General features: G+C 39.9%; 1 protein-coding gene across 1 annotated transcript; it reads right to left on the minus strand.

The window, feature by feature from the left end:
• Positions 1 to 5,353: 5,353 nt before the first annotated feature.
• Positions 5,354 to 46,153, minus strand: prkx (protein kinase X-linked). Its single transcript, XM_042405233.1, has 8 exons — positions 45,241 to 46,153; positions 33,671 to 33,839; positions 29,929 to 30,192; positions 22,332 to 22,451; positions 16,144 to 16,239; positions 11,862 to 11,919; positions 6,587 to 6,664; positions 5,354 to 5,644 (listed from the first exon to the last, which is right to left on the minus strand). Exons 1-8 carry the CDS (start codon positions 45,386 to 45,388, stop codon positions 5,519 to 5,521), a joined length of 1,059 nt encoding a protein of 352 aa, XP_042261167.1. The 5' UTR covers positions 45,389 to 46,153; the 3' UTR covers positions 5,354 to 5,518.
• Between the last annotated feature and the right edge of the window lie 25,936 nt (positions 46,154 to 72,089).

Consider the following 72,089-nt stretch of genomic DNA (forward strand, 5'->3'; position numbering starts at 1 on the left):
GTGGCATCTAGTGGAATGGATTTGGCAGAAATGGAATATAATATTCATAAGTATGTTTTAATTAGGGTTTAATCACCTGAAAATAAGAATCATTGTGTTTTCGTTACATTAGAATGAGCCCTTTATATACATAGGGAGTGGGTCCTCTTCCAAGGAGCCCGCCATGTTGCACTGCCATGTTTCTACAGTAACCCAGAATGGACAAGCCAAACACTGGCTCTAGAGAGGGCCTTTTGCTTTTTTCTTGGCCACTGTAGGTTCTCCTTGGAAGGGGAGGGTGAGGGGAGGGGTATTTAGTTGGTTGCAATCTGCAACCTCACCACTAGATGGCACTAAATCCTACACACTGGTCCTTTAATACTGAACAAGTGCTCTATACAGCAAATAAGATAAACAACCCTACACATGATCTCCTCTATGACTACTTTAAGCTTTCACAATCAGGAATGGGCCTCTATGTAAAACAAAAAGAGGAATGTTTGGTTTTATTCCAGAAGCCATTAGACTTGTGAACAGCAACAGCACAAGAAATGGTCGGTTTACATAATATATTCACTGATAAGATGCACTTTTAACATTTTTTAATATAATGTGCCTTTTTGGTAAGATAAAGAGTGTGTTTCAACTATTTCTAATATTGTCATATTTGTATTTTTATGTGTGAAAAATGTTCATGTGTACTTCAGTTCGCAGATTTGATAGATGATATTTGAAGTGAACTGAATTTTGATGTGATGTTTTTTTCCATTTGCTCACAGTGTTGTCATGTTATATTTCTCTGTTCAGATGAAAAAATATAGTATGTAATGGTTTCTCTACTGCCAGAACAGTCAGCTAGATATCAAAGCAAATCAAAGAGAGAAGAGGCAAAATATTTCAGATTTTTCTGTACATTCTGTCACTTCCTGTCAGTGGTGGAAGAAGTACTCAGATCCAATACATCAATATAAAACTACTAATAATATTACTACTTTAAAGTATTGCAGTAAAAGTAGTGGTTTGGTTCCTCTGTGATATATATTATATATGACATCATTAGATTATTAATAGTGAAGCATCAGTGTTAGAGCAGCATGTTACTGTTGTAGCTGCTGGAGGTGGAGCTAGTTTACACTACTTTATATACAGTTAGCTAGTTTAGTCCAGTGGTTCCAAACCTAGGGGTCAGGTCCCTCCAAAGGGTCAGCAGATAAATCTGAGGGGTGGTGAGATGATTAATGGGAGAGGAAAGAAGAAAAAACAAAGTTCTGATACACAAATCTGTTTTCAGTTTCTGGACTTTTTCTCTAATCTTTGATTTTTGGTGAAATATTGGATCATTTGAACATTTATTGAAATGAAAGCATGTGAGAAGTTTAGAGGGAAAAATCACTATTTGGTGGAGCTGTTAACAACTCATAGACATGTGAAATGTGACCCCGACTACACACTGCTTTTTGTAAGACGTCAAAAGACAAAAAGGTTGGAAACCACTGGTTTCATCTTTAACAATGTGTTGTATTTTAAAAGCTTGTTATATTATCCATTGTGTCAAATCTTCATCTGAAAAGTAACTAAAGCTGTCAAATAAATGTAGTGGAGTAGAAAGTACAATATTTCCCTCTGAAATGTAGTGGAGTGGAAGTATAAAGTAGCATCACATGGAAAGACTCAAGTACAAGTACCTCAAAATTTTACTTAAGTATAATACTTGAATATATGTAATTAGTTACTTTCTACCACTCCTTCCTGTCTGTACAGAACAGCATTTTATCAGAACAAGAACAGTTTATTTTCCCCTCACAGTGATTATACTGATGCTCTTCTCTGTCACAGCTCCACACACAGCTGTGGGCGGAGAGAATCAGTACATTTTGTCATGAAACTCTGAACTACAGAAGCTTTTAACATCGTCGAAATGAAGAGTTCATTTCCTCAAATGTCATATTTCCATTTTGTAAACATAAAAGCTTTGCTTGACTACACAGGCCGGCGTCTGACCTTCAAAGCGTCTCTCAGCAGCAGCAGCAGCAGCTGCTGAGGAGACTGCAGGATGGAGAGCGAGTGAGTGAGGAGACAGGAAAAGGACCAGGCAGGACAAGAGAAGAAGAGAAAAAAGAGCATGTTTCCTTCTTGTTACTTCCAAACATTTCCAAAGACACTTTAGTCTTTATACAAACATGTGCCATTGCTTAAAGTTCCATAAATAAAGGTATAAAGGGATATTAAAAGGCATTGTAATGTACTGGGTAGAAAATGGTGTATGATTGCTCCAAAACAAACATTTTAAAGGCAAAGGTTGAGCTATAAAACATATTGCTGGGTCAGACATGATGAGGCTGGGGGGTTGGAAGTTACAGACAATACATGCATTGCACAAAAACTGCGCCACATGAAGGAGCACCACATGGAGAGCAAACCAGGTTCCTCTATTCAGCATAAAAAGCTTTACATACAACATGGTGTTTGATTACACAGTATTGATGACTCTTTTCTACTTTTATAAAAGCTACGTCTACACAGAGCTGCTACTGAATGTGGTGATACATACTAATGTCCTGTACATGCCCGTACTGTATATGATACTGTGTGTTCACTGTAGAGAGAGAGAGAGAGGGGGGGGGATACTGATGTGAATAATAACTGTGAAATTCAAACTGTAGTGACCTTTTTTTAAACTGACTTGTATGCACTTTTGAAAACTATGACAATAGAATAAATATGTTTGGACTGAAGCCGCCAGAAATTAGTGTTATAGCTCAGATAGATATGATTTTAGATATGTTAGTATTAGTGGATATAAGTACAAGAACTTGTAGTACAGAAATGACAAAGATATGTTACAGGTCATTTAGGAAAATTCATTTACTGCTGCCCACACCACACACTACTGCACTTAACATTTATTGTCATTTGGTATATAGTTTAAGGGCTGTATAGACAAAGCATCATATCATACCACTAAATCCTCCTAATGGCACCAGAACGACACATGTATCTAAAGTTTAAATTTGCTCCAAGTTTACTTTTCAAGATGTCCCACTGAGTCACAAGCCTTTAATAACCAACTTCATGGATCCTTTAGTCGATGTATGTATGTGTTTATGTAGTTTTTTAAAGAAGAATAGCGGTTAATATGTGAGATATTGAGATGGTGGTGAGTGTGGCGGCAGCAGATGAGGATGAGTGAACGAGGGAAGACATGGAGTGATGAGGGAGTCAGGTGCCTGCTGAATATTTAGTCTAGATTTCTGGGTTGTTGAGAGAAAACACACGTTTCAAGTGTTTACACAAGCTTGTGTTGTTAGCTGTGTATCAAAACCATTTGCAGGTTGAAAACAATGAGAAACTTGCAGATGTTAAAAGTGTCCTAAAACTGTTCACTGGGTTTGTTCAGACTGACATCAGCACTGCGTCTGCAAAGTGAAGATCTTTATTGTGAATAGTTTCAAACTTTCACATGTCAAGAGGCACAAGATTAAACTCACATGCGATGTGACGTTGTACAAAGCAGTTACCTGCAGGCCAACTTTACCAAATTCAAGCCTTTAATGAGATGCTTTAAGTTTAACATCATACTTGTGAGAGCTCTGTATGTCCACATACACAATCATTTGTAAAACATCTTGAAGAGCTTAGAGCTGCAATGATTAGTCGATTAGTTATCAACTATTAAATGAATCGCCAGCTATTTTGAGTTTTGAGTTGTTTTTAATTTCAGCTTCTTAAATGTGAATATTTTCTGGTTTCTTTAGTCCTCTACTACTGTAAACTGAATATCTTTGGATTGTGGGCAAAGCAAGACATTTGAGGATGTAATCTCAGGCTTTGGGAAACACTTATTCACATTTTTCACCGTTTTCTGGACCAAACAACTAATTGATTAATCGAGAAAATAACGTAGAGATGAACTGATAATGAAAATACTCGTTAGTTGCTGCCCTAGAAGAGTTAGAAACATAAAACCTACCTTGTAATAAACAGTAGTTTTGAGTAATCTAGCACTCACACTGACCTCTCTGCACTGCATTCCATCACCTGACATCCTTACAGCAGGCCTTTCAGCTCTCAGCTCTACAGATATATATACAACACAGCTGTACCTGAACCCATGACGCAGAAATGTCTTTACATACTTCAAGTATTTTCTTCCATTTACAGTGACTGGTGTGCTGGCCTCTGAGTGCACATCTGTTTTAACTCAAAACCACAGTTACAATAAAGAAAAATGTATGACATAAATTGGAAAATAAAAGGCTTTCAGATAACGTTTTTTGATTTTGTCTGCTGTGTAGACACGGCGTCACCAGTACCTGACACATTTAACACAGTGCTGTTGTCAGTCTGAACACCTGACAGAGATTCTTTTAGTTTTCTAGAAGCTCAGTCTTGAAAGCTGAGGCACAAAAATCACATCATTACTTTTAGTGTTAGCGATCATTTATTTTGAAGGCCATTATTATCCGGAAATATCTGCTGATTGATATATTTATACCTTGATTATGTGATAAAATTGAATACTGACCAGGTCGACTCACATCCCAGCACCTTTCACCTCACGGGGGCTTCAAAAGCATGACAAAGATGATGATGAGTGATGAGTGAAGTGAGTGAAGGGTGTCATGGGAAAGTCATTTGTCGACCAGATGTGACTGTATGATAATAACAAAGTACTTTGGCTGTGAATAAACCTGTTGAGACAGGAAATAACAGAGCTGGAAGAAGAAAACTGTACAGTAGGAGACATGACGGCACATTCAGCGGCGTGTTCTCTACCAACACCTCACACGCGCTGAGAGTCCCATTATTCCACTTCCATTAGCACGGAGCGCTGCGCCGATGGCTGAGAAAAGCACGGTTTCAAGTGAATTTTATATACTTTGCGAGACATCATGCCCATCAAACTGTGATGTAAGGCACCTTTTTACAAGTGCTACTGGTCGTAAATTTGAAAATAAAGTGGCTGACTCATTGTACTTACAGTGTAATAAGTCTAAATACCCCTCATGTTAATGACCTTTGACAGTTACAGCACCAGTCAGAAGTCTGAAGTCACATTTAAATATGACTACATGAACATTTTAAAAAGAGATAAAATATAAAACATGACAATATAAAAAAAGACCTGATTATTTTCTTTTTCAAACCTAGAAAGTAACAGTCTTTTGGTTTCAAAGGAACCAGATTTTTTTTTTCTTTTTTTTCTTTTTTTTTGCATATGACCAGGCTCAGAGAAAAAGCAGTGATAAAAAAATTAAAACAGCAAAACTTTAGTCAGATAAATAAAAATATAAAAAGCAAATCATCTTTGTGGTATGACACACGTCACAGCATCAATCATTTGGAGTTTGTCTTTGAAAGGGGGGAGGGGGGTAGGGGGGGAGGGGGGGTGGGGCTGTTCTTAGCACTAAACTAAACATCCCTGCTTTGATAAATACGTGTTTTTCTCTATGATGGGTACCTGGAACAGTAGTGTCACTTTACAATAGGTTCTGTCAATTTCAGGATATTCTCTTAATAAATAAGCCAGGCTGAGTGGTCAGAAGTTCTTGAAGATCTCCAAGTCCTTCTGAGGCACAGGAGGATCTTTCTTCCAGTCGTCCTCTGGATAAACATCGAAGTTGGAGGTGTCGCCCTCATGAGAGACTTTAGGAACTATAGGAGGCTGTGGAGACAAGACAAGACAAGTTCAAAGGCTGGCTAATGGTCAACATATAGATATGATTTGGAGGGCAATATTCTGGATTTCACAAATAAGCACAACAGAGTCAGAAAAGAACAGAATGTAATCTTTATGGATCAGTTTTGCAAACCTTTCTAATATTAAAGGAGCATTCCGCTTTGTCAAGTCTGAGGAAATAACCCTGATGATGTCATAGTGATGTCATCAGGGTATTCTCAGTTTAAACGTAGGTGTCTAACCAAAGATACCATTGAGTTGCATTATGGGAAATGTAGGATCCAGTGATTTGGGATTTTGACCCATACTCTTCTTTTTTTAATTCAAGTGTGCCCCGATTCCATACTACATACTTATTTTATATTATGTATTATATACTAATTATTATAGTATACAGTTTTTATACATCCTAGCTGCTGTCAGAGATCTATAATCGTCATCAGGTGTTTTAAACTATTAGTTCATGATTTCTACACGTCACAGGACAACCGATACTCTGTTTAATGAATAATTCCCCTTTAATTGATGCTGCCATCCTCACGTCTCTTCCTAACATGTCTAACTCGCTTCCCTGCTGGGAGGAGCTGAGACATGCGGCAGAGACACAAGTGAGGGAAAGCACCCAAAAAGTTAATATCCGAGGACGTACGAGACCGATTATCAGTTGGAACGAACACAGGATGCACGAGGTTATAAGCTGATATTTTAGCACTCTCACAGCGCAGTCAGAAATACTGCATTCTGAGAAATGATAAAGAAGAGATCCAAGATAGAAACTGCCAAGCTCCTAGTCTGTCAGTTCAAAAGATGTTAAAAGATATTGAAAATGGAGTTTCAATCATCAGCTACTTAAAATGTAACGTGCTGTGAAGACAAACAGTAAAAGAAGCAGTTGAGATAAAATATTGTTCATCAAACAGCCCTCACCTTCAGTTTCCTCAGAGGAACTGCATCCCAGTCAATTGTCTTGAACCATCGTTGCTTTTTCACGTCGTCTGCTCCGTTCTGAAACAGAAAAGCACGGCTGTATACTGTACAACACACACACTTTATCACTGAGCAGTTTTCTTTCTCGCTGGAATCATCACACATCCTCTGTATAAAATAATATTGCTTTCATTTTGATTTCTGGCCTGTCACATCTATCAAGCAGTACAGTAAAAAACTACATATAACAGCTGGTCGGTGTTTGTTGCCAAAATAAAGATTAATTGTAATGACAGCAGAAAGTGTTATTTTGATGTCTGGTGTGGGAGGATTTTATTCAACAGACAGTAAAAGCTGCAGTGAAGCTGCCTAAAAGAGGCTGTTAGACAGACTCCCTCTAGTCTGCCTTTCAGTGGAGATTCATATTCCAAGATGGTTTCACTTTAAAAACAGTTTCAGCTTTCCCACCATAACGATAATAAACATGAGGGCAGTTTTTAAACATAATATCATCTTCCAGTAACTTCACTTCAAATAAAACCACATAAATAACAATAACCACTCTTTCCTTCTTTGGTTTAAATATCAGGTACGTGTAACAAGGCATGTTTGTACGGAGTCTAGAGTGTGCCAAAATTAATTAATTAACTAATGCAGTCTAAATGTTTAAAAGCTATTATATTTTGATGAATGAAATCACATTAAATGATGGGTCAAAGTTAAAAATCAAAATTACAAAATAAAACAAACTATTTCCTTAGTCTCTCTAGACAATGAATTGAAAATGGACCAGTGAACATTTAAATCCGGTCCAACCCACAGAGAAGCATAGGGGCTCTTATTGGCTGGACTCATACGCTCCAGCCAACAAATAACAGCTGGCCAATCAGAGCTCCTGCTGCTGCTTTGTGGGTTGGACTTTATCTTTATGTAATAAAATTAAATTCAATTGATGTGAGGACTCAGATACTGTCTGTGGTTAGGAGAGGTGAACATTCTGTTCCTGTAGTGAGCTAGCTAGCTGTCTGCAGATGTCAGGCTGATGTTTTATCAACACAAAGAGTGGGAGAAAAAGAATAAGAGAGCAGACTTATAAGTTATGGTATTTAAGATATTTATAAAATCGCACATTTTTTATGATATTCATGGTATTTTTTTCTACAACAGCTATTCAATGGATTTACATTCAGTTATTACCTCTACTGTATTTTGTAGTTTTAATTGGTAGTTTTTTTTTTTATTGCTATTGATTTCTAGACTAGTTTTTTAGTTATTGTTGACTGACTTCTTTATTAAATCAATGCAATTTTACAACAGTTAAATGTGTTAATGATTAATCCTATAATTTGCACTTAATTTGCATTACTTCATTTAATATTTTGTATGGTGTAATCTCTGAAATATATCAAATGGGGACTTTCTTGATCAAAATCAAATCTAATCTGGAGATCAGTGCCGATATCTAGTCCAGTTAATGATTTACAATGGCTCATTTAGAATGTATTAACTGGTTATAATGAAATATTGTTATAATCTATCATTATTGTAATGGCACTCTCCAGACTCCGTACATTGGGACAGAATGCGTGTGCCTGCACAACAGCATCACTGTGAGTGATGCAACTGCTCTGCAGAGGAATATTGGCAACCGCAAATCAATATCATCTTGTCTGGGATTGTGTGGAGTTAATCACTAGGCTTAGAGAAGTGTTTGTTTTGTTGAGAGCAGCTCTCAGTCTCCCGCTCTTTTCACTAATGTTAATTGAAACGCTCCAACCCTCCAGTTTGAATGGGAACCTACACAGCTCCCACTGATGAGTGATGAAGTGGCAGACTCCCAGTGAAATGTTAAATGTAGACACTATTTTCCATTCTGTAATTCTTCCAAGAGATTTTTTTTTTTACTATACTACTAGAAAACTAGAAATACCGCCTCGCGGTTATATGCCTCTGCCAACCAGTCAAGTAGTAGTTTACATCCATGTCTGTCCAGACTCATACAACATTTGTAGTGAAGACTTTGAAGGAATTTAAGAAAAGGCATCAGTGTATTTTCCTTGAATGTGTCCACATGCTTGGCCAATGAAGCTGATTCTGATAAAACTTATGACAGTAGACGATGCTTCAGATATAGATGCTGCTGCAAAGAAGCTACAACTTCTAAAACGTAGATACTTCACACACATCTTCAACCCAGCAGCACAGAAGATCTAAACAATCACCAAAGGTTCAACGTGGCACCAAGATTAGTGTCACCAATTCAGTGTTGGACCAAATGTGAAATATGGTCACAATCTCCCTTCTGTGTTATGGTGTTGAATAATGGCCAGAAAAGTATTTTTGCAGAACATTATGATGTCACAGTGAAGTTGACCTTTGACCTATTGGATATAAAATGTCATCACTTCATCATTTTATCCTATTAGTAATTTGTGTGGAACTTTGTCATAATTAGTGTATAAATTCTTGAGTTATGGCCAAAAATGTGTTTTGTCAGGTCACAGTCACCTTGACCTTTGACCAACATAATCTAATCCTTGAGGCTGAGTGGACGTTTGTGCCAAATTTGAGGAAATTCCTTCAAGGTGTTCCTGAGATATGGTGTTCATGAGAATGGGACGGACAGATGGACAACCTGAAAACATAATGCCTCCGGCCATGGCTGTTGCTGGTGCAGAGGCATAAAAATATCTTTCAGATTCTTCAGGTGGTACACAGCGGAATGATTCTTAATGCTTTTCTGCTACATTTCAAACCTTCTGCAGTGTTTACATTCTGCAGTGTTGCTGCTAGGGAGGTTTGGGAGAAGCCAAATGTAGAAGATTTGTATGTTTTTTTAACCCCTTTACCATAATCAAGGGGCAAGCTCAATATGAGGGTGTCAAGGATATTCATTCACTCCAGACAAATAACTTGACTGCACACAAAGCAGCGGTTGAAGCTGTAACAGTCAGGGTCAAATTGGGATCAAATTGGCTTCATATTATTGCTAAATTGGTTATTCAATTCTCCGTTTGGAGCTATTTATGCCAGATTTAAAGAATCTCCTTGAGACAAAGGTAGTCTTACCTTCTTTTGAAAGGCTGTGTCAATTAAGCTAGCTAACTTTAAAGATGTTCAATAACTCAACTATTAAGAGGGAGTATAATGTAATCATAGAAATGCTCATTCAGGGCTTGAGATGAACTTTTTGAGGCACTTGTTCTTTTGACAAATAAATTTATCTTTCACTAGTCCAGGCACAAAAGTAATTGTCCGGATATAAATGACAAAGTACAGAAGAACTTCTGTTTGACTGGGACTTTAATGCTGTTGTTCAACGTCTGTCATGTGAAAACATCAGATCTCTCTCTCAACCCAACCGGTCAAGGCAGATGGCCGCCCACCTAGAGCCCGGTTATGCCTGAGGTTTCTTCCTGGTAAAGGGGAGTTTTTTCAGCTGACGAGTCAAGCACACTAGGTGGTAGAGGAGGTTCTGGTTAAAAAGTAGTTTAGCCAACTTTGCTTTTTTATTATTATATTATTGTTAGTCATTCACATCTACATTGATCAAGGTTCTTTGTCATTAATCTTAACCAGATTTGAGAGAAAGTGAGAACAGAATCTTTTCACAATTAATGTTCTGAGAAACAAGAGCTCCATCTGCTCACTGACATAAAAGTTGCACACTGCACACAGAGAGTGGATTAAAACTGTTCTACTAAAGCATGACTGGTTCATCTGCTTTTTCATTTGTCCCCAATATATAATATTATAATATATATACTACCTAACCCTTGGGCGGCTGTGGCTCAGGAGGTAGAGCGGGTCGCCCGCTAATCGGAAGATCCGCGGTTCGATTCCCGGCTCCTCCAGTCCGCATGTCGAAGTGTGCTTGGGCAAGATACTGAACCCCAAATTGCTCCTGATGGCTGTGCCAACGGTGAGTGTGTGTGTGTGTGAATGTGCATTAGATTAGATCCTGATGAGCAGGTTGGCACCTTGCATGGCAGCTTCTGCCATCACTGTGTGAATGGGTGAATGTGTGCAGAGTAAAGTGGGTCGGAAGACTAGAAAGACGCTATATAAATGCAGTCCATTTAACAGTGTGGCTGGGTGTCAAACCTAAATACTTTTTATAATAGGTGGTCCTTTCAAGTACTGAAAGCTGAAATCAAATGCAGATTTGAACTCTTCTTAAATTATTCTTTGATCACTTTTGGTTTAAATAATCATTTTGCCAATTTTAGACTATTTTGACAAAATAATCTTAACTCAAGGTCCACTTACTGTCACTTTTAAAAGAACTAGCATTCAAATGTGGTGAAAAAATTCACAATGAGGGGAGCAAGGTTCATTCTACAACTTGTTAGTGTAGGATAAAGGCTGCATTTGTATTCATTCAGACAAATTATGTGTTATTCATCATTCTTCCAATGTTGCTTTTCTGAAAAAGTGACAGCCCAAGTTGCCATGGAGTTAACTCAGTTGCCATCACTTGACCATGAGTTAAGATTATTTTGTCAGTGTGAACATGAAAAATCCTCCCTTCATTAAGGTTCTAATGTCTTTTTTTGTTGATCTGATTCAATGTTAGGGCTCATTTTGGAGGCTGAAGATGTGCAGTGTGTTGATAAATAATGAATAAACTGGAAACTTAATGTATATTTCAAAGTAAGGTATTGAAAATGTAGAGTTGTGTGCAAGTTCAAACGCTACCCAGCCCTCCCTAACAGCCAGATACAGTCCTCACATTCTCAACTGATCTAAGAGAAAAATCCTGGAGCAGGAGGAAAACACTGAAATCCTGAGGTCAGATTTTGAAGTTACTAACACATCATTTTTGGGATTATGGGTGCAAACATTTCCAAATCTGCCAATTTCTTGCTCTCAAATCCTTTGAGTGGTCAAAGCTAAAAATTTGTTTTGTTCTTACTCATGGTTGAGTCATGAATAACCTTCCATGACTTTATGTTGCTGAGAGAAATAAGGCTGTTGCTTTCACTGGGGAATTACAATATTTAGAATACGAGTCAGACGTATTACAAATAGAAGCGGCCACAGACAGATCTCCATCCTGCTGGAAGTGAAAAGCCTTGAAAAGTCTATACAAGCCCTTCTGTAATTTCTCTTCATTTGTTACTAATTGGAAACATGTGGAGCTTTAGTCACACTGTGGGCCCTTTCTTGTCCTGCCCTGGTTCTCAGACCGCTGACTTCAAACCACCCCGGTGAAGGTATGAAATATAGCGAGCCGCCATGTGGTTGAGGGAGACAGGAAGTTGTACCAACTCACCTTCATGTTGCCTAGCCGTCTGGCTCGGTCAATGACCAGAAATTTCTTGATGAGGTCTCTGGAGGGGAGGCGGAGAGAGGAAACAGTCAGTGAATCCATAGTTGTACAGTATGTATCTGAGAAGCGGCCTCTCTTTCTCACAAGGAAAAACTGCCAGAAGGTCCTTCCAGCACTGTCAAAATGACAAATGCATCCTCACCAAAGGCAGCCTGACAGCCCGTAAAAGGTGACGAGGGCTGGCTAGGTGAGTTGTGTCCTTTTGACAATCTTTTAATTGAAAAAAGTGAGCACTTTTTTTTGCAGACGGGGACTTTCTGAGACTATAAACTTGTGCATGTGATGTAGACATCCATGCAAGAGGAATAGGGGATGATTCACAGGGATCTTAAAATGGCAGAGTGTACGCTTTCTGATGAAATGCGATAGCTGCTGACGTACAGAGAGCTTTCGATAAAGGTGCTGTATCTCACATCCGATGAGCTGCTGACAGGCTCATAAATACAGCGGCTGGATGTTGACAAGTCAGCTATTTCTCATTTTTTTTGTCTAAATCCCTCCTATGCTTAAAGACAGGCCTTTAGAATGATATGTCACAGAGAAATATTTTAATCAGCTCCAGGGGAAAAATGTTTGTATTTATGCCTTTTCATGGATTTCTTGGAGGAGAGTTCATCTGGAAAAAAAATGGAAAGAGAAAGGAGGGAGGAAAACAAAAAGGCCTACTCTATATACTTTCCTTTTTCATTTGTTTAAAGATGTTTGCTTTTCCCTCTAAAGCTCCACTAATCAGTATTTTTATATCAACAATAGATTAAATGAATGGTGGCTGAGAGACTTCAATGCAAGAACATAAAAGCAACCTCACCACTTTGACAAACAACAGGCAGGATTTAGAGAAAAATGCAAATAAATAAAACTCAAGCGACACATTCACTAACTTGACTTCACATATGTGGATTAAAACAATGCAATGCAAATACAAAAAGCACAAAGCTGGTAGGAAACAAAAAAGCAAGTGGCAGAGTAAAACAGAGCAGAGTTACAACACAATAGAACATGCTAGTAGTTAGTAAAAGGCTAACGCTAGCTGTGTTGCAAGTGTATCCAGTAATACCAGTATCATGCATGTTAAAACTAAATTAAACATTGTCAGTTCATCTACCTGCATCATCAACAACTCTTCCCCAGTGTCCCCTGGAAATTTCGGTTTAGTTCTTCATGACTCGGATGTGTTTTTGCGGCGCGCTACGTTAGCGTCTGAATTAGCTTATTGCATGTTTCTAAACGTCTCACAATGTGTTTCCAAGGTATTCCAAAAGTAGTCTTTTGTGTCTCCAGAGGGAGCTGTGTGAAATCTGATAAACTGCCTCAGTGCATTGTGGGTAGAAGAATATAAAAGATGGTATCTCCGCTTCTGCTGTATCAGTTTTGATTTTTAAAAAAAAAAAAAACAACATCTATAGCCAGTCAAAGAAGTCCAATTTGTTAAAGAAGTGCAACGCTGAATCGGTGGACCCCGCCCGGCACCAAACAGCAGACACATAAACCCAGCTGGTGAAGAAAATCCAGCAGTTAAAGAGCCAGATGTTTCTTTCAGGAGTTGGTGGAGACCAAACCAGAGTGAAAGGAGAGTAAATATCGGACTTCCGTTCATTCAACACAAAGTCTAAACAAACGATAAAGTTGCTGATGTGTAAATATGCAGCTGTTTGCTAAAAGCTTCTTCAACTTGAGGGGATGATATGTTGTGTATTCAGCTGTGGCCAAAAAAAAAAAAAAAAATCAATACATGCAGCTTTAAACTGTCAATTTGAGCCTTTTCATTGCAATATCGATTTGTGCTTTTGAATGTTGAACATGATTTTTCATTTCTGAGCTGCTTTCATACTGTTACACAAAGGTACAACTTTTAGTGTGTTTGGTGTATTGCTCAAGAGCACTGTGACAGTAGCTGTGGGTGCTACTCTTTTTCTCAGCCCCTCTTGGGAACCAAACACATCACAAGGATTACACCTGAAGCTTCCTCACCGTATATGGACAGCAGAGGAAGATGCAGAGCGGAGTGTTAAAGGTCGGGTCATCACATTGTCAACACGTCCATAACAACCCCTTAACTACCAGCTAATTTTATGACTTCTGTATGACACCACTTTTATGGCTGGGGTCACCCTGGGACACATCTCCAGCATGTCTGATTGTCTATGCTCGGCGGCAGCTGCTGCTGCTGCTGCTGCTGGGGACACGCCACTCTGCCTGCAGTCCTCTGCAAGGCCTTTCACTTCTTGATGGATGGGAGCGTGTGACGTGAAACTGTGTAAGAGTGATATAAATGGTGGAAATATTAAAAATCCCTCTGTCTGCTGACCACAAGATAGATGGCTTAACAGTAGGAAGCTCTGAGTTGGCTGAATTATCAGGGGAAGCAGTGTGTGTCTGGCCTCTCCAGGGCCACTGTGTCAGGACTGATTGAGTAAGTGTATAGATACTCACTCACACACACACACACACACACACACACACACACACACACACACACACACACACACACAGAGTGCACTGAGCCTGTAATCTTGGACATTCCTGTGCCCTCCAGCTGGTCTAATGGGCGGTGTGAGCAGCGGGGGGAACGAGTCCAAATCAGCTGGGTGTGTCATTAGCGACTGCAGGTCCACCTGAAGACCCTCTTTAGCTCCAGGGAGCTCATTGACCCCGTGTTAAAGGGATGCTGCAGCACTTAAGACACCACATCTACGGCCAATATAGCTCCCCACAATCATGTTGAGTATTACTCTTAACGGGTCCACCTGTTGGCCAGGTTTTGCTTTATAATGAACACCAGTGTGGCTAGAGATTGGAATCATGGTAACAGGGCTGTAGCTACAAATGAGGACACTGAGGCCATGTTTTGGGGTTTTTTTTGGGAAGTTTGAGCAACCTTGTGGGGATTTTACATTCTTAAGTTAATAACATGCACATTTTTTTTGGCTGTTTCCAGCATTTTTGGACTCAGCATATTTAAAATAAATAAATAAAAGATGGACTATTTCTACAGCAGAATGTAATTCCTGACAGTGTGGGGAAGGGTTTGAAACAGTTTCTCATCATTTCTGAAATGTGTCAGATGTTCTTACAGGTTGCAAACAAAGGTTAGTCAAACTGATTTGGAAGAGAAGACGAAGCTACATTCTAGAATTACCATTGTAAGCATTAATCACTGATGGATGCATTAAGAGACTCTATAAAACTGCTAAAAGTATAAATTTGGACTTAGGTGAAAGATAAAAGTAAAAATCTTGAGAATAAAAACTTCTTTTGACTTCAAAATGCAGTTAAATGTCAGAGAGCTGATTCAGAGTAGATCCTACATGACTGCTGCTGGATAAATGTGTCTTAAAGAAAGTTTACTTATAAGTTGGCTCTTTAGAGTGTTCCTAATGTTTGATATATACGGGCCCTGGATACCGTGTTTCAATATGGTGCCTTATTCCTTCTATTCTAAGTTGCTCACTGGGAAAGTAGGCAGTAAAACCTCTTTAGGCTTCAGCATTTTTTGGCTCTGAGAGCATGAACAGAGAGGACTCTCATCATTTCAGGATGAAAAATGTTTTCATCATCTTACAGCCGTCTCTTTTCTAATGATTGTGTGTGTGGGGAAGTCATTGTGGGGCTACTATGCCAAAATTACCTCACAGCCCAGCGCTGCTCTGTCTCTTGGGGGGGGGGGGGGGGGGGGGGGGAGTTCCTGTAGAGTGAGGAGTTATTAGCAACATATCAGGTGAGCTCACTTTCAGTTTGACCCCCAAATAATCTGGATAAACTGTTGCTTCGACTGTATTTCTCCTCTAACCAGTCAGTAGAGACTGATGTATCTGCCACACCAACTTCAATTTCAGTCACCACGGTAGCTGCGGTAGCGGCTGCTAGGAGCAGTTAACCTAACATCTGTCATGCTGGCAACATATTTTGATTAACGAGTTGTTACTTCTGTAAGCTGACTTACAACGCCCCTGTACAGCTGCTTTCATCCGATCTTCACTTGTCACCGTTTTTATTTGAAACGCATTCTTACTCTGGCACTGAAAGACGATGTTCCCGTCCTCACCCTGCATATGAAGCTCTGATTGGCTCTTCTTTGCCGTTACTTAGCGAGTTGATCAAAACTACAAAAATAAGACCCAAGTAGTGAAGTTGTGGTGCATGCAGGGAAATAAAGGATGAATGTACAGACAGATTCCTGGCATGTGCTGTTTGACCCTGGCTTGGGTGTTCCGGTTGAGCTTACTTGACATTGAAATCCAGATGGCGTGGGAATTCCAGTTTTCCAGCCAGGATCTTCTGGTAGATTCCGAATGGATTGTCATCAAAGAAAGGAGGGTACCTGTAGAGAGAAAATAAATGTCATGGCCCCCTCTGATGCAGCACTCTAACCCCCCCCCTGTCACAGGGTGCAAACTCAATTTGTACTTTGCAAGAACAGCATGATGCAAGGAACAGGTAATGCAGGTAAGAGCTTACACCTGGATCAATCTGAGCCAAATGGGTGAGTGAACATGTGGAGAGGTTACACTTCGGAGTGGGGGGGGGCTATGATAACCTTGTGCTTCTGATGTAGACAGAGAAGTCTTTGTTCAGGGGCTATTTTCACGAATTTATGAGTGTATGTGTGTGTGTGTGTGTGTATTTCTACCACCCACACTCCTTCTTCTGCTGCACTTCACTGAATGCTTACCCAGCTCTCCTGTTCTTCCCTCTGCTCTGGCCTGGACAAGTCATTACCCACAAATTACATAATGGGGCCGGCCCCCTAAACGCATTACGCATGGCGCAGACAGGGCGCATAATCGCAACCGGTTTTGTCACATGCCGCTTGCTTTTTCAGAGAAAAAGCTCCAGAGTCAGGAGACAGCAGCATGGAGGCGTCTGGGAGCTGGCTGTGCACCGCAGACTCCACTCATGTGTTTTTTTTTCCAAAACTGGTGCTGTCATAACTGGGGAATCTGGGTCACTGTAGCAAAAAAAAAAAAAAAAAAAAAGGAGGGGAGGACGACATGATACGACTATTTTCTGACTTCGACTTATGGTTCAGCAGTAGACGAAGCAATATGTGACGAATACATTAAACTAACACAGAAGAGGTTTGGATGCTTTAAGGTGGAAACTTTTTGCTCGGGATGTATTATCGTCATAGAAAAATATTTAAACTGTGATATTAAGCTCTCATACAAACTGTATCAAAACATTACATTACACTCTGTTAGGGGGCGGGCGTTTAAAGTTCCCCTCCGCTCATAAATATGTTTTTCTTCTTGTTCCTACAGTTGAATCTTTGAGCTTCACTGTGCAGAGTTTGTTTTCACATTCATCTGCTCAAAGTGGAAAGTTTCTCTGTGCTCAATGAAAATCTGATTTTAAAAGGGGAGGGCTTATGAGAATGATTTGTGACATCACAAATAGTCAATTCTGGTCCAATATTCAGCTTACACGAGTGTGACGTGGAAACTTGAAGCCTCCAGTGAACAAACACTGAGAATGGACTTTACATCTTGTGTCCAGCAGTTAAACTTCTGAGATGAAATACAGTGTTTCCTCTATAATTGTAATCATAAAGTAGTCCTACCAGTTCATCACATTTGTGTTCAAGGCCTTCTTCATACCAAGGGTTGAACACTGCAGTTGAGTGACACGGTGATCTGATAATCTGTACACTTTTCATCCATGAAAACAGAAAAGTCTTCACCTCAATGCATCAATCTAACTTTTATCACTTGGTTTTATTGACTTTGCATGCATTGACATCACCTCTAGTTCCAGCCAGCTGAAGGCTCTTTGGAAACAAAGGGTCTGTGTGTCATAGAAGTGCTTTCACATCCCCTGCACTTTTAGGACTGGAAGACTTAAACCCTTGTAGGCACAGGCAGCTGGTTTGCTCATGTCTTAACTTTTATCTGTGTTTCTGATGGGCTAAAGTCAAGGACGACCAATATATCCACCCAACGCTTTGTCCACAGTAAAATATCTGTATCACCAGCAGATTGCCATCAATCAGCATCATTCATGGTCCCCACAGGATGATTCCCAATGGTCACTGCCTTACTCTAGTGCCACCATCAGGCCAAACGCTTCAGTTATAGTATATAAGAAATATTAAAGCCACTATGTGCTGCATCAAAGTGTTTGTGTCTCCAGGGGCAAAGGGGAGTATTTTGGATTAATAGTTTGACTTTTTGGGAAATCCAAAATCTAGTCTCTACTGGTAACAAACGAGACTCCAGGAAGTCCTGCTTCAGTTGTGATGCTGATTAAACAAACGAGATACAACCTGTTAATCAGCGAGCTTTAGAGGTGTTGCTAGATGTATTTCTGAACTGCCTCCAGTCTTTATGCTAAGCTAGGCTAATCACCTGTTTGCTGTAGTTTCATGTTTCTCATGCAGGCATGAGAATGGTGTCAATATTTTCATCTAACTCTCAGCAAGAAACCAATAAGTGTATTTCTAAAAAAGTCTGTTTCTTTAAAGCCCCCATCATCTTTCCTCTAACACCACCCTCAGGGAAAACTTTACATGTATAGCCCCACTACAAAGTGATTGGTATGTTTTTGTTGCACTATTTTTTTCCCACCCCTACTGTGTGAAGCCTACTCTACCTCTGATTGGATAATGGTTGCTGCCTTCGTCAGTTAGGTTGCTTAGGTATGAAGATTGAGATGGTTAGGGTAAGTTGTTCCTTCCAATACTTTTACATCGTGGGGTGTAATGACCACTACAGCCACCAGGGGTCACTAGACGGTCTTCCCTTTATTCTTGCTTTCTGTCTTTGATATGATTTATGATAAAAGCTACTACTCATGATAGAGGAAAGAGTCCCGGCAGCACACTGTGTGTCCTAATTCAAAACTGCTCAAACTCCATGACACTTTGACTTTCTGGGTGACAGGCTGCTGTAATAGGACAGCGTTTCTCCTCCAGGATCTCAATCTCTAATCAGCAGGCTGACGCTCCACTGAACTGAAGTGGACGCGGACTGGCCGGGGAACCAAGGATAGGTGAGGAGATGGAGAAAAGGGAAGGGGGTCAATTTCATTTTTATGCAGTCAATCCAGAAAATTGAGTCCAGGAGTAGACATGCTTTGATTAAAATTCCAAAATGGGATTCGTCTTCGCATTAAAATACTTTCTGATGCAACTTATTTCAATAATTAACATGAAAGTGACCCTGAGCCAAACTCTCAGGCGTCTGGGGAGTTGGATGACTGGCTGAACTGCTGGAAATTGTACCACGACTTTCCGACATGTGGCCTGTTTCCAAACTGAAGCGGATCTTTATGTGGAGGAGTACAGATAAATACAGGAGGCAGATTTTCAGCGTGAGTGGAGTCAGACAAATAAACACAGCGGCATCTGTACGACTCCATACACACACACACACTTGAATGATTGGTTTCCATTAAGAGCAGAAATCTCACCCTGAAGGCAGGATTACAGATGGGAAGAGCCATTCTTTTTCTTCTACTCTCTCCTGACTTCCTCCCTCAGGGGCTGTGACCTTTCGCTGAATGTTTTTTCAACTTATGCTTCACCCCAGAGGAGGATGATCCACCACTGCGGCTAACTTTTCAGAAGTAGCCGCTACATTCCTGGATCGGGACCACTGACGAGCAGCTGCACAATACAACGTGATGAAGAGAGCTCTTTGTTTAAGGGGGGGGGGGGGGGGGTCATATAGTAGCGCCCCTCCCTGGACATGTCTGGTGATGTGCTGAGGGCAGCGTAGTGTCAACACTGCAACACTTCAAAGCCTGCCATGATGAATGCTGGGAGAAGGTCGCATTCCTTCCAACCCACTCACTCACTCACGGACGGTTATAGGGCTGGTCCATGGCTGGTCCAGCCAAAAAGATGGATGGTAGGGGTGACCATGGATGGTAGGGTGCTGGAGGAAGGTTCTCCAATATCCATGAGTTCATTTAAGAATGTTGGACCATCATCTTAAACATAATAGATGGTAGGGGTGACCATGGATGGTAGGGTGCTGGAGGAAGGTTCTCCATATCCATGAGTTCATTTAAGAATGTTGGACCATCATCTTAAACATAATAGATGGTAGGGGTGACCATGGATGGTAGGGTGCTGGAGGAAGGTTCTTCAATATCCATGAGTTCATTTAAGAATGTTGGACCATCATCTTAAACATAATAGATGGTAGGGGTGACCATGGATGGTAGGGTGCGGGAGGAAGGTTCTTCAATATCCATGAGTTCATTTAAGAATGTTGGACCATCATCTTAAACATAATAGATGGTAGGGGTGACCATGGATGGTAGGGTGCTGGAGGAAGGTTCTTCAATATCCATGAGTTCATTTAAGAATGTTGGACCATCATCTTAAACATAATAGATGGTAGGGGTGACCATGGATGGTAGGGTGCGGGAGGAAGGTTCTTCAATATCCATGAGTTCATTTAAGAATGTTCCACTATCATCTTAAACATAATAGATCGCTGATGTTAATGATGGCCATGATAATCACTTGATACTGCTTTAACATACTGATGCTAAGCAGGTTTAATGTTTAACCATGTTAGCCTTCTCAGTTTAGCTAACATTTGCTAATTAGCACAAAGCTGAGGCTGATGGGAGTGTTCTACATCTGCAGTACACTGAGAGGTCAGAGGATCTTATCATCATTTATAACTCATAATCTGAAATTTGCTCTTATTTAAGTCGCTTAAATGCTTTTTCCTCATAATATTTGCAGCGACATCAGTGGCCTTATTGTGCGCGTGAAAGTTGGCAGGTAGATTAGCTGGCTCAGCCAATTGATTGCCCAGGTCAGAGAGTGAAATCCTGCTGGTCCCTCGTTCACCACCGCTGTCTTATTAGTGACTAAATGAGTTACCGGCTTTGACGTAGACATAAGCCTGTCCGGCCTTTCTCTGCTCCATAGCAAAGCAGCGGAGCAACAAACTGACACTGCCATCCACAAAGCTACATCCTATAGCTAAAAACTCAACAGCAACATGCGTCCCACCGATCACTCTGTCAACAGTGCTTCTATAGAAAGTAGATCCACTGAAAACAGTCTTTTTCAGTGCTGTGAGCACCACAAACATAAATTCCACATACCTCTGTTGTAGAGGAGGAAGAAACCACAAAGAAATATCTCAGACCTGGACTAATTAAAAAACTATCTGCGTGTAGAGACGCCACTTGAGGGAAGAGAGGAAATATGTTTTGATGTCATTTTGTGAACTGACCCTTCAACATTTCCCAGGAGAACATTTAAAAACACTTTCAGAGGCCTTACATAGCTAAGTAAACAACATTTCAAGGGAAAAACTGCGCTGCGACTTGCATTTTTTTTTTTTATTCTTATTTTACGCATGAAAAGAGTCAAATATATAAATTAAAGCCACTGAACGCCAGACAACATTCAGGCAGGAGTCATGTCATTGAGCCGCTTTAATTAATGAACTGCTGGATTACAGCATAATACCTGGTGTGTGCCCCTGAAACAAAGTTTCAATCAATTTTAAAGTCAATCTCAATCTTCAGGCCTGCTCTCTCGGAATGTTAACAAGGCAGGGACATTATTATTCACCGAGGATGAGGGAGAGAACATTAGAATAAACCCGAGTGCTTTCTAAAGGGGATCAGCGTCATTGTTCTTCATCTACAACAATGATTCCCATTCACAGATTAATTTGTCGCAGCTCTGCAATATCCAATAAGCACACAATGAATAGATTCCCCACACTGAGACAATAACAGCAGTGGAATTAATTGAATAATTCCTCTGTTCCATGTACACAGGCTCCACTCTTCTGTTCTCTTTCTCACCGGGACTACTTTTTTTTTTTTTTTTTTTTTTTCTTGCAGGGCTGTTATGTTGGATTGCATCATTATTATACAGATGTTCTGCTTATTGTGTCCACCCCACCCACTGTGTGTCTGCACGATTGTTTTGAAAGATGATCATCAAGATTATTCCAGTCACGTGGAGAAACGCTCAAAGTGTTCGCTGTCGGTGCTTTGCAGAGGGATTTTTTTTTTTTTTCACCTCTATGTGTGTGTGTGTGTGTGTGTGTGTGTGTGTGTGTGCATGTGTGTGTGTGTGTGTGTGTGTGTGTGTGTGGATAGAGGATGAGAAATTCTTTCTGCAGACATTTCTCTGATCTCTCAGACAGGGCTAACATCTCAGAGATGTTGTGCACAGCAGCAGATCCCCACCCTGTTTTCTCTCCACACAAACACACAATGTTTTTATTTTTTTTTGGTTTTTTTTTGTAGATAAACTGTTTCTTTGTGTCTTTAATCGTTCAAGCAGTCTGAACTCAAACTGCTCTTTAATAAATGCCGAGTGTGTGTTCAGTGCTGCTTTACCTCAGTTGCTCTGGTGGAGGAGAGTGCCCCCCGGTGTTTAAAATAGGTGGAGTATATATATATGTACACAGCATATACTGCAGAGCTTACCCGGCCAGCATCTCAAAGATGAGGATGCCCAGAGCCCACCAGTCCACTGCTCGGCCGTGACCTTTGCTTTGGATGACCTCTGGAGCCAGGTACTCGGGAGTGCCGCACAGAGTCCAGGTCCTGCTCAGACAGAGAAGGACAGAGGACGTCAAAAACCCCTTATCACATGCTGAAAATGTAAAAATGACCAAATGATTTTCTGTCACTCGATCGATTAATGGTTGCAGCTGGAGGCAGCGTTGACACTCTATCCTCATACATCTCGCTGTGTTTTAGGAGAGGTTTAAGCAGTGTTGAGGAGCTACTTCTCCTGCAGGTCGTTCCAGGTTCTTGACCTGGGAACCAATAAAAGCCCCTTCACAGCATGAGATTATCGGCTGCCTGAGACAAAAGTCAACAATCGTGAGAGAGACATAGTGAATTCAGTCAATCCATGACGGTGTCCTACATCTCAGTGTGGGACCCGACAGCTGATTTGGTGCTTCGGAGGCCGAAGACAGTCTGAGGCGGAATTCTAGCTGTGTCAGAAATTTAAGATCACAAGAACAGTGAGTCTGTGGGAGCTTATATAATACGATGTGTCCTCCCAGCTGCTGCCACGACAGGACACAGGTTTGCTGCATTTTTGAAAACATCAGAGCTGTGCGGATGTATCTTTTTTTTTTTTTTTTACTATTCACATCATAGCGCTACGATTCACCGTGCATCCATCACACTATCTGTCAGTCTCAGATTGATATCATACAGTCTGACACACACTGTGAGCTCATGTTTTGTCTTTCTTTCAACAGTACAATGATGTATTCTTCAAACTTCATTCAACCAACTCAGCCGAACATGAACTGTTCAACCTGTTTCCAATACTAATCAACTAGTTTCAATGAGTAAGACTGCACCATCACTATTGCTTGTTTTGTCCAATCAATAACCCACTCCCCCCCAAAATATTCAGTCTGTTATAATTTAACACAAGGAAAAGCAGCAAATCCTCACATTTGAGGAAACTATATCTATATATATATATATGGAACGGTTATGACGCATATACCTGGTGAAGGTCGAGCAGACCAAACGTCATAAGCCAATAAATATTCCACTAGTAAGTCAGACAGCGTGTGGGAGTTTTTCTTACTTTTTTTATTCAAGTTGTGCTTTTCCTCTGACACAGCCGTGACATATTCGGCTGTGCAGAGACCTTTTAAAAAATGTTTTGAGGTCATGTCTGAGGAGGTTGAAACCGTGGAGTGTTGAAGGATTAATCTGTTATCAAAACTGTTGCAAGATTTTCTGGATGAATCAGCTGATTGTTTTATATCTATAGCAGAAATACAGGATGTGTTTTCTTCTCTAGTGCGGAGGCATGTCTCTCGTTTCTAGAACTAAAAACTACAGTCCTCCTCCTGCCGATGTGAAAGCATAATTATCCTCCACACTGTCAGGTATTGTTAGCATGTTGAGTAGTCGCCGCTGTTTGACAGGTGATAAGTGATAAGCCTCTGCTGCTATGTATAGATCTGCACATACTCCACTTTGTGTAAAAAAAGGGAGACTCCAGTTGCATGGGGAAGACAACACCCGTAGGTAAAGTGATCCCTCCTGAGCCATCTGACCTAACTGTGTCATCCGCTATGGTGTTATGATGATATGGATGCAGGAATAATAGATCTGAAGCCTCGGTATTGGCTGGGCAGCCACAGGATGGAAGCGTAATGAGGGAGAGAGTCCAGATACAAGTATCAGACAATAAGTGAAGGATGCATGGCGACCGTGAACAATAACACTGAGTCTTAGGCAGATCATTTGCCTCTCTCTCTCTCTCTCTCTCTCTGTGCCTGACAGAGCAACTGATTGACACTCTGAGCATGTGTAACAAACATGCAGTGTTCTCTGTGAAAGCCACTTGTCCTCTGATGAAGAGCACTTGGCCCGGCGCCAGGCTTTCATCGTCTGTCACCGATATCACCTAGGTAATGACCTCTTTCGGCCAGTTGCCATGGTGACGGTAATTTGTATGGAAATGATGTTGGGCCTGGTGGAGGATGAGGAGGCTGCTGATGTCGGGCGAATAAAGCGGAGGCGTGGACACGGTGGAAATAAGACACATGTGTTGTTGCTCTTCGGGGGCATCGTGTGTCATCACACGGGGGCTCCATGTGTTACCGTGGTGATGAGCGTGTCTGCCAGCAGGGGACACTGTGGCAGCGCGGGGAGGGGGGGAGGGCCGGGCGCTGATGATGCTTCATCACGGCAGGCATGGAAAGTAAGAGAGCCAGTGGCAATGAGGTAGTTGTCTTCCTATCCCAGGCAATTCTGCTGCCCTCCATTTATATAAGTGGGTCACTTGCACATCAGAGAGGTATCTGCTCCCCATCTGTTTTGCTCTCCCAGTCTGGGGGAAAATGTAATCTTACTCCATTATGTTTACATGTCAGCGGGGGTCAACGCGGCGCTGGCTGAAACGCTCGGGCGAAACACTGCAGTTGCGGATATAAAGCCGTCTCTTCTCCTCTACGGTGCATCTTTTCAATTCTGCCGAGGTCGCCGGGAGGCCTCGCTCACTGTGTATCTAATTCAGACTAAATGACATCAGTCGGGGGAAGTTTGTCCTTTAGTGGCACTGCCTTGGGTTTCTTGGAGTTGGGAGGATTTCCCTTAAATTCCCAGAGGAAGAGAGAGGAGCTTTTCAAGGATACTGAACACACACACACACACACAGGGCCATAGCAGGACGGCTTCTCCTCCTTCTCCTCCACAAGCAAAGCAATGTCATCCACTGTTTAAAAAGTTAAATCGTGTCATGAGGTAATGTGCCAAACTAATTAAATATTACAGGGAGATTTCATTACAGGAAATGCAATGTGGCTACCCCCATCAGGCAAAGGTTTAGTCTGCTGGAAACCTCTGGCTCTGAAGACGCTGACATGTTTCAACAAAGGTCGAAAGTGTTTCCACCTGTGAAAGTGTACGATCCACTGTCCCTTTAAAGGATTCTGTGTCTTCTCTGTAGGCAGACTGTCTTTGAGAGATTCACACCCTGCCAACTGTCTCACACCCACACAACCTGGCCAATTAAAAATGTAAATTCTGCAATTACAGAAATTGTGGCTGCCTCTCTAAAATGTGTAAGAATCATGGTCAGTGGTCACACGGACTGCACTCGGCTCCTTGATGATGTCTGGCTCTTGGTCTGTTGGTTACAAAGAACAATATTCTGTCCAGAGAACACCACGTTAGTATTACTTTATTTGTATTTCATGAGTGCCAATTTGGAGGACCTCAGGTGGCTTTGAACATGATTTTGAAGTTTTCTTTCTTTACTAACCTGCGTAACAGCTGGTTGCTCTTATGGTGGGGCAATAATTCACCATCATCTTGTACTGACTAGAAAGGACAGGTTCAGTTTTTCAAGTCAGTCTTAAAACAACAGTCAGGTGCCAAGGTGAACACTGGAACTGTTTTTTTCTTGACATAATCATTCCTCCTGTTTATACTGACGAGACAAGAAAATCCCTTCATAACGCGCTTACAATGTGAAGGGAAATTCATGCTTTCTACGTCTGTGTGGTCGTGAGCTTCTGCGTTGGTCCGCTTGACGTAAATGAGGTCAACCGTCCGTGTCCATGTGGAGTCTCTGCAGATGTCTGCAGATGGACTGTACGCATAGCAAGTGCACCAAATGCACAAAAAACAAACAGGAATGCCTGTCTCGTCTACTGTATGTATGTACTGTATTCCTGGTCTCATTAAGCTCTTGCTTTTCCTTTTTCACCTTCAGCAACATACATGGAACTCCTCACTGCATTCAGACTGAAAATAGTCCTGTGTAAAACAATACTGTGGGGCTGTGCTGGTGTGGACATGTTGTTTAAAGTGCCGGGTGAGACAATGAAATACGATCCAGCAAATTCAGTCGAGAAACAGATTATTGCGTTTCAAGGCTGATCAGAAAAACACTGTCCAGCAGTTTGTTGTACTCACAGATTGGATTTTACAACTCTGGAAAGTTATCATGCTGCAACCCTGTTTACTAGCAGGCACATGTGGAACGTGTCTGTGTCCACGGACCTCCGAAAAAAGTATGTATGGAACCCACAGGTCCACATGCAAGTCCACAGCTGTCCACGGATGCGGACTGTGGTGAGCATGAACTGGCTTTATGTGATGGAGGACAACATCCACAGTCCTCCTTCTGTACAAAAATGTGTTCAAAGTTTATCTGAAGCTAATATGAAGCTTCAGCATCCAAATGAATCAAATCAAGTAGATATCTTTCAATGGTACAGTTTTCTTCTTAGTGCCAAAGTTCCTCTTTTTGTTACTATACTTCCACCACAGCTCAACAGGGAAACACTGTCCGAGGAAACACAAAGAGGGAATTTGATGCTAAAAAGACTGTAAATGTGTCAGATATCCACTTGATATGACTAACTCAGACTGCTGAAGCCTCATATAAGCTTCACACCAACTTTTAAATGCATTTCTGCACAAAATGACTATGTGGACACACTGGACTTTGGCTGAGGAAAACCTCTCTCACTGTTCATTTGGGCACCTAACTCTTGTTTTACAACACACTTGAAAAACTGTGAAGCCGTCCTTTAAAAGAAGCAGCCCCAAACCCATACAAAGTGACCTCCAGTCAACATAAAATCTAAGTTGTGTTTCATCCAGGTCTAATCAGGAGTTTCATGTCCACACTATAGCAGTACAGGATGAATCTGACTACAGCCTGCTAGGCTGCACAGTTGGTGTGGGAACGTACAGTAGAAGCACAGACATACAGTAACAGTAGCAGACTGACAGCTGCTTTGTCATTCACTTTCTACTGACAATCAATCAAGCATCAAACACCGCCAAGATAAGAGCAGCGTATCCCCCGGATGTCATTCAGCAGCAGCCACACACGCTGCTGGAGGAATACAAAAGAGACCAGGACACCAGCGAAACTAAACAACGCTTTGCTTTTTATGAGCAAACATGCTGCTTCATTACATAAATGTGCTGCTGGTTTTACATGTAGGTGTCATGTCTGAATAAACTCAGCCACTGGGGGATACACACACCAGTGCGTTCTAAGTGCTGGTCCAGAGCCTGGATAAATGGGGAGGGTTGCGTCAGGAAAGGCATCCAGCATAAAACCTATGCCTAATCAAATATGCGGATCATAAATCAGATTTCCATACCAGATCAGTCGAGGCCCGGATTATCAACGGCCGACACCAGTACTGTCGACCAGCAGGGAGCTGGTGGAAACTATGCTACTGCTGGGTAAAGGAAAAGGAGAGGGGGGGGAAGACATGTCTGGAGGCAGCAGGAGAGGAGGGTGGAGGAGTTGGAACTCAGCACTATGACTGGTAAAGAGAGAGAGCTGGCTGATATGATGGAGAGACTATATGTGCAAGAGAGCAGGTGGAAGGGGAGTAAGGCCAGGAGCATCGGAGGTGGGTTCAAACTGTTCTAACATGGTGTGGACGGGAGGAGAGATGGGTGAGGGGTAATCCTGAAGGAAGAGTATGTCAAGAGTGTGTTGGAGGTGAAGAGACAGAGCGATGAGTACGAAGCTCGCAATTTGGGTGCAAGACGGAAGAGACAGAAGAATTCTGGAGTGGGTCGGATGAAACGGTGGAGAGTGTACCAGAGGAGGAGAGAGCGGTGATTGGAGTGGACTTCGATGGTGCGTGTTTGGCATGAAGGGAACAGAGGTGATGAGGAGGTGATGGGTAGGTACGGTGTCAAGGAGAGGACAGACGGTGATGGGTTTTGTGAAAAGGATGGAAACACGGCTGTGGTGAATATGTATTTCGAGAAGCAGGAGGAGCACGGGGTTTGTGTATAAGAGTGGAGGAAGGTGCAGGAGGTGCGATCTGAAAAGGCGGTTGGTCCAGATGACATACATGTGTAGAGCTGTAGTAACTACAGAGGTATAAAGTTGATCAGCCACAGCATGACGTTATGGGAAAGACTAGTGGAAGCTGTGTTAAGAGGAAAGGTGATGATAAGTGAGCAGCGGTATGATTTCATGCCAGGTTACAGATGCAATGTTTGCTTTGAGAGTGTTGGCCAGAAGGAGTTGCATTGTGTCTTTGGGGATCTATAGAAAGCATATGACAGGGTGCCGAGAGAGGAGGAAGTGCGGAGTGGCAGAGAAGTATAGAGTGGTGCAGGATATGTATGATGGCATTGTGACAGTGATGAGGTGTGCGGTTGGAGTGACGGATGGGTTCACAGTGGAGGTGAGATTACACCAAGGATCGGCTCTGAGCCCTTTCTTGTTTGCGATGGTGACGGACAGGTTGACGGATGAGATCAGGCGGGAGCCTCCGTGGACTATGATGTTCACGGATGACATTGTGATCTGTAGTGAGAGTAGGGAGCAGGTTGAGAAGAGCCTGGAGAAGTGGAGGTATGCACTGGAGGGAAGAGGAATGAGTCAGTAGGAGCAAGACGGAATACATGTGAATGAATGGGAGGGAGAACAGCAGAATGATGAGTTTAAATACTTGGGGTCAACTGTTCAAAGTAATGGAGAGTGCGGAAGACAGGTGATGAAGAGGGTGCAGGCAGGGTGGAGAAGAGTGTCAGGAGGGATGTGTGACAGAAGGGTAGCAGCGAGAGTGAAAGGGAAGGTTTACAAGAGGGCAGAGAGACCAGCTATGTTGTATAGTTCGGAGGCGGTGGCACTGACAGGAGCTGGTGGCAGAGTTGAAGATGCTATTTTTGTTGGGTGTGACGCAGATGGACAGGATTAGGAATGAGTATATTAAAAGGGACACCTCAGGTTGGAAGGTTTGACAGACAAAGCAAGAGAGAGGCCAGATTGAGATGAACATGTGTGGAGGAGAGATGATGGTTATACTGGGAGAAAGATGATGAAGATGGAGCTGCCAGACAAGAGGAAAAGAGGAAGGCCAAAGAGGAGGTTTATGGATATGATGAGGGAAGACATGCAGGTGGTTGGTGCGACAGAGGAAGATACAGAGGACAGGAAGAGATGGAGATGGATGATCTGCTGTGAACTCTAACAGGGACAGCTGAAAGAAGAAGAAGTCAGAGGGCTTCTAATACTGTACTGTACTTTTACTTAAGTGTTGCATTTTAAAAGCTTGTTATATCATCCATCGTGTCAAATCTTCATCTGAAAAGTAAGAGAAACAAAGAGTGTGTATCCTGGTCGTATTTTAGTTATGAAATCTTCTGCTCCTGGCCGGCTGCTGACAGCTCTGTCAGCTGGAGAGTCAGAGCCAGTAGAGGAGGTTGCGACAGCATCTGCTTCAAAACTAGCGGGACTGACTTCACTAACATTTAGCAGCAGAGCAGCAGAGCGGCAGCTACGCCCTCTGTCACAGTTAGTTTTGCAGTAAGGTCATTTTAAGACGAGACATGGTTTACAGTTCGCAGCGTGTCATGTGGTTATCCTGCATCGCTGAGTGTGTGTGTACAGTGACACAGCTAAAAACAAACTGCAGCGATTCCATTTCTTCTTCTTGATTGATGATTATAATCATAGGTAGTGAGCAATCAAACCAATTACAATCCAAAGATACTCATATTTAAAATGATAAAAATACAGTATCAAGTGTTCAAGCCTAACTATCACCTGTCAGAAAGCTTCTTAGCGAAGCCGAAGTCGGTCAGGCGGATGTGTCCTTCGCTGTCTAGCAGGATGTTCTCCGGCTTCAGGTCGCGGTAGACGATTTCTTTGGAGTGGAGGTACTCGATGGCACATACGATCTCGGAGGTATAGAAGAGGCCCGTGGTGTTGCTGAAGCGTCCTCGGCTGCGCAGGTAGCTGAAGAGCTCGCCGCCCGGCACGTAGTCCATCAGCATGTAGAGGAAGCGTTCGTCGTGGTGGGTCCAAAACCTGAACGACAACCGAAAAAAGGTCAAACGGCATACAGATGATTCAATCTTTTAAGTCTTTTAATAATTGCTTGAACGCTCAAAGTAACTGGCACTCCCATCAGTTTTTCCCTCAGTCTACAAAGATAAAAGTGTTAATCTACTGTCTGACAAGGTGAGGAAATCAGATAAAATGAGAGGCTGTATCAGTCTCAAAGTCTTTTATCCCCCAGTGTGATTTGGAGCGGTGTGCAACAACTATTTCAGCTGGAAGGGCACTTCAGAGGAATAAAAACAAGAGAGCACTGTCACTGATGAAGATGGAAGAGGCTCCAGTGTTTTCCATAAGTGCTGGCTGCTGGCCACGGAGACGATTACTGACTCTCTCCTACTCCGCTACTTTCTCTCCACACCTCCTTCGGACTTTTTCATGCTTTTTAAAACCATAGTTACCTCAAAATATTATATAATCAGTTTGATTTCTTGTGTATTTGCATACACCAAACAATGAAATGTTGTTCCTTCCAGCCTACAGCGGTGCAACAACAACATTCCCTTTAAAAAAAATGATAAAAACATATAAATCCCAAGAGAAAAATAAAAGCACAGTGCATTAAAGTACATTTAGAGAGAAAAGTACATGTCTCAGTTGGATGTAGACAGCTCCTGCATGTCAACGAGTGACCAGCGCTGATGGGGGAGTTATATAATCCATTTTACTGTCCAGACAACCAATAACAGGCAGCATGATTGTTGGAACTGCCGCTTTTTATATATCAATCAATCTTTTCCCAGGAAATATGTGAGTTTTAGCCTGAAATAAAGTCTGATGTTAAAAACAGTAATGCAGTTTGAGTGGTTCTATAAGTGTCCGAGCATCTTATAGCACTGGGTTTATACAGAAGCACTTTTGTTCACACTTACTCTACACGCTAATTAACCACACAGCTGGACTGCAAGCTGCCACTTTAGCATATAAATAACCAAAAGAAAAGTCTGCAGCTGGAATTTGAGAGCTCCGTTTCATGGAAGCAAACACGTCCCACCTGTTTAGTTTCATTTTATTTTGAAACATTGGGAAGATACTGGTGTCTTTAAGTGATATAGATGGTATTGTTTGTTGACTGCGCAGGCACCTCAGGACAGGCAAAAATGTTTCATCAAAAGCCCCCAAAAATAGATGAAACAAACACAGCAGACTGCCTACAGAGCTGAGAGGTTATTTTAGTTTGCAGTAAACAGGTAGAGTGGGATGACTTGACTTTCTGGAGCAGCAATCGTTAGGATTTATCTGATAACCTACTGGTGAAAGAAGACTTACAACAGGTCAAACATGAGAGAAAAAGAACACAGAAATGCACATATGTATCGTTCAGGACCTTCACCTCACTCAGAGGCCGTCCTTACCGTAATTACACTACTTTAGGTGCAACAAAGTTCAGATGGCGGCTGGTTTGACCACAGTTTAGCACTCCACGGTTACCGCTGTCAGGATTCTGAGGTATGTTTTTGTTTACTCTGTGTTTCTGTTGCATTGAACATGTTGAATTTCCCTCAGGATTAATAAAGTTCTCTCTTCTTCTTCTTCTTCTTACGCCGTTATGACCCAGACGATAATTTTGATCAGGCAGCACACAGGACTATTTGTGTCATAAATACTATGTTTTTGTAAGCGGGAAGTGGAAATGTAAGATATATATTCACTTTTTTTTGTAGCTGTATTGAAAATGTGTTTTGACACTGACACTACAACAACATAAAAATGGGAGAAATTGTTATTCATAAAAGGCAACAGGAGGAAATTTGCCAAGGGAGACATGAAACAGTTTTCCCACTTATGTAAAGAAAATGCTTGGGAGGTAGAGATGCAGTGTTTTTATTACATCAAATAAAAGTTCAATGTGACTCTTCTGTATCATCCTGGTATAAACAGAAATTATATTGGATTTCTAACAGTGGGGACATTTAATGTATCATGTTCATTCCTATCAGAATTGACCAGAATTAATGTTTAGTGAGACAAAAGGACAAACAGAATGAATGTTTATTCACTAAAAAAACAGAAGGTACTTGACAGAAATTGTTCAACATTTTGTAAATGTACTTACTAATTTCCTCTCTGATAGTGAAATGAGGGTTTAGATGGATATCAAGTGTCATGTATGTGATAAGTTAGGTTAGCCTAGCTTAGCATACAGCCTGAAAGCAGGGGGCAACAGTTAGGGGGACGGGGAGACGTGATATTGGTTCACTACAGAGATAACGGTGTATATATTTCAATAACAGTGTTGCACTCGCTCAGTGTTATGGGTTTGTCAATCTGACATCAGCGACACTACAGGGTAACCAGAGTAACAGGCTACCTTTGCTAAGCCGGCTAGCATACATCCATGAGCATGCTATAACTAAGTGGTGATCCGGGTGGAACTCTGCACGTCGGACTAAGTGGGTTATTAAAGTATTTTGACAGTAATTGTTTGGGTCACGGAGCGTAATCTTCTTACGACTGCATGCACTGAACCATAATGTCTGTACTGTGATGGTTTGGGACGAATACACGTACTGTTTCACCCCTAATTCATTCAAAGAGATCTGCTGAAATAGCTCCAAATATGTCTATATTTTGCTGTGTCGATGAACAACACACCTCTGCTAATTCAGTGTGGAACACATCACATGTAATTTACTGTATATACTGTTATGATGTCAGATGTTAAACACGGTCAAAGTTCAAATGCTTGATGTGAATGTATGGGAAACGCTCCCTGCTCTCTTTTTGCTGTTGTTTGAGTCGTCCACTCTCAAATTCCAGATCTGATCAGGCTCACACATGTACGGATGTATTTGAAAAGTTCACATTTCCAGTAAAGAACAAGAAAAAAGTAGTGAAATCCTGCTACTGTAGTTCGTTTACATATAGGGACAGCTTTCGGAAGCCGGCCAATCAGAACAGAGTGGGCTCATGGGGAGCTAAAACAGCCTGTTTCAGACAGAGGCTGAACTGAGGGATTGTATGTACGTTAAATCATGAGGTTTTTAGAACTGTAAATCATACAAAGATATTCCAGTAGTATGTGGAAAGGTGCGTAGTATGTTCCCTTTACAGTATCATTTCATCTCAACTACTACAACACCAGTGGCGGTTGAGACTGTTGAATTTAAGTACAATAGGAAATGTGTAGGTCTGGCTAGAACAGGGTTATATTTCTCATGATAATTACCTGTAGTGAGAGAGGTAGTCAAACTCATCAATATTAATTACTATAAAATGATGTGTTAAACCCATCAGAATCACTTGTGTATATAGATCTGTATAGATCTGTATTCTAATTGGAATCAGTTGATCAAAATGCACAAGCAGACATTGACCTTTGAACTTTTTATAATAATCGTTCACCCAGCGGTCCCTGACCCCTGCCTCCCCTCCCTGTGTGTGTGTGTGTGTGTGTGTGTGTGTGTGTGTGTGTGTGTGTGTGGGTAACGGTGGGGAGTGGACTCACAGTCGGATGAGGAAGGGGTGGTTGACTTCTGTCAGCACCTCCTTCTCGTTGTGGACGTGCTGCTCCTGCTTCAGTCGGATCACGTCGGGGATCTTCATCTGCTTCAGGGCGTAGAAGGCTCTGGTCTTCTTGTCCTTGACCAGGAAGACTCGGCCAAAAGTCCCCGTGCCTGAGGCGGGAGACGGGGGGAGGAGACGGGGGGAGGAGGAGGAGAGGATTTACCACCATGACAGCACACAGGGGAAGTAGACCATGACAAATGAATGCTTATCTAACATTTAGCATGTATTGATTATGTGTGGGTGCTGTGATGTGCTAAACTGAGGCTTAAACATGTCATTTATAATTAATGCAGGCAAAAAAGTGATCTTAAAATTCACTCATTAACAACTGATCAGAAAATAGATGACACACAAATAAATCAACATACATAAAGGGCTATGTCTAGTGAAATAATCATTACTGAACAAATGTTTAGCATTTTGCTTGATAAATGATTAATCAACAATGAAAATCATTGTCAAATACTTTTATATCAACCGATGAATCACTTCAGCACTACATCCATCACTCAGACAGTGATGTATGCCTGCTCTCCACCACGCTGTATCCTTATGATACGAATGCAGCTAATGTTGTCTCGAAATGAAACTGGCTTTTGGATGTTTATCTATTTTCTTTCTTAATGATCCATCTTGTTTGTAGTATCATCTGTAGGGGCTGATATCCAACTTCAACACTGTCTTGGTACTGTCCAAAATGTGTATATTTTGAATAGAGCTGCAACTAATGATTATTTTTACTATTGATTAATCACGTTGTCTATAAAGCATCAGAAAACTGTGAAAAGGGAATCACAGATGAACTCACGATACAGTATTATCACAATACTCTTACAACCATATTGATACATAATATTACAATTTACAACTTTTATCCAAAGCGACGTACATCTGAGAGCTGATACAACACAAGCTGACCAGTAAGAGCCATCTAGTTTGAGGTAGGTGCCATATATCACAAAGAAATAATCTCTGATATATCACAATGTCTGTAACTGAAGAAGGAAGAAACAATACTTTAAAGAGCAGGAAGTAGTCAGATAATGTACAATGTTTATTAATGGTACATGAGTTTCACAGAGAAGAAATGCTGCCAAGTATAAATATCAGCACACTGCTAACTGTGGGCTCAGTTTGTGCTTCTCACACACACAGAGCTGCTGCAGCATCAGTAAACCTGATAAGAGACAACTAATAAGATAAGATTGATTCCTTTTCTGTGCTAGTAAACACAACATACCACCTGCTGATAACTAGCTTTACTATATTCAACTAACTTTCAAGGGGAAAAAGGAAAATTGTTTTTCTTTCTCAACACTTGAATCATCTTGTGACCCTTCAGATTTATCCTGGGATCCCTAAAAAAAAAAGGGGCCTGATCCCTGTGAAAGAGGATTATAGGTTTTAAGAAGTAAGCACAGCTTCAGTTTACACATAGACGTGAAGCAAAGTGGTAGCCTTTACACCGTTTGTTCAGTTTAAGAGCAGTAACCGATCAGTGATCAGTATTGGATTTGCTGTTTGTAATGCTGGTGATACAGCAGGTGACTATCAGTGGAGGGAGGATTTAAACAGCCTCTGTTCAACTCCGACTGTAACAAACAGTCATTTTGAACTGCAGTAGAACTACACCTGCTGATGCACACATGTGAAGAGTTTAACCGCCATGCTGCAGTTGGGCGTGTATCTATTTTTCAGTGAGTTTGTGTTTTATAGGAAGTGAGAGAAAGGACATGCAGGCGGAATTTGGGTCCGGTAGGATTTTGCAGTGACGTGTAGCAGCTGAGTCATGACATACAGTATCTGCCTGTAGGTGGAGGACTCACTGTTTCTGCTGCAACAGTAAAACAACATAGTTATGTTATATGAGCCTGCACTAGCTCAGAAATGAAAGAGAGACTGGAAGCAGAGTTATAGTCTTCTCTCAGTAGCTGCAGTGTTCACTGGCTGTCTGACTCATTTGTTAGTGCTGACTTCTTTGCTGCATTTTGCTAATTTTACTCTCTGAGCAATGGTTTATGAGGTATTCATGAAAAGTTATTAAATCCAAAATGCAACCCAAACGCTTGCCTTCTTTTGAGGATGACACCTGTGTAGGCGTGCTGTGTATGCTCTCCAGGTGCTGCGCTTCCTATGCTGGCAGAAAAATATGATGTTTCAATCTCACAGTTTGCAGGCAAAAATAAACCCAATAAAATATTCAATCAACCCCAGGATTTAAAAGAAAAATAAAAACTCAAGATTGTATTTTTTGTCCTCATGGCCCAGCCTTACTGCCTTGATATAAACATACAAGATACAGCATCAAATGTAATACATGTGATACTGTTGCTTTAGTCAAAAAAACCTACCAAAGCACAGGTGTTTTTAATCAGGCATCATATGTTTCCTTGAGCTTGGGTCCTGTTGAGACTGAAGCTGAAGTGGTAGCAACTGATAACTGAAGGGTTTACCTCAAGTTTGTATTAACAGTCTGTGATTAGAGTGGACTAACATGTGGCGGTAACTTTTACAATGTTTTACAGTTGATCTTATCTACTAATGACTGGCCACTAATGAACAATAAACATCAGATAAGAGATGTCACAGACACATTTGTGTTCATATAGAAACAGTGTTTGTGACATAGTTTGTCCACCAGAGAGCACTGATGTGTGTGAATACAAACCCTGTTTGCTATTCTTTAATGACTTCACTACAATCCTTTGTGTATATGAAGACAATAACAGAAAATAAAGCAGTCCAGTGTCAGTCAGTCTCTGATGAACTGATGACTGGTTGTTATTACTGGGTTTAACCTTCCAGTAAACTATAAACCTCCACTTTCACTTTCTCTGTCTGTGGAGTTGTGTTGTTGGTTTGTGTAGATGTCATGGTATTCCACAAGATTGCCATCTTCAATCTGATCTAAAAAGAATATCATTATCACTGTTGCTAACTCTGGCGCATCTATTTTGTATCTGTTGCTATGCAAAACAATAAACAATCAAAGAAACATGATAGATAACTTTTCTTTCTACTTTTGTGTTTCACTTTTACTCTAAAGGTATTTCTACTAAAGGTAGCTTGTGCCAGTGTTCTTTAAATGAAAATAATAATCAATTTCTCGGTTGGATTTGGTAGAAAATAGAAAACAGTGCTGTCGGTGGAGACGGGTCAGAGTGGGGACGGTGAGGCGGTGGCGGGGGTGGGCAGTGATGGAGGAAAGGTGGGTTGAGAGCACGGTTCCTGTGGCCTCGTGTCACACCTGACATCTGTTGCTTCTCTCCTGAAGAACGGTGGAGGAGAGTGAGGAGAAGCGTTTGGCATTTCGTTCCTCCGCTGCTGACGAGCGGAGAGGAGAAGGGGGGGAGACAATAAATGTCTGAAGACAATATGTGATGTAACAGCCGCTGTGAGTCACACATGGACCTGCTGCAACTTCCTAATGAGATGCCGGCTGTCTCGCTACTCTGCTCTACCTACAATGAACCTTTGTCTCGGGCCTATTGGTGTTGCCATAACAACACAGAAACAGGAATACACCATCGCTGTCAGGTGAGAACTGCATATTTCCATGGTGACAAACTTTCCAAGCAATAAGAGAACATCTTTTTCAACAGTAACTACTAGTACTGCTATCATTTTGAGGTGTTTTAAGGTGTTTGAAGTCTTCATCCAGATTATGACTCCCTAACTGACCTATTTTTAGTCATATCAATATATTCAATGAATTCATTCCTTCATACAGAACGTCCACCTGCAGTTAAAAGTGATGTAATTAACCAAACATGTCCAGTGAAGACAAAACGACTCAAGTGTTGGAAAAATGCAGCTGGAGGCAGGTGTGGATGAGAATGAAGTCATACAGGCACTTCAGCTTCATTCACTATGATAAAGGACTGAGTATACAGACCGGGTTAACCCTGAAGTTACTTACAGTAAACCTGGACAAGTACAGCAGTCTGCCCTGAGCTCCAGTCTGGAGGTTGGCTAATAAGATGATGATGACAGACGTCATAAAAGTCTTATTCAAATCTATTGATAAAATATGGTATTAATATAATACTTATTTTCAGGTGACGTATCATGTTTTTTGTGATTTTCTGTTATTTATATACTGTTATGATGTTGGATGTTAAACATGGTCAAAGTTCCAAACTTGAGGTGAACATGTAGAAATGCTCCCTGCAAGTCAAAAGTCAGGGCTCAACCTGTACTTCGCTTGCTTGTGAAGGTGACAAGCTGATGACGGCTTGTCACGCGTGCAGATAAACGGCGGTCCGTTCTGTAGCCTTGGTTGCTAAGGTTGTTGCTAAGATTAATATAAATGTAGAATGTCTGAGCAGCTTGAGAAGCCCATCATCCCTAGCAGACAACTACAAGGGGAAAAGGTTCATTTAAAGCAGGACTTTTACGTATAAATGAACGTCCGTTACATTCAAGTCCGCGCCAAACAAGGTCACACAATGCTGATTATCACCGCCATATAAATCTCTCTGTATTTCACAGTATACAGAGTTTGTAAATCTGGTGTCTGGTATGACATTCCCGCATTGGCGCACTGTGGTGTTGCACTCAGGTGGACACGTGGAAAGTGACAGAATTAGTTGCATTAAGAATGAAAAAAAAAAAAGCTTGAAAGAGTTCTAACTGCTGAGGTTCAAACTACTACTGTTCATCAGGCCAATCACTGCTTAAACTAGCTGTGATTATCAGTTTTGGAACATTACAAAAAAGTCTCAGACAGAGCCTCCCTCACAATTTTGCCTTTGGGAAATTGCTTTTCAGACGCTGGCAGACAATCCAACAAGCTCTTTGTTTGAAGCATAATGAGGACGCCTCAAATCAGGTTCAAATTCAAAATAATGCAGGAAAAAAAAAAAAAATCACCTGAATTTTGAAGTTCCACAACAACAAAACACAGGGGGGGGGGCAAGCAGTCAGTGCTTTCCATGATGAGACAGAAGAAGCTGTCAGTTATCAGTCCCACTGCCTCTCTGCATGACAATCTGCTGAACCGGTGTAACATTTCACCTCTCTGAACCACCCCTTCACTTCACAAGGCCTGCATTGTTTGAGTGTTTGAACACATACATGACGGGGGGGGGGGAGAAAAACAAGATAAGGTCTTCTCTCTACACACTTAGCAGGGTTATAAATCATAGGGGCTGCTTCTTTGGTATTTCCTGAGCCAGGGTTGTTATCAGAAACCAAGCGGGGACAAAGGCAACTGATAATGAGACTGAATCAAGAAACGGCCGGTTGATTCCAGAGAGTAATGTGCTGTAACTGATATTTACCCCTGTGGAAACTGGGTCATCCCTAACTCGTCTTCCACCTGCTCCATTTCTGGTTCTTAGGAAAAAACAACCGCACTCGCACGCACCTCCTGAAATTCTCGTCTGGCGGGATGCAACTTTTATGAGTAACAGATTCGTGCCAGCCGGGTCGACGAAAAAAAAAATTAATTTGAGGATAGGAATGTTGCTGATGAATCCGTGTGCCCTGACAGGACTTTTCAGCCGGTTGTTGCCTTCCAGTAATATTCTCGGGGTCATATAGGCTGCCGCGGCATGTGACAGCAGCAAATAAATCTAATGGCACAAGAGAGATGCCTCATGATTTCAATGACAATTAAACAACAGTGGGCAGATAAAGAGCTTTAGCTGATTTGTTTTAGGCAGCAAATCCCTCTCATCAGACAAAATGGCTTGGCAAATTGGATTTTTATACAGGGCTCATAAGCTCGGAGCTTTCTCCCAACAGCACAGGATGGATGCCGTTTCCCCTGCCGAACACCTCCCTTTTACAGACATTAAAGCATCGAGCTTTGTTGCCTTCGTGTAGCTTAATGCATATTATCGAGCTAGATGTCTTCCATAAAGTATGTAGCGTGATGTCATAAATCAGAAAGCATGTTAAATCTGCCTGCGAAATGAAACTATTACTATTAATGAAAAAAGGTTGGAGGGTTGCAGTGTCATCCTTCTGTGGCGTCTGCGCTCCACTCCAACGCCATCTGGCCTTTTATGATCAGTCTGCACCGCTGTGACACTGTCAACTGTAAAACAGAGCTGCAAGACTTAGAACTTACAAGAGTAAAGTGAAAACGTACACAGAGTGGATTCACGTACGCTCACTGTTTGCTCACAACACAACAAACGACTTACAAACTGACTGTCACTGCTCTTTCACGTTTCTTGCTGTCATAAATAACAACAGAGATGGATGCACATGGTGGATTCACGACTCAAATGATACGCGTGTGTGCATGATGACATCATCTCATATCAAGCAGTGACCTGATTGTGACCACATGGAAATATTTTGGAATTAAATAAGCACAATTTAAGGTTCAATCTGTGCAGACAAACATTTCATCAATGAGGCTGAGTGGCTCTGCTGCTGGAAAGGCCGAACGTCCCACACGCAGTGAACGCCACAAATATACTGCAGTTATCTACTATGTCAAGTATCCCAAACCCCCCCCCCTGAGGACAGCTATCATTTAAGTATCATGGATTGCCATTAAATTTCACGTTTCTTGCTGTCATAAATGACGACATGTCTCTGGGGACTTGGACAAAATAGTGTCTCAAAAGTACAGGATTCATTTGGGATCATTTTTATATTTATAATCACCGTGTGCATCTATCACTGCTCTTCATTCTGCTCTCACGTTTCAGATCTTCCACCTGATGTCACTGTTGTCTATTTATAGCTTTTTGAAAGTCATTTCATTTATTATTTTTTTGTGCATGTTTACCTGAACATAATGGTTGTCTCTCTGTAAAGCGCTTGCTTGTTTGGAGATGTGCTCTGTTAAAAACTGACGCTGACTCATGTTTTCTTCATTTTTCTTTGATTGGTGAAACATGTGCAGAACACTGCTTTGTTCTCGCCCGCATGCAAATCAGTGTAAATTGGATGTGTGTTCCGTGCAACATGTCATCAGCTTAAGGAAACACATGACTGGATAATAAGTGCACTGATCTTTGGTGCCATAGTGCAGTATCATATCAGACTAATACTATTATGACCACTAGAAATAACAATAAAATTCCATCATTCAGATAGGCTGAGGGAACATGAAGAGAAGTTATGCTGCTCTGTTGCTGATTACATGATGAAGACGAGGGATTGTGAAACGTATGGATGGATCATTTCAATTAAATGGAAACAGTGGGTGAGGGGCCCGAAGACACATAGCACCTGTCAGAGAGGCACAGGTCCACCTGCGGGGGCCGAACATACTGTGGCCCAAATTAAAGTAAGAAACAAAAACCATCTGTTGGTGTAATGTTAAAGTCTAACAACAGAGATGGATACACATGGTGGATTCACGACTCAAATGATACGCGTGTGCATGATGACATCATCTCATATCAAACAGTGACCTGATTGTGACCACATGGAAATATTTTGGAATTAAACAAACAAGTTCTTAAATTTAAGATTGAATCTGTGCAGACAAACCTTTCATCAATGAGGCTGAGTGGCTCTGCTGCTGGAAAGGCCGAACGTCCCACACGCAGTGAACGCCACAGATATACTGCAGTTATCTACTGACCGCTATGTCAAGTATCCCAAACCCCCCCTGAGGACAGCTATCATTTAAGTATCATGGATTGCCATTAAATTTCTTACAGTTATTAACTCCTTATATCCACAGGATCCGGCTGTCTTGTTTTACAAGCGTACTGAACACACGCTCGCGGCTGGTTTTGGATGATAACAGATCTTTCGTGGCTGTATTTGAATAACAACCTTTAGTTGCCTCCGACTTTCTCTGTCATCATTCATTTTACATGTCTATATAGCCCATCTCGCATCACAGCTGCTGTCATTATTTTTTATTCTTTTTATCAGATGACGTTGTGATCGTAAAGTTTATTTATATAAAGTTTATCTGTAGCAGCTTGGTAATGAGTGCTGGTTAACAGGTAGTATTTATGAGCTGTGATCATATCCCACATGATGTCTGACAACAGAAACAGAAAAATAAGTAAATGAGAACAACTTATACAGCTGTATTCAAACACAGTATGTGTGATCACAGAGAGCAGGATGGATCACAACAAGATCTTTTCCTTCCTCCCTCTCCCAGTTCTTTCCTTCCCTCTCTCTCTCTCTCATTATCAGCTCCACATTTTAATCTGTCCAACACTTTAATTTATCACCAAACACCTAAAAACCATGACGTTCCCTTCACACTCAGCTGTACTTTGTCTTTTGTGCTCGTAAGCAAATGCAAACACAACATATCACTAGACAGTAAAAAAAAACAAAAAAACAGCTTAACATGCATGTTAGCATTTAGCTCGACACACAGCCTCACAGAGACACTACTGTTGTCTTGTTGATATGTTCCGGAATGAAGAACGATCAGATTAACAGAATGAAAAGATTTCTCCCGGAGCAGATGCTTCTTCCTTTTTTGTGTTTTGAAGGGACATAAAAGGTCATCCCTGAGTAATTTGTTGTGTAATCCTGTGATGTAGGTGTGACTCAAACTTTTATCAGATGAACAAGTCAAACAGTAATGACTAATTCCCTAAAGGGCAGGTTGCTGCTTGAACACGGACTAACCTTGACATGAGAGCTTCTCTAGAAACTTCCTCTCTCTCACTGACCAGTGTACACACCTCTGACTTTTGGGAAAAAAATGACTTCAGGCTGCTTTTGAAACAGTAAAGCTCTTCCGGTGAATTTGCTAATAGCTAACTTATCTAGCCCTGAGGTTCAAGTTATCCATAGTGACTGCACCGCTGCTGGCTTCACTTCATAACTGAGCACTCATTATGATGACAACAGCACGAAACAGAATGTATACAAACCTGTGCTCCGTTGGTTATTATGTGGTTAGTGATGAATGTGTAACTCCCAATTCTAAGGTTTGAACTGCCCTAACAGAACGAGGAAGTGAAGTATTCACAGCCTTCAAAAACATGAAAAATCTCACTTTTATAGCCCTTTAGAGATGAAATACTATATGAGTTATGATTTACTTTTCATTATATTACCCTGACGATCTCCTCTATCCATTCCTATATGGATATTTGTGCTAACATGTCCTAAAAAACAATACACAGCATGCCTGGGTTCATTAAAACCTGATCTAAAGTGTGTTTGGTGAATCCAGCAGTGCATGGAGAAAGAATCATTATTTTCATCAAAGCACAGGATGTGCATTTTGTACACAACATATCTGTGGGACTGTTGCAGAGATTTTAGTGGGACGACTTTAAAACCAGCACAGAATGTACGAGATGATAAGATGAAGAATCAAGTAGGTCAGCTGGAACTGGGTGCCACATGATAAAGTGCTGTTATTCCGACATGACGCCGTATCGTTATGAATTTGTAGAACTGCGGGAGAGCTTATCTTGATAACAGTGAATGTAACACTATGTTTTTTTTAAAAGCGTCCGTGCATTGTGTCGCCTCGGTAAAAGGTTAATTATATGGGAGTCACAGAGTTACATGTTGTGTACAGTACAGTGTGTTGTTCTGCTCTCAGTAGTAATTCAGAATATTAAAGCTGCGATAATTAGTGAATTAACAGATTATTAATCAATGAATCATTCTGACTCATTTTTAAAGAGAAGAAATTCCAAATTCTCTGATTTCAGTTTCTCAGATGTGAATACTTTCTGTTTTCTTTAGTCTTTTATTGCAGTAAACTGAATATATTTGTGGACTGTTAGTTGCACAATTTGAAGACGTGACTTTGGGCAACAGTGATCAACATTTTTCACTAGGGATAGGGTTGGTTTGCGGTTTGGCTGGTCTGGTCCTGTGTACGAGCTTACACCGGTTAGATTTCATGCGAACCGACTGAACTGGCATTTGTCATTATCTGACATCCAAGCGTCTCACACTGAGGCTCCAACACTGACAGGGCTGGCTGCTGCTGCCGTCCACCCAGACGATCTGGAAGAGGTAGGCTGACCCGGGTCAACGGCGCAGAACTCACCAATAACCCCGATAAAACCCGGCCCGGGCTGCTTACAGCTTCCAGCGGTCTGACAGCAGCTCCTGTTTTGAAAACAAGCCACGGATACGGAGGGACGAGACGGATCTTTTTACCAGCTGTGCGCTACACGCAGCACCCCGGCGCGAGAGGAACATTTTGAAAAAGTTGAATGGTTGTTGTGAGAAATAAAAACATGATGTGTCACTCAGCTGTTCTGACTGTGGTGCCGCTACAGCCTCATTCACGGAATCTCATTATGCTCCACTTGGTAGTGGCTGATGTGATACCTGGTAGTAAAATTAAGTATTACTGGTTGGTCTGGTATTTGACTTGATATCAAACCGGTTTGAAAAGTTTAACATCAGCCCAACCCTATTTATAGACCAAATAACTAATTCATTCAATGAGAAAATAAGCAACAGATTAATCAATAATGAAAATAGTTGCGGTTCTATATTACACAATTTAATCGACTGAGATATTAGTCAGTACATGATTCAATTATTCATATAATCATATAGCTCTTCTAGACAGTGTTTGATACTCAATGATACAGACACATTTCAGTTGTTATTTAAAAAGTATTAAGGTTTGATAGCCAGCCCCTCTCATGTATTATCCTGTACTATTTAACTATATTATTACATGAATGCTCTATTTCAATCTTCTGTCTTTGATGTAGGCTAGTTTGGAGACCATGTTGTGGCCAGCTGAGACCAGTGGTGGAAGACGTACTCAGTATATGAGTAAAAGTACAAATACAGCAATGTAAAAATACTCCATTACAAGTCCTGCATGAAAAACCCTACTACAGTAAAAGTATTGATTTGGTCCCTCTGACTGATATATTATTATATATGACATCATTAGATTATTAATAGTGAAACATCAGTGTTAGAGCAGCATGTTACTGTTGTAGCTGCTGGAGGTGGAGCTAGTTTACACTACTTTATATACAGTTAGCTAGTTTAGTCCAGTGGTTCCCAACCTAGGGGTCAGGCAACTCCAAAGGGTCATCAGATAAATCTGAGGGGTCGTGAGATGATTAATGGGAGAGGAAAGAAGAAAAAACAAAGTTCTGATACACAAATCTGTTTTCAGTTTTTTGGACTTTTTCTCTAATCTTTGATTTTTGCTGAAATATTTGAACATTTATTGAAATTAAATCATGTGAGAAGTTTAGAGGGAAAAATCACTATTTGGTGGAGCTGTTAACAACTCATAGACATGTGAAATGTGACCCCGACTACACACTGCTTTTTGTAAGACGTCAAAAGCCAAAAAGGTTGGAAACCACTGGTTTCATCTTTAACAATGTGTTGTATTTTAAAAGCTTGTTAAATTATCCATTGTTTCAAATCTTCATCTTGAAAAGTAACTAAAGCTGTCAAATAAATGTAGTGGAATGGAAGTATAAAGTAGCAAAGTATCAAATGGAAATACTCAAGTAAAGTACAAGTTCTTCAGTACTTGAGCAAATGTACTTAGTTACATTCCAGTCCTGGCTGAAACAACAGTCCAGTACTGACTGACATGTTGTTGTTACTCACCAACTGTAGCAATGGTCTCCAGCTCATCAAGGCAATATATCCGGTTATTTGGTGATGCTTCCCCAGCTGAACTGCTGGCGTTGCTTTTAGTGTCTTTCAGGGAGTTGGTCTCATTGTTGACTCCGACCTTTGCTTTGGAGGACGCCATTATGTATTTTTGAGACTAGCTTACTGTTTGGGTTTAGAAATATCCAGTGGGACGCATACACAACTCATATCATACATTTCTGGACGCAGAGAGTTGTCGTCAGTTCATCCTCTTTGTCTAGCTTTGTTTTCGGACAAAGTCAAGGCTTCCACACTGGTGAAAGTAACCGGGAAAAGTAGCTAATGTTTATATTAAGTAATAGACAATAGAAAACTGAGCCACTGACATGAGAGAGACAAAGCACCCGGTGACAGGTGCACTGTAGCGTTAGCGACTTCGGTTAGCAGCTAGCGTTAACATCAGAGATGCACCGCAACACTACCGGTATGAACGGGAAGCGGCATCAGAGGTGCTCCGGGATAAACGGCTGTTAGCCCGGGACACGAGAGAGTTTCAAAGCCTCGCTAACTCGAAGAATCACGTTGCTTTTCTGACTCAAAGTTACTGAGTTTCTCCATTATTTACTGAGCTACAACAGCAGACCTCACCCAGCAGCTCTCCCCTCTGTCCACATCAACCAGGAAGCGATACAGCACCAGCGTCCAAGTCATTTCCGCTCCACACTTTCAAAATGCAAATGATAACCTGGCGTCACGACGTTTATTCAGTGAAACAAAGAGCATGAGCGACATTGATGTTGTTATTAAGAATAAATGTAATCTAAACTATCAAATTATTAAAACTGAACTCTAAAAAGTTACTCCACTCATGATTTTTTAAATAATTCAAACACGTAGTGTTTAAACGTGCACAGCTTCCTGTACTTTCTACCGGACTGTGAGCACCTTGACACAGCTTGGAGACAGGCTGCAGTGTTGACATGAGGGAGCCAATGAAAATGGAGCTCTCCCGGGACATTAACCAATAATGTGTTAGGAAGGGCGTGGTGATGTAGACAGGTATGCTGCCCTCAATCAAGTCAGAAAAAAGGAAAAGAATATCCAAATCAAGGAAAGCCACAGTCAGTAAATATTTTAATATTAAAGGATGTTAAATGTCGCTGTTATTTGAAAAAAAGTAAAAAAGTTAAACTGTCTGATAGAGTGTCCTCTCATTAGAAAGTGATAAATCAAACATGCAAACTTATTCTAGCCAGTCATGAAATTGTCATGAAACTTGTTATAAATAGCCTATACAATATGGTCCTTAGACATAGTTACAGTTCAAGGACGGGACCAGGGGGGCAGCGCCCTCATAGCAACAAACCTGGACCTCCTGTGCCTCCCCTAAAATTCAATGAATATTTGACAAATTTCTTTTGTAGACTCTTATTGGACTCTTAGTGGACTCTTATTTCATCGCCACAGCCATATCGTCCCCATTTTTATTGAGTTTCGTCAAATGCGTGAAACAATGGTTGTAACAGCTGCTAACTGTCAGCCAGCGTGTGGTCAAACATGATATAGAAGACTAACTGCCATCTATCAAAAGGAAGAAAGGTGAAGTTTCCATCCTTTGATTAAAAATAGCCACACAAAGTAATGTCACTGTGAAACTGTGAATGGAAGTCACTGTTAAATCATCTCGTCATGGTCTGTCCTCACAACAATAGAAAGTTAACTTAATTTAAACTAAACAATCGAGAGAGTTAGCTTGTTTTTGCTCATGATATCAGACTAGTTAGCTAGCTGTGACAGAGTTCTGTTCACAAAGAAACCAACACAGCAACACATACAGTGGGACACTAATGTGCACACTTAATATAACACGTAATATGACACCATTCACCTCCATGAAAGATAGAAGACATCAGATAATGTGAATCAGATACACTTTCTCTTTCTGTCTCTTTGGTCACTGGTTTCTTTTCTGAAGGTTAAAAGTTTCTCTGCAGCTGTTGTGTGTATTTATCTCCTTAACAAGAATGCAGTAAGCAGATCATATAATGTGCTGTAGCTTTATGGCCCAGACACTGAAGCTGTTGTGTCACAGTGTGCTGTCTAATGAACTCAGTCACGGGGACAGATCCAATTTGTTTGTCGGTAAAATAACACACTGTCCTACTTTGTACTTTACTTCTTTAGACATGGTAAACTGTCTGACTTGTTTCCAGAACCACTGCTAAAATGAGAGCTTAGTATCAGAGTTAATTCAACTGGCCCTTCTACAACAACAGCTGGCCCCTGTGGTTTAAAATGGACTAGAACTGCCACTGCATAGACAATGGTCCCTGTGATTTGGTGACTCCATTTAGCGCCCACATCAGGTCAAAAATCCATCCATGCTTCCCCAGAGAAGGAATCATCTTCATTTTAGATGCTTAAGGGATAAGGCTGGCAATAAATCCCATGAAAAGACTCAAAACCAACAATATGTTAGTTTGTATGTCAAAACTTTACAACTTTCCTACCCTGTTTATGGCTCTCAGCTCTAGGCCCTTTGATATACCTTTAAAACCAGCTCACAGATATATAATTTCATTTTCTAAAAAGGCTTAACAATTTCCGAAAACAGCTGGTCACTGTAGTTTTTAACAAACGTTACTCAAACTGGAGGAAATAGTGCATTTGTAGGGGACTATTTTCAGCTGCGGATAAATACACATTTGGTGCTCTAGTGAGTATTTGTGGCAGCAGGATGGTGTGTGTGGGACTGAGTCAAAGTGTGTGTCTGTAAGATTAATTTTCTGATTTTGTCTTTGTTTTGTCTTGTTGGTTCTTATCAGGTTTGGATTGTTTGATATGCTTTTTTTTTTTATCAAGAGTCTATTCATTTATGCTGTAACCTTTTTCATGCGCTTTGATGTTTTGTCTCTTTTTTAGTATGTCCTGTTTATTGCTGATAGACAATAACCTGCCCAGGCTGTGAATGACACATTTACATTGATGTGTATTAATGTGTGTTGTTCCTGATTAAATAAATGAATAAAATTAAGTGTTCATGGTAATGAAGAAACATGTAACCCAGTGTAACAGAGTGGCTCACTGATGAGTCTTTGAACCCTTTGGACAACAATGGAACTCTACAGTACAAAGGAATAAGATATATCAAGCTTTAGATACACATAAAATTCTTGTTAGTAGATCAAACCATTGTTGGTTTGGGTCTACACGTGGTAATAAGAACATACTGTAGAATATCACCAGATTTATCATTATTGACCTTTGCATTAGCGCCACCCACAGGCCAAAATATCAACATTGCAACCTACCATTTCATATTTGGTATAATAATATTGGGTGCTATTACAAATTCAGGGAGTGTGTACCTTCAGAGACAGCAATATAGCCCAGGTGTGAAAGTGCCTTGAAAAGCTGAAATGTCATTTGAAATGGTTTCAGTGGACAAGTTTCGTGCCTCATGTTCGAAATGCCATTTCAAACACTGAAGAGAGTGCTGCGTATAGAATCTGGTATATCTGGCTGTCTTAAACCTCATGAACTCAGAGTTTCCTTTAAGTAGCCCATGGCTGTTTAAGCTATATTTGGGTTGGGGGGGTTAAAGTTGTCAGGGCGCAAAAGAGGAAACTCAAGACACGAGTGCTGCTAACACAGACTTAAAATACTCCATACTGAGTCAGCAGCTGCCCTCTGTCCACTTCACTTCCTACAGGCAGAGAGAATTGAAGTCTTGCCTGGACGCTGTCACTTCTTTGGAGCGAGGTGTAGCAGCTCTGCTCGCTTTGAAGTCTAGTCTGTGACTATTTTGTATTTCACACTGACATCATTTTCCTTCAGTCTGGTATTAGCCTCCTCTGGACTAAATAAATCTGGGTAATTCACCACATAAAAAGTATAGAATGTTGAACAGGAGCGCATTCATTTTTATCAAACCTAATTGCGATTTTCCTGATTTGCACATTCAGTTATTTCATAGTTTGAAAGTTATCTGAGCACATTAGCAATGCAAAGCAGAGCGGCTACTATTAGTATTCATGCAGCAGCCTGTTTTTTTCAGACTGTCTGCAGCATGAATGGAATAAAGATGCGTTTGATTTAGACAGAGGTGGCCTAACATTTGCACTTGTGTCCTCAAGCTGTGAAACTATTTGGCACTGCACTATGATACCGCCGGAGCTCCTCTGAAGCTGTCTGTCAAATGCAAAGAAAAGGAGAGATGAGGGTTTAGGAGGATTTCAGCGGGATAGATAAGGTTCTCTGGAATGCTTCTGATTCACCTGATGTGATTGAATGAGTTATCTCCATGATTGAGACTTTAAGTAATTATATTAACAAAGAATGTGTTCGCTGATATAATGAGCTGCTATCATGGGCTTAGTTTATTAAAATGACTTCATACATCAGGAGCAAAGAAGGAATTTCAACACTTAATTCTGATATGACACTTTTTTAACTTTTTGGAATATCAAATATCAACTTTTTAAAAAAAACTGGCTTGAGGAAAAGACCAAAAGTAACCCACACACTATATATGAAAGAGTTAAGATGATGAGTTCTTGACTGTAATGTTCTCTGTCCCCCTCCCCCCTTTTTTTTTAAAGTTTTTATTTTTGACATTTAAGGTCTAATATCTTTTCACAGATGTCATCTCTGTGGATTTCTTTCCTTTTTTTTCTGAGTGCAGGTTCCATCTGGTCTTTTCCTCCTCTGAGACTCTGAATCTACACCCCTGAGAAATACTTGAGGGGAAAAAAAAAAAAAAAATCATTTGCACATCATTTGCAATGGTCACTTTGCCATAGAAAATTCTCAGCCTCTGAAAAGCAGGCGTATAAAAACAGTGCAGATGGGATTTACACAAGACACAGGGATGGTTGTGGTGGGAAAAGAAAGAGCTGCACTGTATCAGTTACTGAAATACTAAAAATACAGACCTATAAATAGCTAGAAAACCAACTCTTGCTTTTTGCGCATCTTATTCTCTTTTTCATTTCTTATGAAGATAGTTTTACTCCTATTCAATTAATTATAATACAATTGGACCTGAAGATTGTAATATTATCATTTTACAAGTAATAGATTTTCTCAAGTAGAACTGAACTGCAGCCAAAATAAATCAATGCAATCAAGATCACTCTCCTTTACCATGTGGAATGGTGTTTGTGATATGCCTGTGTTAGAATTGTTGATTGTTCACTTGTGATTTCTTATGTTTCACATGTAAAATTCACATGTAAAATTGAACACTTGAAATGTCCAAAAATACATATATGATTTTTTCAGATCTAAAATGGTGTTTGACATGTGATAAACATGTGAAATGTATGATACAATTGCTGTTTTCACATATTATGCATTTCATATGTAGAATATCTGAAAATAACATTTGCTTTTATCATGATTTTTTTTCATATGTGAAACACGTGCCTTTATGAAACTTTGTCACATGTGACACTATTTCACATGACACTGTGTGTGTCAAGAAGCAAACGCTAACATGTAACCATGGTAACTCTACACAACAAATATGGCGACACAACAAATGTGTTAATGTTTATTTTTTGTTGACCAAAACTAACAAAAATCTAATGAAAACAAATATACATTTTCATCCGAAGTCTAAAACTAAATCATAGCTGTCATACAAGAGGAAATCTTGACCTGATTGTAACACTAGTGAAATGGTCAAAGAGTCACCAAAATCATCAGAAATGATCCTCTGGTAACCATGGATATACTGGTAATATCACATTTCACAGCCCTCCTGGTACCCAGATATGCCTGTGTGCGCAGATACAGTAGCCTACGCCTGAAGCTTGAGCACAATGTGTTCTTGACCAAAAAGTTTTTGTGATATCTTTAATGTAAGTCATGTAATGCGCTGCTCTCTGCGGGTGTTTTTGTGTGCCGCCACCACCATTATCGGTCTCATAAATGCCTCTCCCATCTGCTGAAGTCAGTATAGTGTAATATGGCTATCCGACTGTGTAATTTGCCTTTACAAACTGTGTTTCCCACCCCCTCCCCCCTTACATTCTCCATCCCATTTCAAGTCTATCCCTCCTTCTATCCCTTGAAGTTTTTCCTCCTCCTCCTCCTTCTTAATGTTGCCTCCTGGCCGGTGTTTCAGCTGCAGTGTTATCAGAATGATGATGGGGGGGGGGAGGAGGAGGAGGAGGAGGAAGTGAAGACAGTGTTGGTGGTGGTGGTGGGGTTTTATAATGGTCTGCCTTCTCAGAAGTCTGCCCAGTGGCCCTAATTCCTGTCAGCTCTAAAAATGTATTCTCTTTGTCCCTGTCCTAACATGACTTTCTCCTGTATTCAAAGAGGAATGAAAGAAGAATCATACAGTCATTTCAGTCTTCTTCTAGAATGACGGGTATGACGCTGTATCCCTTACAAAAAAAAAAAAAAAGCACATGTGAAATTCATTTTACACTTGACATGTCAGAATAAATGTGCATGTATCATGTGATTCTTTTCACATGTGGACTGTCCACAAGTCTCATGTGCCTTACGGGATGTGATATTTACTACATGTCAACTGTGACTTCTTATATTTTACATGTGAAACATCTGAAAATCACATTTTTAGAAAGACATAGTTTTTATACATGTACATGAAATCTCTAAAAACCATATGTGTGCATGTTAATTTTTCACATGTGAAATAATATTTCAATTGTGAAAATCCGCATGTACCTATAATTATAACATGTGAAATTTGATTCATATGGTATGTTATCAGTTGTCAAGTTGTTGTATGTACTTGTTTACTTGTGATTTCTTACATTTTACAAGTGAAATATTCAAAAATGAAATGTGAGTTTATCACTAAAGTGAAATGTCCAGTAACCACATGTTCCACTGTGTACATTTTTCACATGTGAAACGTCCCAAACCACATTTTTAACCATCTAAATTAGTCTTTTACGAGTGATGAAGATGTGAAATGTGTCTCATGTATAGCATTGAGAATTGTTGATTGTTCACATGTGATTTTTTTTATATTTCACATCAAAATCCCATGGGTCTATACAAAGTGAAAATGTTCTCATTATTCACATTTTTTTCACATAAAATGTGATAAACTTGTGAAATGCTTTAATTGTGTGCTATAAAATGTAACATTTTTGTTTTCACATATGATGATGTACATTTCAAGTGTAAATTAAATGGATAAAACATGTTCTTATATCATTTTTCACATGTGAAATGTTCAAAACCCACATATGCCTGTATGTGAATTTTTCTCATGTGAAATATCTTGAAATACAATGTATGTATGGAAGTGAATTGATCAAAATGTGAGATGACAGCATGAATGCATATGAAATATTTCATGTGAAATACCATAACTTTTTTTAAATTCATGTGATTATTATTATTTTTCTTAATTCATTACAAATGTTTTGTAGAGTTTATCAGTACTACATTGGTTGTCTAACTGGAAATTACTCATACAACATTTTGTTTAGTTTTGTAGTTATTTATCTATGATTTGTGGAGAATTGTAGTCTCTCTTGTGGTATAAATAACAAGGAATCAAGAATTAGGGAAATGGGAGAAAAACTTGGAATTCTGGATCTTTTTGTAGGAAAAAACAAAACAAATACAAAGAGTCTATAATACATCCTTATGGCTGGACAAGCTGCTAACAGGTCGATACACATACTGAATGCTTTCAGTTGCCATTAGCAAGAAAAGAATGCAGATCTTATTTGCTTTCCAACATTGCTCCACTCTTCCCTCACAGTGTCGCTCATTGCACAACATCATAAATTCAAGGCGACGCAAATAGATTAGAAAGTGACATTGAGGTTACATATCTTGTTCATACATAAAGATAGTCTATCCAGTTATCAGTGATTAAGTTAATCAAGATATTGACATGATAAATGATCCTCACATATAGAATCACTTAACATGTGGCATCAAGTGACTTCAAACATTTCCAACTCACCTATAAACTTGTGGTTTTTCACCAACATCTTTGACAGTTACTGGAGCCAGAAAATCCTCATTTGTGCAGTTGAGCCTGGTTGCAGATAATGGAAGCAGCTCACACTGATTTCAGCATTCAGCTGTAGAGTTTTCAGCTTACTTTAGGTCAGTGCTTAAACTGGTATAAAAAAAAAAAGGTGCCAGTACTTTTAACCAGCAGCCTGCTTAGGATGCACATACTGTATTAGAAAGCATGAATCATGTGAAAGAATTTCTGATTGGAGGGTTTTACACCTTCCATTTCCAGGACAAAAATGTTGTTGCCTCTCAATTTCTTCAAATATGGGTGTTTTACACAGAATAACATGGACCATTTGAAACATCACATTTAATTATAAATTGAAAATGTTTGATTATACACAGAAAGAATTCAGGTTCACCAAGAAAAGTAGTTACAAAATGCATTGTTAGGATTTTTTTCAGGTGTCCAGATATTCCATAGAACAGTAATTGAACAGTAATTAGTTGAGAGTTGAAATCAGTGAGATTTTTTTGTGAAACTTGAAAATACCAATAATAACTAGAACAGGCAATTTCTGAAGAAATTGTGCTGTGAATGCTGGAAGCTGAAAGGCTGGTGCTAAGCTAGATTGCTGTAGATGAAATAGATAAAACCAATGACAAATCTGACAATGACTAAAGAATTTCTGACTGAACTACAACACATCAACACCTCAAAGAACAGCTGCACATGTTTTCTCTTTTGAGAAAAATGGGTCATCATGGGTCTGTTTAGCTCACTCAATAATACTGTGATGTGTACCTACATACATTCATTAGAAAGTGGTGGTACTTAGTAAGGAGTGAGGCTGGTAAAATAGATAAGATATAAAGAGTTTTTAATTTTTTTTTAATACATTTGTCTGTTTTCCCCTCCTGCTGGGGTGTTCAAGTGTTCCACTGACTTGAGCAGTGTCACTGATCTGAACTATGAGGCTCCAGTGAATTAATTACTTTAATAACTGCTTTTTGTTATAATTATAATTTGATTATTTAATAATGACTGTATTTGGATCATCATTAAGCACTAATGGTGAATTAGTTTTGATGAATGCTTACTCACTCTTGTGCTTTCAGTAGATAATCACTGACTCATTTTGCATCCTTGCATGTCTTTACTGAGAGGGCACCAAACTAGTAATTCAACATGAAGTACTGGAGTGCTTAATTATTGTTCACTGATGCCTACTCATGTATGCAGACTATAAGACAGAGTAACATCTGAATGTGCAACACCAGCAGTGTACCTACACATGCCATAATGCAGAGAGCTTCAGTTACGCAACCAAATAGAGTAAATATAGTTTCACATAAAGTAACCTGATCCTACCTGGTTTGTGTATGACAACTGAGAACATGAGATGGCTGGTCAGATCCTTCTCTTGTTTTTTTATGGGTTTAAATAACATTGTTTTTAGATAGGGTATCCCTAAACATGGTCACATGAGGAATCAGATGCTGAGATCATGTGTTCAACTCTTGACAAGTGAGGTCACAATGCATTAATACATATAATAATTAATTCTGAGCCATGTATTTACGAATGCAGTCATGTAACCTTATTATATAGGGTTACCAAAAACACATATGGACCTTTTTAAAATTCTTGCTTTCTACAATAACTGCACATGGCAACTATGGTATGATTATAATTAGAAAAAGACTGTGATATGGCAATAAAGTATGGTTATGGCAAGGTCAGGGTTAACAACTACACACTCAGTTAAAAGGTTAAAGTTTTCTTGTGAAAAAATAAAAGTTCTGTTTACACTGAGTGTTTCTTACCAAACACATTGTGTGTATCCTTGATGTCTAAAAAATGTGTGGAAAGCATCTCCTTCCTCATAAAACATTTGCAGAGGTGAGTTTCCATGATCTTAAATTATGCATTGCTTACATCTATGTTTTCTTGCTAGAATTTTTTGGTGCATTGCTGTGTTTATTGGCACGTTAACGCCACTAACCGAATACCACCATTGACAGAATGTCATGAAACTGATGGCAGGATGTGAAATGCATGCGTGTCCATGTGCGTGTTCACCTTTGTGATTATATGTGATTAAAAAAGCATGAAAGTCAGGTGTGCTACATGTAAGTCCACCACTCAGACCACAACACCCTTTTATCCTTGCTACATAAATTGCTCACTACTTGATGTATTAGTGCTGGCACTGGTTGTGAGGTGCAATATCGTCCAATATGAACTTAATTGGCTAACTAACAAAACCACAAAAAGGTTATGTAAAGACATTTTTAAAGTAATATCTCATGGTCTAATCTGCAGTCACATTAATTATTGCTGTGCGGTGTGGGGCAATGCAGCTCAGAGAGATATGAGGAGACTGCAAATCACACTAAACATGGCAGCAAGAATGGTCTTAAAGTGTGGATTTGAATAAGGATTGAGTGAACAACATATTATAATGGGATGACCCACAGTAGTAGAGCATGTGAGACCACATTGTATTGCACTACTTTTAAAAATTCAAGAGTTTAAAAAGCCAGTTAGTATAAAGGACAAGCTGTTATTAGTACATGAAAAACATCAAGTTAACATAAGAAACTTACTCCCAAAAATAAAAACTGATATGGGAAGACAGACTTTCACTTTTCAGAACTGTTAAATTATGGAATTCATTATGCTAAGTCACTCAAGGACAGTATGGCAAGATTTTAAGATTCAAACGTAGTTATCATCACACTATTGTACTGCATTGTCAGTAGGCTCGTAGAGTATTGGTACTATATGTGAACACATATGTAGGTACATACAGTATATGTGCCAATGTATGTAGGTCATTTGTTTGTATGTATGCATATGTATGTATGTATGTATCAACAATTATGTGTTGAATTATTTATGAATTATTGTGTGCTTTAATATTTTTAATGTGATTAGCCAGTGAGCTAAAAGAGATCCAAATAAATCAAACTAACAAAACCATGAAAAGGTGGTGACGAACAAAAATGACTTAAATCAGAATGGAAAATGGATTTTCTGTATTAGAACAATTCATTCATAAGGTTTCAATGAGGAGCTGTCTTTAACTTATTTTCTGTAACAGCTTGCTGCTGTCCATTTAGTAATTAGTTAATGTAGATGTTTTTCATTTTTCTTTGTTTTCTGTATATCTAAGTGCATATAAGGTTTAACACTCTCTACATATGTATTGTCTATGTATAAATTCTGCTTTCTATGCAGGTTGTGTGAGCACACTTAGGTAGCTGATTACCGCATGTGAAACACCTTTTGCCTCTTTCTTCTCTCGTCCTGATTGGTCATTGCTGTTAGTTGGATAGCCTATTCCTTCTTCTAGAATCATGGTGTCTGTAAGCTGAGCTGATGATAGTCCTCTGTCTTTGGCCTCACATACAGAAAAACCGAGGTCTTAAAAGTAAGTTCTCTGACAGGATTTCCTTTGAGTTCCCATTCAGTTGCCTTTCCTGAGAAAAAGCAGCCAAGGTAGTAACTTAACATTAAGGTAAAGCAGCAAGGCAAATATTCACATTGGACTCTAAAGGTCTTTTGGTGAGGTTAATTAAACCAGCATTTACTGATGGACTTTATGTTTGCATGAGATCCAGATGTTGACTTTATAGCCCATGATAAAATGATGAAGCTTTGGCAGCTGTCTACTGGAGGTGTCAGAAAACCCCCATTCACTGTGCATTTAACTGTTCCCACAACCATCTACTGAGAGAAAAAGAAAGAAACATCAAAATGCTTTTATGTGTGGGCGGCAAGCTGCTCTGTACTAATTAATATACATGATTAATCTAATTTACATCGACAGAATGTAGTACACAAAGATTTGTAAGGGCAGCTTTGCAATAACATTCTACCAAGAGTGTTGTACAACAAATGAGACGGAGCAAGAGGGATTTCGATGTCTTTCAGCACCATCTAAAGTATACATGCATGATGCCAACCGGTGCCCTGAATTGACTTGAATTGGACAGACTGTGCTTGATCTCCAAAAAACTGATTTGATGTTTTCTCGCTCTCACATCTCCACCAGCAAACACAGCAGGACAGAGCTGTCAGGGCCACGGAAGAAAAGACCAGTTCTGACAACTGAAGGATCCAGACTGACAGAGCCTGAGGCAAGCAGCCATTCTCATTATCCATCTGCCTCAATTTCCCCCCAAAACAACATTTCTGTAGCAATTGTTCCCTTTTTACAAGCAGAATAGAAATAAGGGATGCAATCTAACGGAGTCAAATTACTACTTTCTCTAACATTTGGAAATTCAAATCACTGATTCAAACATTGGTTCCAGAAATAATATGCAACTTTTTAACATAATAATGATAATAATAATTATGTAATTTACATTATCAGTCTGTCTTTGTGACTCTATAGTGATGCCTAGAGGTCCTGAGCTTTTGAGTATAGAGCTGAGAAAAGGGATGAGCTGTTTTGGGTGCCCCTGGTTCCAGAAGTAAAAATCCCATTCATTTTTCCCATATACAGTGTTACATGACCGACAGTTTGAGCTCTACTACAGCTTGGATCAGCATGAAACTCTGCCAGTTAAATCATCAGTAAAAAAAAGTGCATACCTGTGTTAGAAAATATCTGGTTCTTTGATAAAAAGTTGAAGGCACAAAATTGTGGACATAAAAACTTTGATAACGCTTTATTTGACAGGCCCTTTAATTTTATTATTGGTAGAACTCAAGCAATAGTTGCTGATGGTCATCAATCTGGCTTCCTTGAAGTTACAAAAGGGGTACCACAGGGCTCAATACTTGGTCCTATCCTGTTTACAGTGTACATTAAAGACCTGGGCTCAATGGTTAGTAACAGCTCTATTCATTATTATGCTGATGACACACTAATTTACTCAATGGTGCCCCCTATTGACAAAGCTTTGTGCAATTTAAAGGCAAAGTTTTTGGCTATTCAAAAAGCCCTGATTGAATTTAAGCTCTTAATAAATCCAGATAAGATTAATTACATGCTCTACACCAGATACCAAATGAAGTTTTACTATTAGTACAATATCTGGGGCTCAAATTAAAAAAGTTATGTTATGTTATGTTATATTCTGTTATAAGTAGCTGAGTATCTGGTTAGATGAAACATTATCTTTTTAAACTCATGATGAGGAACTGACTAAAAAGCTTAAGTTTAAATTAGGTTTCTTTTTTAGAAATAAGCAGTTCCTCTCTTTTAGCAGTAGATTGCAGATTGTACAGGCAACATTTTTATCAGTGCTTGACTATGCAGATGTAATTTACATGCATGCCGCTGCCCTTACCCTCAAACCCTTTGATGCTGTGTATCATAGTTCTCCAAGATTTATTACAGGTGACAGTTTTAGAGCCCATCATTGTCTCCTGTATGAGAAGGTAGGGTGGACATCACTTACCACTCAAAGGGAACAACACTGTCTCTTTTATTTATAAAGCCATCCTAAATAAACTACCATTTTATTTATCACCATTTCTAAGACTTAGAAATATGGGATACCACACTCATTCACAAGAATGCATTACCTGGGATATCCCCTATATGAACAATACTATGCTCTATAGGTGGAATAAGCTTCATGACTCCCTTAAATTAGACAAGTTTTATCCCTAGAACATTTTAAGATTCTAAGAAATGAGAGCTTTGCTCTCAATTGGTTTCCCCTGCTAAAATAAAGGCTATCTATCTATCTATCTATCTATCTATCTATCTATCTATCTATCTATCTATCTATCTATCTATCTATCTATCTTATACTAATTTCCTGGAAATTTTCTGAGTAATTTGCAGATATGTAACAGTTAATTTCTAGGACATTTTGTAGGACAAAGGGAGGTGCAATTTGGTACACATTATAAGAAAAAACAGAAAAAATTGTATGGTTTAGTTGATAAGTGCTCACTCATTATATTATTATATTCATATGTAGTTGTCAATTGCAAACATTCTTAATAAATTAAATTCTTAAAAATTCTTTAACTGACAGAAAATACTTAATTTCAGTGTGTAGTTTGTTATGTCAAACTACATATTAGCATATTAGATCGCTCCTTAAAAACTCTATAATGAGCACATTTCCTGTATACTACCAAATTACATAACCCTTTCAAAGAAATGCCCAAAGACTTAACACTTACACTGCAGCTACTTTTAGGATATTATTGAAATGCTAAAATGCTAATATATCGTTTTCCCTGAGTGCCACCATCAGGTCAGAGTTTTAATAATCCAGTACTTGAACAAATACCAACAGTGTAACTTTGTGTGGAGTCACACTTACAGCTGTGGAGGGCTCTTTTAATTAAGGAGTGGGGTATAAATACACTAGGAACAGGAACTTGTGTCAACATGGTGTCCTGTCAGCCTCTTTCATCTGCGGCGACTTGTGCGGCTGCTGTCCATCCCCTGCTGGAGGATGCAGATTTTTGAGGCCTTTTTAGCGTTGATGTACCAGCAGCAGGTATTCTGTTACAAATGCATTCAGGTGTTCACAACATATAAAACATTTTCTGGAATGCTCCTATGTGTCTTTATCCTTATCTCCTTTCTTGTTCTTTATTATTAGTCTTATTAGGCTTCATTATTTTACTGTAAGCTATATTTTAACTTGTGTAGGCTTACATTTATTATTCCATTTATCTTTTATTTGATGAACTCTTTTTTCTGTCTTTGTTTGCTGTGTTAAACACATGAGAAGACCAAATATAGGCTATATAAATTCTGGTAATCTCAGACACAAAATGTGCTGCACATTTTCAAGGACTGTGGTCTGTAAGCCAGCATCGAAGCAGACTCAGTGGTGGAGGGCTTTATAACCCACTCCCACTTAACGCTAATTGGTTTGGAATGGTATTTAATGTGGCAGACCCTCGTGAACGCGCAAATGAAGTCAGAGTGTAGGGGGTGGAATGGAATTGAGCCTTAGTCTGATTAACATGCAGATCATGGAATTAAATTTGACTGAATTCAAGCAGATTCACTAATAATAAGATGGATTATCAATACATTTTGCATACATACATTACATTACATTACCATACATTATTCCCAGGAAGAAATAAAAGAAAAACTACATCTTCAAAAATACTGTTTTACAGCGAATATTTTCAGATAAACAGCAGCTTTCTAGGTTATAAGTCTTATCCTGTCTTTGATCATGTTGTACATATGGTGTTTGTATGGAACAATAACCCAGTTATTCATACTTCTGTATACATTAGTGCCAGTCTCTTTCTGTACAGAGTGAGTCATCTCAACAGTTGAGGATGACATCTCACAGATTGATGTGATCGAGGCATTGAGTATGTTTACATGCACATCAGCATGTATTGTGGCTGCATATTTAGGCTCATTGTTCCGCTGGGAAATGAATACTCCTCTGTTTAACTTAGAGCCAAAAAGAAAAGCAATCTCTGCAAAATTGAGTAACACTTCTTGTTGTTCAGTGTGGAGCTGATACTGCGAAAGTCAGCATGTCCAGAAAGAGAAACATAACCACACCTGAATGTTTTTGCATTTTACTACATAAAATGGTTCATAAATTATAAACACTGATTTATCCATGTAGAAGATTTTGTGAAATGCTGTGAAACAATGAAATGTTAGTCCAATTAAACCTGCAGTTTGTCTCATCCTAGCTTTATATTTTACATTCATACTGGCATTCAGACAGGTATGATTTTTTTAAGTCTACCTTGTTTTGCTCTGGATTAAATGACTTCTCCGTGAACATCTACCCAGCACATGTACTGCCCCATTGGAAATTTTCAATTTTCCTGCAATTTAGCACTGGGAGAGTTTTTCTGCACTTGGGAAAACAATTTGGCCCCAAACTGATTCACTAAGCTCCTTTAATGCTGTTACAAACAACTGAAGAGAAGTAGCAACAGTTCTCGGCAGTGAACTTTTTCTCCCACTGTGGACTGAATGTACAAAATATAAGTGTGTGCATGAGGTACAGAGATAAGGTGAATCAAGATAAAATTCTTATTCCACAGAAATTCTCTTATCAAATCTATACAGATAGCAAATAAAGAAAAGCTGATAGAGTTTAAAGCTTTGAAACAGCTTGGAGGTGGGCTGTCAAAAAGATGCTGCAACTCAATATGAGGACAGTGTCGCTTACACAGGGTTTAATACACAGTGTTGTTCTCTCTGATGTTCACACTAAGGCTTATTCATCCAGCATACCATCAGTCTCTGAAGAGAGCCCTGCTGAACATTGTAGACTCAAGCATAGCTGAGTCATAGAATGCAGCAAATACTGGCAAATCCTGATAAAGGTGGTAAACTGTTTTCTCCTTCATACAAAAAAAATGATTAAAGATGTATATGTTGCTTGTAAAATTCACAGTACAATAAATGTCCTGATGATTGGAGGGCCCTCATCATCAGACTCCACTCTGCCCTGTGTTCAAACACCTGTCCACCATTCACAAAAAGTGGCACTGATATGATGACAGGTCATAAAAACATGTAACCAGATCTATGAGGAGCGTGAACCTGTAGCTTAGTTCTAAATGGGACACAACATCAATGACAGAACACAAGATAAGTCAAAGGTAAAACAAAATAACCTTATTAACATGTGTGTGTGTGGTATATGTTTTGGTTCAGAGGAACATAGGAGGGTCTTTAGAAGAGATATTACATCCAATAATGACAGACAACAAAACATATCTCAGAATACTGTTCACATGCACAATAATAGAATCTCACAATCACATATATAAAAGAAAACACATTAGATGGTCCTGTCACTTCTCTTTATCTGTGCCACCAACCTTTGACCACAATATCTAACAAGTGTAAGAATATGAGGTAAAGTCATATTCACAATTGATAAAATTAAAATAACGTGTGAAAATGGCAAGTTTAGAAAATTTGAAATGCGGTTTCTCTGTATTAACTGCTCCATACAAATACAGCGCAATGTTTCCAATGTTACTTAACATTGTAGTCTGAGTTAATATACCTGAACAGACCTTGCAGAGATTAAAACACACCCCTACAGAGATTCAGATCGCATTTTTCTTGCAAAATAACAAAATAATGCAAAATATGAAACGGTACAAAAAGAAAAATACCAAAATGAAGAATCATGTAGAAAGGGGAAGAAAAATGACTGAGGCCATACACATAGGATGCAAAATGTCCTCCAAAGCTGCAACTGTGCAGCTCAGACTAACAGAGTTCACATTGTTGTTGGGTGAGATGAAGGTCTGACCAAGACCTCTTCAAATGAAGGATCTCGGTGTGGTTATTTTGGTCCACACTCAAGTATAATTTGTGTGTTCAGATTGTACCAACCAGAGCCCCATTCAATTGGACTAAACCCAGGTTTTAAAATGGCCTAAAAGTCTAAGATTCTGTGAGGATGTACTTGGCTAAATGCTAATGTCAGCACACTAATAGGCTTACAACATCCAACATAACATGCTGATGATTAGCAGGTAAAATGTTTACTATATTGACCATCTTAGTGTTAGCATGCCAAGTTGCTACAGTTGAGGCATATCATTAGTTTTGCAGATATTTGGTCATAAACCAAAGTACTGGACACATTCAAATTTTGACCTGATGATGGTGGTAGATGAAATGTTAGAGGATGACCAAACTGATTATAAATCATCCTGAAAGGAACAGGAATGTCTGTACTAATTTCTATATAGTTTTATAGTTGTTGAGATATTTCACTAAAACCACAAGCATCAACCTCATTGTTATGCTCGAGGAAAAGTCAGTCAGGATCTACAAAGTCAGTTGGGTTCATCCTCTGGGGAAATTTCATGGCCATCCGTCAAGTAGTTGTTGAGACATTTCAGGCTGGACCAAAGTGGCGGACTGACATATTGCCATCCCTGGAGCCATGCCGCTAGTGTTGCTAAAAATATCAAAGTAACTCAGTAACAGCTGCAAAGAGCCCACAGTTACCTGTGTTCAGCACCAATGTTTGTTTGGTTTCAAAGATGTGTTCTCAGCATGGATACACAGCTGCATTTTACCCATAGTACTCTTGTTTCAAACAATAAGAGCTTTCTATGTCATTTTAAGGGCAATTTGGGTTGGCCTATTTCTGACAAGCACCACTTGGTCACTCTGCTGCAAAGCGGCCATTGTTTCAGTACCACAGTACCATCTGTCGCTGTAACAGAGCCAGCGTCTGAGGCGACACCCCCTATGTTTAATGAATAAGGCCGCTTCTCTTGCAGAGCCTGAGCCATACCGAATGCATCTCCTCTCTCCTGAACATTCAAACAGCCAGGATGGCTCTGGGGCCAGACGTGCTCTTCAGAGCGTACCCGTTATCCGACCACCTCTCGAGACGAGCGTCTCAGATAAGCCCCGAGTGTTTGATGGGAAAAACGGTCTCCCTTCCTTTATCAATCTCAAACAGAGAGCTTTTTTGCACCATTATTCTGTGCTCTAACTGATAAGGTGTGGAGAGCCCAGAGTGGCGTGAAAGACATATTGTGCAGACCTGCAGTCTGCCTAGATAAAATGAGACTGAACCACAAAGGTCAAAGGCATCCGAGAACACGCTGAATGAGTCTGTCTTCTGTTCAGGCTGCTCAAAGGAACATCCAAGTATCATGTTAAATTCTAAACCTTTATCAGTAAAGTGTCCTGTGTTCAGAGAAATGTTGTTAGTTCCTGATTACTATTTCACTTTCAATAATAGTGTTACATTTAGGGAACAAAAACAAATTCCTCCATTAAACCCAAGACGTCAGTTTCCTTTCATGTGAATGATTGGAAAACCAAACAGCACTGATGTCTTTTGTTTTTGTTGTCCTTAACTGTCCTTAAGACTTTTAGTGAATAGAGGAAGGGAGGAATGAGAGGAGAAAAGTGTTATTAAAGGATGGGTTCACAGTTTTTCAAGTCTGTCTTACAACAAAAGTCAGGAGCCCAAATGAACACTGAAATATGTTTTTCCTTGCTGTAATCATCCCTCCTGACCATTAGAAGATTCCTTCATAATGCACTTAAAATGTAAGTGATGGGGGACAAAATCCACAGTCCTCCTTCTGTGCAAAAATGTGGACACACTGTGGATTCTGGCTTCCATCACTTACATTGAAAGCACATTTGAAGGGGATCTTTTAACAGCCAGTATGAACAGGAGTGTGGTGAGGACAGCTGAAAAAATCATCAGGACTTCACTCCCATCCATTCAGGACATGTCACACAAACGCTGCTTGACCTAGGCCACCAACATTCCTGGGGACCCCACTCATCCCTATCATGTTTGCCCTTCTGCCCAACAGCAAGAGGTATCTTGGCATACAGTGCAGGATGGCCAGGTTGTGCAAAAGTCCCAGGAGGAAAACAGTGCACAATCTCTCTTCAATACCCCTTTGAGTGGGTATGACTGACAGATTTAGTGTTGTAAAGTTTCAAAAATTGTTGCTTGCAGCCCCCAAATTGCAAAATTGTTTGTTATTTGTTTGATGTATACTGTAGCCCTGAAAGCAACACACGTTGCACAAGTTTTCAATGGGATTATTTTGTTCTTTCAACAAACAAAAGCTTATTCTATCAGAATCATTTGAAAGATGCTCAAATCACAAAAAACATAGTTACAACAAAAGCCATTATCTGATTTATAACATTATAATTAAAAGACAATGTTGGTTTATTTCAACTGTTAGACATAAATTCACCAGGGTGAGGCTAGATGTAGCTATGCAACCAGCAAGAATTACAATAGCACCACCGTAGTCCCACCAAGAAATACCAGATGTTTGACATTAAGTCTGATTTGCTTAATTCAGCTGCTAGCACACATATACCTTAGACCTGATCACTAGGAAAGCCCAGCAGAACTCATCCTCAGACAACTTAAGAAATTCAGAGTGAAACACAGAACCCTCCTACAGTTTTATACAACCATCACCGAAAGTATCCTCACTTCATCTGTAACAGTTTGGGACAGCAGCCCGGGCACTCACAGAAAACTGCAGCGTGTTGTCAGCAGATCCTCCAAAATTACAGACTCTTTCCTCCCATCAGCTGAATCACTACACAACTAAAACATAACCAATAGGACAGGTAAAATGATATCTGACCCATCAAACTGACACACTGTCTAGGAATAATGTGATTATTATTTATTGTGTAATGTTATGTCTACCTGTACTGTATGCTGTGCTGTCGACACTGTGCACCGAGTGTTTTTCCATGCTGTACTGGAAGTGAAGTTTCTCCCACTCTCCGGTTGATATGGTCCAATAGTGTCAGCATTGCCATAGCAACCTTCTATGCAACGGAATCACATGGGTGGGTTCACATTACTCATGACACGAGATATACAGTATATTTACTTCGGTAAACTACTACTCAGTTAGATCTGGTATGCTAGGCAGCATGAAAAAATTAATTGTTTCACCATAAAATGACCTCATTAAGAGGAACCAGAAACTAGTGGAAAGTAGAAAGTTGGAGCAGAGCAGGCATGAAGACAGAGAGAGCTGGAACAGCGGGGGGGACCGTGTGACAATCTAGAGTAACTCCTTTGGTGCCGCTGTCACTGAAGATGCAACTTTTTGTGGGACATTTCCTGCAGTCCCTGCCTGTTGTTTTTCAAGATATGAGGTGTGTAGTTTTTGTTAGTCTTCCTGTTCCCAGTATTCTCAAACTTGACTGTTATCCACTGCAGCTGCCTGCCTTCTGTCTGCACTTGGGTCCCATCTAGCAGTACTGTCAGAGAGAGTGCTGGATATTATTTATTTTAAAGACTGCAATTGTCACTGTTAGTGTGTAATACTTTTGAGTCATCAGGAGGGTCTGTAGTAGGTATATGATGATTGAAATTGACTTTCAAATGCCACACTTCTTCGCCTGGCCGCACAAATTCATGTATCAACAAAGTCCATAGCCCCACAAATAAATAATTATGCCACCAACAAGCCCCAGCAAGAAAAAAACACTGGTGCTGTCTATGCTGCTAAAGACTAAGCAAGACATTAAGAAGCATTCTGGCTTTACGTCAAACATCATCATCATTATTGGCGATCATTCATATTTTCTATTGTGTAGTTTGCAACCCTGCAACCTAAAAGAATATACATATTCTGTACAATTCCAGGTCTATACTTTTAATCAGGGACTCTACTGGAACATCTGTGCATGATTTACAGTTCAAAAACCTTTGTATTTATCTTATACTGGCCCTTTATGCAGCCCCTCAGTTCAGCCTCTGTCTGAAACAGGCCGTTTTAGCTCCTGTCTCTTTAAGTCCCCCCTCCCAATGAGCTGACTCTGTTCTGATTGGTTAGCTTCCAGTGGCTTGGGATACCACATAAAGAAACTATAGTAGCAAGATTTCACTTCTTCAAATGTCAGCTTCTCAAATACATCCATACATGTTGGAGCCGAAACCCGGTTTGAAATATGAGAGTGGACAGCGCAAACAACACATGGTAAAACCTTGGCAACAACCTTAGCAACCAAGGCTGTGGTACAGACGGCAGTTTAAGGGCATGTCCAATGAGCTGACGTCAGCTCATCAGCAAGGTAGAAAAAAATGTTGCAAAGAAGTGTTCAGAGCAGGTTAAAGCCCTGGATTTTGACCGGCAAGGGGCATTTCTAAATATGTTAACTCAAGTTTTGGAACTTTGTATAGTGTATAAATAACAGAGAATCATAAAAAGCATAATGTCCCCTTTAAGTTATTGCTCTTTGACTTGATCTTAAGTTTACTTGAGGTAAATGTAACTTATGATACTCACCATGTTTTCCCAGGAGTTAAAGAGGATGGTAACATGGATGTATTAAAAGAGCTGGTTACGGCACCGCCACTCAGCCTTGCTGCCAACTCCTCCCAGTGGCCACTTGTGAAAGTGCAGTGAAAAAATTCAATGCAGCCCAAACAGCATTTTTCCCATAGACCACAAATTATAAATGAGACGTCTGTAAAACTGTTGACAGGACACCTCAAACTGCAAGGTTTTATATCTGTAAAACTTTCTCTGAGCCGAGTAGAAAAGCAATTTTAAAGTTTGTGACATTGTCCTAATGAAAAGTCTATGGGTCGAGCAGGAATGCTTGGACAGGGCCAATAGGAAAATCAGTTCTGCTCATTTTCAGCGGGCTGTACATCACAGAAGCAAACTCATTCAAGTTCATTCATGGGTGCAACCAAACACTTCCTGCTTTTATGCTCATAGAAGTAGAAAAACTTTGCAAACAAAGTGTTTAGGCGGGTTGGAGCCCTGACTTTTGACTTGCAGGGAGCATTTATACGTCAACCTCAAGTTTTGGAACCTTGACTATATTTAGCATCTCAAATCAGAATGGTATATTAAATAACAGAAAATCAATAAATGCATAACATGTCCCCTTAAAGGAGACTTAAGGGATAATTTGGGTTTGTTATAACTTGAGTCTTTCATAGTTTTTCTATCGGTTATGAGATATTTAGAATGGTGTGGTGTAGACTATATTGCAACATTATTGCAACATACTTATACTGCCAAGACACTGCAGAAATCTTATTTTGCACACACATCCATCCATCCATCTATCTGTTACTTACCCATGCCTTGGTCACAGTGGCAGCAGACTCAGTCCAGTAATCCCACATGTCCTTCTCCCCAGTTACATCCAGTCACGTCACCTGAATTAAACAGACTGGGGTCTGCTCCTGGAGCCAGGTCTGTGAGGGAAGCTCCCAGGTGAGTGCATGGTGACTGGGCCTGGACACTTGGGACATAGCCTGAAAAGGAAACAACATGGGGCTTCAACTATCACCACCCACATGGTAAGCATTTGTGACTGAGGGTGTGGAACTTGGTCGAAGTGACAACATGCAAGTGATTAAACCTTAAAGCCAAGTTAAATGTGTATCACTGAGAGTATCAGTTCAGTCACCTGGAAAATATCACCCAGCAACATCAGCTCTGACTGATGTGGATGTTGACATAAGGCAGAGCAGCAGCACAGTGATTGGATCGAGTGCTAAACAAGCTTTACTCATTTACAGTTTCTACCCAGGAGAGCAGAGGGGCAGCCTGCCTGCCTGACCTGAATCTGCTGTTTGATGCCCCCAGCTGCACTGTGGGGGAAACACAAAATGTCAAAAATCTTTTTTTGACTTTAAAGAGCTGTTATAAAATCAGCCTTCTGCTTCTTTCTGACAAGTGCACAGATGCAACAGAGGAGTTTCTCTGGTCAGAATCTGTCAGCTCAGACTTCAGTTCAGGCCTTGATCTGGTTCACTCAGTGTCATCACCACTGATATGATGGACACAACTCATCACATATTGACTAAAAATTGATTTATACAGCTTGTTTGTCTGTGGGAAACCTCTAACCTGACATGTTACTTATGGGACTGTATTCATTTGATCTGTATTCATAACTAAATGATAGCATGATTATTTATTAATATTAAAAGCAGACCTACTGTAGCCTGTTATCCTGATGTTCAATATAGGGTTTTAGTCTCCCATTATGAGTTTCTCAACCTCAAGGTTGACAAGAAGACATATTCAGATCCTTTACTTAAGTAAAAGTACCAATATAGCAATGTAAAAATACTCCATTACAAGTAGCAAAATGTAGTTAAAGTATTAAACTGGTTTGGTCCCTCTGACTGATATATTACTATATATGACATCATTAGATTATTAATACTGAAGCATCAGTGTTAGAGCAGCATGTTACTGTTGTAGCTGCTGGAGGTGGAGCTAGTTTCAACTTCTTTATATACAGTTAGCTAGTTTAGTTCAGTGGTTCCCAACCTAGGGGTCGGGCCCCTCCAAAGGGTCAGCAGATAAATCTGAGGGGTCGTGAGATGATTAATGGGAGAGGAAAGAAGAAAAAACAAAGTTCTGATACACAAATCTGTTTTCATTTTTAGGACTTTTTCTCTAATCTTTGATTTTTGCTGAAATATTGGATCATTTGAACATTTATTGAAATGAAAGCATGTGAGAAGTTTAGAGGGAAAAATCACTATTTGGTGGAGCTGTTAACAACTCATAGACATCTGAAATGTGACCCCGACTACACACTGCTTTATGTAAGACGCCAAAAGCCAAAAAGGTTGGAAACCACTGGTTTCATCTTTAACAATGTGTTGTATTTTAAAAGTGTGTTATATTATCCATTGTGTCAAATCTTCATCTGAAAAGTAACTAAAGCTGTCAAATAAATGTAGTGGAGTAGAAAGTACAATATTTCCCTCTGAAATGTGTGAGAAGTATAAAGTAGCATCACATGGAAATACTCAAGTAAAGTACAAGTATCTCAAAAGTGGACTTAAGTACAGTACTTGAGTAAATGTACTTAGTTACTTTCCAGCACTGGTGGATCATGTGGAGTCACTTTGTGTGCAGACAAAGGCCTGGAAGATTTAAAAGACTGATGTTTTTTACATTTTAATAAAAAAAAACAGCAACAAAATATTATACAAAATGAAACTACATATTTGTTAGCTGTTTTTTAAGATTTAGATCTAAGTTTTGGTTTTTTCGTGGGATTACATGGAAAAAAATGTAAGAATCTTAACTATTAACAACAATAACATGAATATATTCATAATTAGGCATATACTAATGATTAAACATTGTTATTATCATTACTGATAACAATCATTTATTTATTTTATAATTTCTTAATAATTTAAGAATGAACTGCACTAAAGAAAGATATAGAAACACCAGTTTTATTCTTAAAAAATGACCTAAAAGGACTTTCTTAAGCACTGATGGAATATGAAAGTTCCATCAGTGCATTTGTGTTTGTAATTCCACTGCATCTCAAGAACTGTGAAGATTAGGCAAATTAGACCAATGACAGATTAAACAGATTGCATGCTTTAGATGAAATTTCTCTAGTCACTAAGACAACAACACAAAGTCATCGTGATGTTGTTTGTAATTAACCGCTGTGCAACAGTGTGATGTTTGAATGGATGTCGGAGAGGAGACGTGAAGATGTGAAGGGAGACTGAAAACACAAGAAAGGAAAATGTTTTTCTTCAAAAGGATCAGGATGAGTTTTTTCTCTGCTTATTCGCAATAAAACAGAATGATAAGAAAAATAAAGTGAAAGCATAAAGTCACATTTTTCAAGTCTGTCTTAAAACAATATTCACCATATATGTTTATGTTCTTGTTGTTCTTGTCTTCTACATGACATAAAGTTATCGTATTCGAATATATTTAGTCTTAAAATACTGGAACTAGTGAATACAACACCTACCATGTTGTTTTTAAAAAGTGTAGATGGAGAAGTGCTCCCAAGTTACTAAAAGCCCCAAAATCAGAGAAAACATTGTGACAACATGACCATATACTAGGGACTAGTACATTGAGTTCTTCTGTGGGAGGAATTTGTTTTATTCCTGTCCAAAATCCAGGTTAGAGTACAGCACCTGAGTCTCTCAAAAGGTTCCTGGGTTGTTGGAAAAGATCCTGCAGTCAAAAAGCACTAAAGTGAGTTCTGTTACTTTAAAAGCAGAGCTGCCCCAAAAAACCTGCCAAAAAATTTTCAGGCTATAAAAGGCCACAGCACGGATGAAAGCAACCTCAAGCAGATTTGTACTTCGGGTTTTAGGCGCTTTGACGGCCCAATATCTCAACCACCTGCAGACAAGTCCTGCTAATGATGCAAATATTTCGTTCTTGCACATTTTCTTGACGCCTCTGTACAATGTGTCTCCGAGAGAAGAGACACGAGAGGAGCACAGGCCCGGGCTTCCTGTTGAGAGCGGCGAGATAAAGATATCCAAGTGAGAAAACGAGCTAATCCGCTGCAGTATGGCTCGATACACGAAGCTGTCAAGAGTCCGCTGCAAATGATTAAGATAGGGAGCTGCTGCTTGGATGTGTTTTTATCCACCTTTCTGCTGCTGCAACACAACAATAACATGATAAATGTGCAACTGTTTAAGAAGCAGTAATGTCATTTTTTTCCCCGGTATATTTACTTTAAAGCCTTTTTCGTTTCCACCTTTGTTGCTAAGCACTGTCTGTGCCATACTGAACCTGAACTTCAGTGTTTATCTCTGTGGATTTTCTGCAGGAGGCAGCAGGTCTGTAGATGAGATATTACCCTAGGGGCTCCCCTCCGCATCTCAATCTCCCATCATTTCTCCAGAGTGTGTTCATTATTCCTTTCATGAGGTTTCACATGACAAAGTAAGAAGAGAGATAATTGTTGATCATAAACTGTAGAGATGACCCCTCGATTTTCTAACAAAGCCTAAGGATTTGCCCAGTTTACCACCGCTTCAGGCTGTCTCAGCCTGCTGCTTTGTGTTGCTTCTCTTTGTTAAACTGTGGTTTTATTGCTTGTGTTAACTACCCTGCTCAGCCTCTCTTAATTAATTCAGAATCTCTGTAAATAAACAGGAAGGGTATCAGTTTCAGGATTTGGTTCATTAAGAGCAAATACAGTTACTTCCATGAGTCTGGTTCAATACTGTGTCGTCTTTATAGTGGACAGACATTTACATTCAGAAATGTCTTTTCAACCAGATTAGTCCCACTGAGAAAAACAACAGTATACTCTAAATAAACTTTCAGACTGCGGTTATGTGTAGCACTGCAAGAAAAAACAATATTCTAACTGATTTCAGACTGTTTGTTTCTGTCTCAGCTAGTTGAGGGACTTTGGGACATAATTTGCAAGTTACTTAAAAAGAAAAGCAAAAGAGAAATACCAAAATTCTGTGAAAGTAAACCAAAAATGTAGTCACATGCTGACCATCTGAGGGTTATGGTGGACTGGAGTGCAGTAAACGACTCTGTTGACAAGAGATTTTGACACAATATGTTGCCACGTCTAAACACTGAAGAGACCAATGCCAAACCAACCAAACACCATACAGTGAAGGCATCAAGATAAACAGAAAATCTGCACAACAGC

This window comes from Thunnus maccoyii, chromosome 24 (genome assembly GCF_910596095.1).
Source record: "Thunnus maccoyii chromosome 24, fThuMac1.1, whole genome shotgun sequence".
Taxonomy (NCBI): domain Eukaryota; kingdom Metazoa; phylum Chordata; class Actinopteri; order Scombriformes; family Scombridae; genus Thunnus; species Thunnus maccoyii.

Coding starts and splice junctions, on each gene's coding strand:
- prkx (XM_042405233.1), bottom strand. CDS start 45,388: ATGGCGTCCTCCAAAGCAAAGGTCGGAGTCAACAATGAGACCAACTCC. Junction 22,452..29,928: donor GCTAAGAAGCTTTCTGACAG/GTGATAGTTAGG, acceptor CTGTCTGAGCAG/GACCTGGACTCTGTGCGGCA. Junction 16,240..22,331: donor ATCTTTGAGATGCTGGCCGG/GTAAGCTCTGCA, acceptor TTCTCTCTACAG/GTACCCTCCTTTCTTTGATG.